Source organism: Sus scrofa, chromosome 7 (genome assembly GCF_054392235.1).
Source record: "Sus scrofa isolate SSC_HxYL_T2T_F1_AM1 chromosome 7, Sscrofa_HxYL_maternal_Yorkshire_Landrace_v2.0, whole genome shotgun sequence".
Classification (NCBI taxonomy): domain Eukaryota; kingdom Metazoa; phylum Chordata; class Mammalia; order Artiodactyla; family Suidae; genus Sus; species Sus scrofa.
In genome coordinates this window covers 27,132,586-27,193,533 of record NC_139389.1, presented here as the reverse complement: position 1 = coordinate 27,193,533, position 60,948 = coordinate 27,132,586, and the positions used below count along the sequence as shown (strand labels likewise).

General features: G+C 48.6%; 3 protein-coding genes and 1 long non-coding RNA gene across 6 annotated transcripts; all 4 read right to left on the bottom strand.

The window, feature by feature from the left end:
- Positions 1-1,576: 1,576 nt before the first annotated feature.
- Positions 1,577-18,022, bottom strand: LOC146401467 (BOLA class I histocompatibility antigen, alpha chain BL3-7-like). Its single transcript, XM_084970536.1, has 8 exons — positions 17,969-18,022; positions 15,436-15,574; positions 6,059-6,133; positions 5,490-5,846; positions 4,988-5,353; positions 3,926-4,201; positions 3,696-3,806; positions 1,577-3,078 (listed from the first exon to the last, which is right to left on the bottom strand). Exons 1-8 carry the CDS (start codon positions 18,020-18,022, stop codon positions 3,032-3,034), a joined length of 1,425 nt encoding a protein of 474 aa, XP_084826662.1. The 3' UTR covers positions 1,577-3,031.
- A 5,599-nt stretch (positions 18,023-23,621) lies between these two features.
- Positions 23,622-26,879, bottom strand: SLA-2 (MHC class I antigen 2). The gene is made up of 8 exons (XM_084967760.1): positions 26,783-26,879; positions 26,333-26,602; positions 25,831-26,106; positions 24,959-25,234; positions 24,729-24,839; positions 24,281-24,313; positions 24,100-24,150; positions 23,622-23,939 (listed from the first exon to the last, which is right to left on the bottom strand). Exons 1-8 carry the CDS (start codon positions 26,853-26,855, stop codon positions 23,935-23,937), a joined length of 1,095 nt encoding a protein of 364 aa, XP_084823886.1. The 5' UTR covers positions 26,856-26,879; the 3' UTR covers positions 23,622-23,934.
- Positions 26,880-40,256: 13,377 nt separating this feature from the next.
- On the bottom strand, positions 40,257-44,725 carry SLA-3 (MHC class I antigen 3). 2 transcript variants are annotated; one of them, XM_084967762.1, is made up of 8 exons: positions 44,642-44,725; positions 44,050-44,319; positions 43,552-43,824; positions 42,672-42,959; positions 42,442-42,552; positions 41,977-42,009; positions 41,796-41,846; positions 40,257-41,635 (listed from the first exon to the last, which is right to left on the bottom strand). In XM_084967762.1, the coding sequence occupies exons 1-8, from the start codon at positions 44,703-44,705 to the stop codon at positions 41,631-41,633; spliced, it is 1,095 nt and encodes a 364-aa protein (XP_084823888.1). In that variant the 5' UTR covers positions 44,706-44,725; the 3' UTR covers positions 40,257-41,630. The 2 variants fall into 2 exon arrangements, with proteins under 2 accessions (XP_084823888.1, XP_020953509.2); XM_021097850.2 differs by lacking the exon at positions 41,977-42,009.
- A 1,845-nt stretch (positions 44,726-46,570) lies between these two features.
- LOC110261491 (uncharacterized) lies at positions 46,571-58,051 on the bottom strand. 2 transcript variants are annotated; one of them, XR_014809868.1, is made up of 5 exons: positions 55,645-58,051; positions 53,457-53,541; positions 48,354-48,675; positions 47,785-47,916; positions 46,571-47,681 (listed from the first exon to the last, which is right to left on the bottom strand). It is a non-coding gene; the product is annotated as an uncharacterized LOC110261491 (long non-coding RNA). The 2 variants fall into 2 exon arrangements; XR_014809869.1 differs by lacking the exons at positions 46,571-47,681; positions 47,785-47,916; positions 48,354-48,675 and adding an exon at positions 50,046-51,370 and having other exon boundaries at positions 55,645-57,942.
- Between the last annotated feature and the right edge of the window lie 2,897 nt (positions 58,052-60,948).

Genomic DNA, 60,948 nt, shown 5'->3' with positions numbered 1-60,948 from the left:
GTTAACAGCTGAGCCATGATGGGAACTCCAACCTGTGTGATCTGATGTGATCTCTAGCTAAATGGTGTCAGAACAGTTGAACTGTAGGCCTCCTAGCTGTGTCAGAGAAGTGCTTGGTGGTGTGGAAAATACCCACCTTGAGACCTGGGAGCAGGAACGTAGGTACTCATCCCACTCATTAGGGCTCCACTCTCTCTTACGACGTAAGCACCTCCCACAGCCCCCCCCCAACTAGTACCATCACACTGGGCACTAGGATTTCAACATATGAACTTTGAGGGCACGCAAACATTCAGACCAGGGCAGGAACATTGACTCCTTGCTGGAAGGAAGGCACAGCCACTACGGAAGATTCTGCCTCTGCCTCTCAAGTATTGAACAGTATATGGACATTTGAAAACCACTATGGTCCGCCTTCTGGACACTCATTATTTGCAGGCCTTCCACACGCAGGATAAACTCCCTCGCATCCAAGGTCCCCAACATCTCATTACAGAATCAGTACAAAACCCAGAAGATCATCATCCAAATCCAGCCCCAGTGTGGATGAGGCTCCTGGAGTGTATTTATGTTAAGTGAAGCCCTTCAATCACAGTTTCTCATGGGCTGAAGGCCTGTGAAGTAAGGAGATGAGTTATCTGCCTCCACAGACCTAATACACAACGGTGGGACCTTGTACAACCTTCAGACACATGTAAAAGGGGAGAAAGGGGAGGCATAGAGTCACTAGTCTGGGAGTTCCTGTCGTGGCGCTGCGGAAACGAATCTGACTAGGAACCATGAGGTTGTGGGTTTGATCCCTGGCCTTGCTCAGTGGGCTAAGGATCCAGTGTTGCTGAGAGTTGTGGTGTAGGTCACAGACACGGCTCAGATCTGGTGTTGCTATGGCTGTGGCATAGACTGGCACCTGTAGCTCTGATTCACCCCCTAGCCTGGGAACCTCCGTATGCCGTGAGTGCGGCCCCCCGAAAAAAAAGCAATAAAAAGAAGCAAAAAAAAAAAAAAAAAAGAGTCACTAGTCCAGAGCAATGTTCAAACGCAGCCAGGCAAATTAATATTTGTCATTCTTTTTCCATCTCTCACCCCATTCTTCACTCCCGGCACCTGTACCCTCTTCCTGCCTTAGGGGGATCCCCACTTCAAGTGTCTTACTAGGAGGCAGAGACCATCTCCCTCCACATGACAGCAAAACTTGTTTCCTCAACATTCTTGCAGGTGGACACGGCATAAGTCCACCAGTCAGGTGACCGCATACTGACTCTGACTCAGGGTGTGGTGACATAAAGAAGCCAGGACAGTGCTGCATGCATTTGGCAAAGGTGGCATGAGAGGCAGTAGTGACATCCAGCTGCCAAGAGAAGCAACTACAGCAGTCCCAGCCCAGTGAGGTGTCAGTGGTGTGAGCAGTGACATCTACGCTCAGCTGCAGGGGCGGGGGTTCCTGTGTGGTACCCTCGGGTGGATTGTGGATTTTGTTCTCGGCTATGTAGCCTCAAGCTTGTTCTGTGGCTTTCCCTGAAAGGAACAGAGTCCCAGTCCACACGCACACACAGACAGACACAGGCAGACACAGACAGACAGACACACTTTTCATTTATGTTACAACTAGAAAAATTTGGATTCCATTGTTTGTACCAAGGAATGAGTGAGAAATCCACCTAGGGAGTAGTTTCAGAGAGCAAGGATGCATTGATTTTCATTACGCTGGGCTGATAAGCACGTCCCCAAGTCTTCCGCCTGGCTACACACCCCAGGTAGAGAAACAACAGCTATGCCCCAGCAGATGTCTTGCCCTTTTCTTCCCAGGAACACACAATCCGCAATCTTGCGGATTGAAGACCCCTCCCCACCCTGGGCGCTCTCTGATCACTGACCTCATTGGTTCCCAATCTGGCTGAGCCCCGCCCAGGACTGCTTGTAGGGACTGCTGCAAGATACTCAGGTCTCTCCCCAGACCCAGAATGTTGGGCACGGAGCCCAAGAATTCCTTATTCCACAAGCCTGACAGGTGAGCCTGATGCACAGCCACGTGGGAATCCTGGTCTCCAGTCTTGCTACTCAAAGTGTGATCTGGATTGGGACTTCCCAGTTGTGGCTCAGTAGTAACAAACCCAACTAGTATACACGAGGATGTGGGTTCAATCTTTGGCCTGGCTCAGTGGGTTAAGGATCTGGCATTGCTGTGAGACTTAGATCCCATGTTGCTGTGGTTGTGGTGCAGGCCGGCAGCTGTAGCTCTGATTCGACCCCTAGCCTGGGAACTTCCATACGCTGCGGTTGCTCCCCCCCCCAAAAAAAAAGTGTGATCTGCACACACACATACATAACGTCACATTTCCCATACCCCAGGCACCCAGGTCATCTGCCCAGAAACCACAATTAACAATTTCTTGGAGTTCCCATCGAGGCGCAGTGGTTAACGAATCCAACTAGGAACCATGAGGTTGCGGGTTCGGTCCCTGCCCTTGCTCAGTGGGTTAACGATCCGGCGTTGCCGTGAACCGTGGTGTAGGTTGTAGACACGGCTCGGATCCCAACCCCTAGCCTGGGAACTTCCATATGCTGAGGTTGCTCCCCCCCCCCCCCGCCCAAAAAAAAAGTGTGAACCGGAGACCAGCATCATCAGCACCAACCTTGTTACAACACAGAACTCCACGCTCTACTGCAGACCTCTGAATTTTAACAAAATGTCCTGATGATTCCTATGCAGTAAAGTTTAGGACTCCCAGGTCTCTGTGCTGTCTAGACACAGTGCCAGAAATGTGCCGGCTCAGGTGTGTGGTCTGATCAGGTCACTTAGCACTGGGACTTCCAGGGTTTAGTCCTTGTACCTTTTGAGAATTCGGATCTTTGAAAAGATGGAGACACAGTGACAGCCGCAGGGACCTTTCGTGGGGTCGGTACCTGAGGTGCTGGTGCCGTGGACTCAGCCCAGCCTGGGCTTCACTGATCTGTTGGTGACTGAGGAGAAGGTGGCCCGGGGGGGAAGAGGTCCCCAGGGCTGAGCATCAGGCCCTTCAGGGTCTCACCTTTAGGACTGGTGAAAGATGATATCACAGCCTTGGGCACTGTCACTTGCTGGGATAAAACGAAACAGGATCTGATCAAAGTCCATAGGAGATGAGACTAAAGGAGGAATTATGGGATGGATGAGATTCCTCCCCATAGGCTCCCATTTACACTATTCCAACGATTTCAGGCATAACCCTCCAATCGACCCAAACTTACTAGCAGTCTGAGCATAGCTGCTATCTTTTCTGTCTTTAGGCAGAAAACATCACATGACAGGCCAGGGAGGAGGCAGGGTCATGAGATCCTAGAGGAAGCCCCTAGTCCTGGACCGCAGGGAGGTTTCTAGAACTGTGACTGAAGACTCAGGGCAGGGTCAGGAAACATGAAGAAGAGATGCGCAGGGCCTGAACCAACCGCCCTCCTAGAATTGTGTCCTCAGCAGGGACCTTCCCCTCTAATCTCTGACTGCTAGAAATCAGGGCCAGATCACCAGAAGTATCCAGGTGAGTATTTTGTCTTTCATTTCCACACCTGCTTTACAGAAGGGTACGTGTTAGCACTCAGCCCCAGACTCAGCACATGTGTGTGGAGGGGTCGTCCCAGGAATAAGGCAGGTCAACTTCCACCTGGGCTTGAAACCCCCACTGAGACAAGGAGACTCAGATCCCCGCTCCCTTCCCTACCTGAGCGCTTCTTCCACCAGATCACAACTCCAGCCACCACCACTTCAGCAACGAGAACCAGGCCAACAATGATGCCTATGATGGGGACAGGGCAGGGGGGCTGAGGAGGGTCTGGGAACAAAGGGCGAGGTGAGGGCCCTCCTCAGGCTTGAGTCCCGACCTTGCGGAAGGTCTCCAGAAGGGCTTCTGCTGTGTCTGAGAAGAGGCTCCGCCCCCAGGGCCCTCCTTACCCCATCTCAGGGTGAGGGGCTCCTGCAGGCCCTCGTGCTGCACATGGCAGGTGTAGCTCTGCTCCTCTCCAGGAGGCACCACCAGGGCCGCCCACTTCTGGAAGGTCCCATCCCCTGAGGGCCTGGTCTCCATCAGCTCCATGTCCTGGCTCTGGTCCTGGTCCTCCCGCTGCCAGGTCAGGGAGATCTCCTTAGGGTGGAAGCCCAGAGCCCAGCACCTCAAGGTGACCCCGAGGTCAGAGCTGGGGTGGCGGGTCACATGTGTCTTTGGAGGCTCTGAGGAAGAAGAATCAGAAAATTCACTTCGGATTACTCACAAGGGGCCACTGAAGCAGCCTCATGTGACCACTGGAAGAATGGAGAGGGCAATGGTTTGGAAGGAGAAGCACAAACCACAGACACCAGCCTGGCCTGGGGATGGGGGTGTGGGTCTGGAAATATCTATTCCTTGGAAATTTCTAGAATGAGAGACTACGATAAAAGTCTTCAGGTCTCAGAGGAAGAAGACAGTCTCTGGTCCTATTCTGGGTGGAGGGTGACTGACTCAGAAAAGCTGGAGTCAGGCCTCCAAAGATGTTCTCAGGTGGAGAAAAAGACCTTTAGAGAGAAAGTCATGGTTCACAACATTGCTGTCAGAGTCACAGGGAACTGTTGATCAGTTACATCAGGGATGGTCTCCCTTTCCATCTCCGTGAGACTAAATTTTTAAATTGCCCTTTAGAGAAAGTCTGGCTTCTGAGCAAGTCACTCTCTAGTACAGGATATAAGAACCTCTTTCTCCTGTCCAGAAAGAACGGCGGTGTTTTTTTGTTTTTGTTTTTGTTTGTTTGTTTTTTGTCTTTTGAGGGCTGCATCCGCAGCATATGGAGGGAGGTTCCCAGGCTAGGGGTCGAATTGGAGATGTAGCTGCCGGGCTACACCACAGTCACTCAGGATCTGAGCCGCGTCTGCGACCTACACCAGAAAGGCTATATATTCTTAGACTGATTCCATTTTCCTCTCCTTTTAAGAAGCCAGCTCCCTCCCGAGGGGAGATTGTGGAGGCCCCGCGGCCCCTGATACCTCTGCGCTGCAGCGCGTCCTTCCCCATCTCCAGGTGTCTGCTGAGCCACTCCACGCACGTTCCCTGCAGGTAGTTCCTATCGCGCTCCGCCTCACCTGAAGCCTCCCACTTGCGCTTGGTGATCTGAGCCGCCGTGTCCGCCGCGGTCCAGGAGCGCAGGTCCTCGTTCAGGGCGATGAAATCCTCCCCGTCGTAGGCGAACTGTTCGTACCCGCAGAGGAGGCGGCCGTCTGGCTCTGCGTCGCAGCGGTAAGTCCACTGGAGAGTGTGAGATCCCAGCGGTGACCCGATAAGTGATCCGGGCCCGTAGCCCCGCTGGAAGTCAGCCCCGCCCCCCGCCCCGACCGACCAGAGGTTAAACCGAACTGAAAGTGAAACCGGGTGAAAGTCCTGCCGCCCCTTCCCAGATGAAGGGGCCCTGCGGGTCCAGAAATCTTGGGGCGACCCAAGCCGGTCCTGGGGATGGTGGTCGTGCCCTGGACCCGGGCCCGAGTCGCTCACCGGCCTCGCTCTGGTTGAAGTAGCGGCGCAGGGTGTTCAGGTTCACTGCGGGAGTTTGTGCGGTGTCCTTGACGCCCCGCGTGTTCAGATCCCAATACTCTGGCCCCTGCTGCTCCATCCACGACGCCCGCAGCTCCACCCTCGGATTCGGGGCGTAGCTGTCGAACCTCATGAGTTGCGTGTCGTCCACGTTGCCGACGGCAATGGAGCGGGTCTCCCTGCGGCCGGGCCGGGACACGGCGGTGTAGACATCCCTCAGGGAGTGGTAGCCTGGGGGTGGGGAGGGGGGGAGACACGACCCTCCTCCCGGCGCGGGGCCCCGGGTGCGAGGCGTGGGACCGGGGAGGAGGCGTGGGGCTGGTGAGAAGGGAAAGGGGCGGTGGGTCGGAGAGGGCACTGGAGTTCGGAAGGGGTGGGAGGCGGGGGAGGTACAGGGCCCGGCAGGACCGAGGCGGGGAATCTGGGGCGGAGGTGGCGGAGGCGCATCTTCTCCTGGGGTCCGGCTCCCCAGCCAGGCGGTGCCCTCGCTCCTCTCCGCAGAGGCCGTTCCTCCCCAACCCCGCACTCACCCGCCCGGGTCCGGGTCAGGGCCAGGCCCCCCCGAGAGCAGCAGGAGGAGGGCTCGAGGCCCCCTGACCCGTATCCTTGGGGTCCGGGAAGAAGCTGAGTGGAGGCGGGTGAGTGGAGATTTTGTAACCCGGGACCGCGGTGGCTCTGATTGGCTTCTCCAGAAACCCGACCCGCAATGGGAGTGAGAAGTGGGGACTTGGGGCCGCGTCAGGAAAATCCATGCGGGGAGGGTCCGATATTTTATAATCCGGGCAGGGTGATAATATTAATAACCTTTTACATGTTAACAGAAATCATATGCTTTTATGAGAAATAACTATTTTCCTAGATAAGCAGAATAGTGAGAAGAGTGTATTTTTTACATTTTTTGCAACTCTCGTCTCGCATTAGAAGACCGCTGGAGGAATTCCCTTCGTGGCGCAGTGGTTAACGAATCCGTCTAGGAAACATGAGGTTGCAGGTTCCATCCCTGGCCTTGCTCAGTGGGTTAAGGATCCGGCGTTGCCGTGAGCTGTGCTGTAGGTCGCAGACGAAGCTCAGATCTGGCGTGGCTATGGCTGTGGCATAGGCCAGCGGCTGCAGCTCCAATTGGACCCCTAGCCTGGGAACCTCCATGTGCCGTGGGAGCAGGCCTAGAAAAGGCAAAAAGACAAAAAAAAAAAAAACAAAAAAAACAAAACCAAAAACAAATAAATACCAAAACAACCCACTGTTATTTTGATTGAAGTATATGAAAAAATATGCAGCCTTACAAATGCATGAGAGTAGTATTTTAACTAACATTTTCAGATAATTTTTGCTAATCATCTTTGATACTAAATTAAAATTATGCAAGTGGTAGTTTCTCAGTTTTGTTTTTTTTTTTGACCAAGTGGAACCTCAAACTCTGAATACTTCCTGTCTTGGCACATTAAAATACATAGGCCTATCTTGATATTGAAATGGATCTTTAACTAATGCATGAGTTTTTAAAGTAATGTATGGTTTCACTAAGTTATAGATCTTCCAGTGTAGATTTCAGTAAATCAACATTTGAATCAAGGCAACAAGTACTGTTACTTGTTAACCGTCAGTTGATTTTTTTTTTTCCCCTGGGGCCTGTGGCATATGGAAGTTCCTGGGCAGGGGATCAAACTCTTGCCACAGCAGTAACCAGAGCCGCAGTAGTAACCAGAGCCACAGCAGTGACAGCACTGGATCCTTAACCCACTGAGCTACAGGGAACTCCCATGTCAGTTGATTTTTTTGAATGGAGAGGCTCATGTTCATTTTAGAAAATATCAGCCAAATGTCGTAACTTCTGTGTCAATTTCCTTCAAGTAAAAATGGTATTCTGTCAAAAAAAAAAAGTCTAGTTCGCCTCATAAAAATTATTTTCCTTGTGAGTGTACTTTGTTTCCTTTTTTAATTAAAAATTATTATAGTTGATTTACAGTATTCTGTCAATTTTGCTGTACAGCAAAGTGACCCAATTACACACAGACATACACCACACACACATATATATATACATTCTTTTTTTTTTTTTTTTTTTTTTGTCTTTTTGTTGTTGTTGTTGTTGTTGTTGCTATTTCTTGGGCCGCTCCCGCAGCATATGGAGGTTCCCAGGCTAGGGGTCCAATCGGAGATGTAGCCACCGGCCTACGCCAGAGCCACAGCAACGCGGGATCCGAGCCGCGTCTGCAACCTACACCACATCTCACGGCAACGCCGGATCGTCAACCCACTGAGCAAGGGCAGGGACCGAACCCGCAACCTCATGGTTCCTAGTCGGATTCGTTAACCACTGCGCCACGATGGGAACTCCCATTCTTTTTCTCATATTATCTTCCATCATGTTCCTTTACAAGTGACTGGATATAGTTCCCCGTGCTATACAGCAGGACCTCATTACTTATCCATCCAAATGCAATAGTTTGCATCTACTAACCACAAACTCCCAGCCCAGCCCCTCCTACTCCCCCGCCCTCCCTGTTGACAACCACAAGTCTGTTCTTGAGGAACATAGTTCTTTGGAATGTAGCAGAAATGCTTAACATGTACATTCCACACCATCACATAAGATTTTTTTTTGGTCTTTTTGCCTTTTCTAGGGCCGCTCCTTCGGCATATGGAGGTTCCTAGGCTATAGGTCTAATTGGAGCTGTAGCCGCAGGCCTATGCCACAGCCACAGCAATGTCAGATCCGAGCCACGTCTGCAACCTACACCACAGCTCATGGCAATGCCAGATCCTTAACCCACTGAGCAAGGCCAGGGATCGAACCTGCAACCCCATGGTTCCTAGTCAGATTCATTAACCACTGCACCATGACAGGAACTCCATATATACATATATATATATACAATATTTTAAAAAGTAGACTAAAGATAATAATTTAGTACTGATAATAATTTTTAATGCTTCAACCTGAATGTTTAAAGTGAAACTGATTTGACTTTTTTTTTTTTTTTTTAATGTGAAAGTAGGTGGTGGTGAAGAATAACTTCTACTGCAGCTCAGATCATAGGCTCAATTCTTGTTACGTTTTACCTCAGCGCAAATGTTGATATAATGAAAAGACAAATAATCTCTAAGTAATGTTATGAAAATAGCTTTGGCCTCCTGATTCAAGACTTGGTTGTGGAGCTCCCGCGGTGGCCCAATAAGACCGGTGGCATCTTGGGAGCACTGGAACTTGGGTTAATCCCTGGCGGTCACAGCGGGTTAAGGATCTAGTGTTGCCGCAGCTGAGGCATAGGTCTCTGCTATGGCTCAGATCTGATCCCTGGCCTGGGAGCTCCATGTGCCACAGGGTGGCCAAAAGTGGGGAAAAAAACCCCAAAATTTTTGAACGTGATCATTATGTGAAATGGTCTCCATGACTTCAAGGGTTCCACAAACCACACTTTGAGAACTGCTGTTCTGAGTAAACCAAAGAGAGTCTCCCAAACTGGCCCTACTTTTGCCTCCTCTTCATTTCCCAGAATCCCTCTCCCTGCTCTGGACTCCCTGCCTCCCCAGCCTTAGCTGAGGGCCCTGGCCCTGGGCTGGTCCAGGAGAGAACTCATGCACTGGAAATTTGATGCCAGAGAGAGTCTTCAGTCTGGGAAGGGACATGGTGTTTGCCTTTGGACCTGGGAAGGGTTTGTGCCTAAAGGCACCAGACCCACTCATTACCTAATTTGGTTTTGTTTTACACCAGATTAATGTGTATTCATACTCCAGATGGAAATCTGATAGTCTATAAGAGAATGTGATCGTTTCATTTCGTACAAGTCTAATGTATTGACTAAAGCCCACCAAGCATGAAAGCAGTCCCATGCAATAGAACGTTTGTGGTGAAGGAATTGTTCTATAGCTGCACTGTCCAATATGGAAGCCACTAGCTACATGTGCTATTGAGTACATGAAATGTCACTAGTGCACTGAGGGGTTGAATTTTAATTTTATGTAATTAATTAAAAATTATATAGCCATATGTCGCTAGTAACTACCATGTAGACAATGCATATTTAGAATTATTCTTAGTCTTCAGTTTCCTACCCCCAAAGATACTTTGTGACTCACAGCTATACACATATTAAAATTATCTTCTGACAGAAATCATGGATTTGTCTATGTTGGGTTTAGCCATGTCCTTAAAATACAGCATGCCCCAAAGAGTGTAATCAGGATGCATTTTAACAACTAGTTGTATAGACATTAAGAAAAACATGAGGAGTTCCCATCGAGGCTCAGCGGTACCAGACTAGTATCCATGAGGACCAGGGTTCAAGTCCTGGCCTCGCTCAGTGGGTTAAGGATTCTGCATTGCGCTGAGCTGTGGTGTAGGTCACAGACTTGGCTCAGATCCCACGTTGCTGTGGTGTAGGCTGGAAGCTACAGCTTTGATTCAGCCCCTAGCCTGGCAACTCCTTCCATATGCTGAGGGTGTGACCCTAAAAAGACACACAAAAAAAGGAAAGCATGATTTATTGCATCAAGGTTATAAGTGTTTAAAAATGCCAATGACCAGTGCTAATATTCATCTATATTCTATTGGTACTGTTTTCATTAACTGGCAAATGTAAGCAGGCATCTAAGTCCTCACTTATTAACCCAGGACTGAGTATTATTGAACACCTCACATATCAATTACCTTCCAGGCTCTGTAGACTTGTGTGAAATAAAACAGAAAATGTGACTCTTAGAATCCACCACCTTAGAATTCTTTACCTATTGCGCCTCCCCATACTTTCCCCCCAAATTCAAACAATTTTATTTCCTTTCATCCCAGACTCCTCTGTCCTTATTGTCTGTACCCAAATGAAAACACACATGACATTTTTCAATTGTAGACTGACGAGTTCTCTAAGCATGACCCAAAGGTGAAAAACAATCAAGAAAAACATAAAACTTTTCTAAGGCAACCAAAGATTCACAGGAGTTCCCGTCGTGGCTCAGTGGTTAACGAATCCAAGTAGGAACCATGAGGTTGGGGGTTTGATCCCTGGCCTTGCTCAGTGGGTTAAGGATCCAGTGTTGCCGTGGGCTGTGGTGTGGGTGGCAGACAGAGCTTGGATCTGGTGTTGCTGTGGCTCTGGTGTAGGCTCGTGGCTACAGCTCCGATTAGATCCCTAGCCTGGGAACCTCCATATGCTGAGGAGTGGCCCTAGAAAAGGCAAAAAGACAAAAAAAGAAAAAAAAAAAGAAAAAAAGAAATGCAAATGTAAAATATATTAGTTATAAATAAATGTAAACAAAAGCAAGAATGTGAAAGGAGAAATGAGAATAAAAATTAAGATCTATCAGTTTGGCAAAGATGAAAGCAAGCGATGAGATAACTGAGCAGAGGGTAGGGGGAATATGCTGTCATAAAGGCTGATGGGATTGAACACTGATACAAAATTTCTAATGGGCCTCTTTGCTAAACATCTTAATAATTTCAATGTGCTCACATTTTGACCTAGAAATTTCACCTTTAGGAAGTTATCCTAATTAGCTAATCACACATATTCCCTAAAATACAGGTTCAAGAAATTTCTTGAATTTTGGTTTATAAAAGCAGAAGAATGGAATCTTGTCTAAGTGCTATAATCACTATAATGACTATGAACTGTGGGACACCAAATATGTCTCAACAATGCCATAGATTTTACATAGCGAATCACATTTATTCCTCGAAGAAAACCTACGAGGCACCCAATTTATGATCCCTTTTAATGACAGGGAAAGGGAGATTCAGGGAGATTAAAGTGCATATATTTTAGTGCATCTTTGAATCAAGGTCTAGTAGAGACATTGAAGAACAAAAGCAGATCTTGATGGGGAGTTCCCATTGTGGCGCAATGGAAACAAATCCAGCTAGTATCCATGAGGATGTGGGTTCGATCCCTGGCCTCTCTCGGTGGGTCAGGGATTCGGTGTTGCTGTGGCTGTGGTGTAGGCTGGCAGCTGTAGCTCTGATTAGACCCCTAGCCTGGGAAATAACATATGCCATAGGTGCGCGCCCCCCCCCAAAAAAAAACCCTGACACTCTTGTGAGGGAGATGGACATTCAGCAGAAATGACAGAGCTAGGAGTTCCCATTGTGGCTCAGTGGGTTAAGGACCTGACTTTGTGAGGATGGGGGTTCCATCCCTGACCTTGTCCAGTGGCTTAGGGATCAGATGTTGCTGTGGCTATGGCTTAGGCTGAAGCTGCAGCTCTGATTTGACCCCTGGCCCAAGAACTTTTATGTGTTTCAGATGTGGCTGTAAAAAGAAAAAAAAAAAAAAAAAAAAAAAAGAAATGACAGAGATTAATGTGAACCAGTACTGAGCTAAGTGCTGTGAGGAAAAATTCATGAAATCATGAAAGCAGAAAACCAGGAGCCCTGACAGGTCCCCTACCACTATTATCAATAATATCTAAGACGTGTAAACATATGTAAAAAATATAAGGCGTATGAAACTAAACCAGAATTATTAAAAATGTATACAATCATAGAGGAAGAAAGACCTCTTGGAAAATAAAAATATGATCATAGAAATGAATAATTTAATAATTAATTGAAATATGAAATCATACCCCCACTAAGTGGTATAAATGGAAAGTAATGACCAGCAGGAGAGAAGACCTGCTAGTCTGTCAGTCAAGACATTCCAGCAAATTAATCGTACCAGTTTCATCAAGAATGACAAGTAGGAAACGGTAAAACATTTTTTCAAGAATATTTCTCTGAGTTTACAGACAGAAATTTACGTTTTTAATGGCCTAACCAAATTCTTACTCCAAAAGATGAAATGGACCCATTGCAAAACACATCATCGTGACCTTTCAGAAAGAGGATAGAAGAGGCCTTGAAAACTTCAAGAGGCAACAAACATGGGCCTGTAGACTAGAAGATACTGAAGCCATATCTTCCGAATTCCAAGGAAAAACTATTTCCATCACAGAGTTCAATATCAATTCAAGATGTGAGTAAGTGGGAGGGTATCTAAGACATTGCAATGTTCAGAGTTCCAGTGTTTTACTTCCCGTGTTTCCTTCCTTGCCAAAGTGGGGAAAAGGATGGAGAAAGCCAAAAAAGAGGACACCATGGGATTCAGGCAACAGGGGAAGCAGAACAAAAGATGAGGTGCCCAGGATGAGGCGAAGGAGATCTGGCACATCAGCCCTGCCCCAGATGTGCAAGAAACCAGTCCACGCAAGGCAGGCTTGAGGGCTGTGGGGCAGGTGTGTTTGAAAAGATGAAGCTGGGAGAATCCAGATGCGCTCACATAAACACAGATTTAGACCCTGGGGGAGAGTTTGGGAAAGACTTCATAATGGTACAACAGAAACTAAGCAAATGAAGAAATTAGATTTTTTTCTTTTTTTTGGTCTTTTTAGGGCCACACCCGCAGCATATGGAAGTTCCCAGGCTAGGGGTCGAATCGGAGCTGTAGCTGCAGGCCTACACCACAGCCACGGCAACACTGGATCCTTACACACTGAGCGAGGCCAGGGATCGAACCTGCGTCCTCATGGATACTAGTTGGATTAGTTTCCACTGAGCCACAACGGAAACTCAGAGAAATTAGATATTAACTTCAGGGAAAATAAAAGTTTGATTCAAGAAAGAGAAAATCATAGTTACTAAAGTCTCCGGTGTGACCAGCATTTACACGATCATCATAATGCAATTACTGCACATTGAGCTAATCAAACTGATAAAGTAATTATATCAGGAGAATGGAGGAGTGCGAAAGAAGAACCAGTTCACTAAAACTTAAAAACAAGGAGTATTGTAAGTTCTGTTTAGAGCCTTGGCAGTAACAACTAGAGATTCAGCCAAAAGAGCGAAAACTGCTGGTCCCTTAGATTCAAGTAATAGTGGGGGTGGGGTGGGGCAGAGTGGGGGGACATCTGTTTCATAATGAGCCTTGTAGAAGTATTGGACTTTTGAAACTATGTGCATATAACCCGCGTCTCAGCACTCCCAAGAAGCGCCAATCCAACAGCGCCACAGTGGGAGCTCCTATTTCATTTTTTAAAAATGGGAAATAATTACAGCCTGTTTGTATGCAGGAACTTATGCGGCAGTGGAGAAAGGGAAATTGATGGTGCAGGGAGACAGGAGTCCAATCCTGTGCCCAGCTGAAGGGTGGCCTTAGATAGGAGGGGACCTTCTGTTGTCACATCTGGTGGAAAGGTGAGGATACAGGTGCAGTTGTGGAGTGTGCGGGGCTGAGATGCAGTCCTTCCTTTCTCTGACTGAAAAAAGAAATAAGCTCCTCACTTTAGAGTGGGGCGAGGGGAGAGAGTGGAGGGGAGTGAGGAGGAAGGAGGAAATGATGTGTGAGAGTGCGCTGACTGAGGAAGTGGCATCTGGAGAGTGCGTGGTGGGGCCACTGAGGTCTGTGCTCATCAATTATTATTGTTATTTTATTTTTTTATTCTTATAAAATATTATTTTATTTTTTTCTTTTTGGGTGGCACCTGCAGCATGTGGAAGTTCCTGGGATTGAATCTGAGCCACCTACTGCCCACAGCTGTGGCAACGTGGGATCCTTAACCCATTGTGCCAGCCTACCATGCCGGGATCCAAGAAGCTCAGCCACAGAGACAAGTAGGATCATTAACCCACTATGCCACAGCGGGAACTCCTGGGCCCATCAATTTAGAGAGAGAAAGTTCCAGCACTTGGGCAGCAGCAGAAGGGTGTATAATAATAGAGAAGACCCAGTAAAATAGCTCCAACTGTGAGGATGAAAGCTCTTTTTCATTTTTAACATTTTATAATTTTTCTCCAGTGAATATACATTATATCATATAGTACATGGTGCATATATCTCATAATCACAGGATATAAAATCTCTGAATTTCTAAAAATAAAGGCAGATGGGAAGAGTCAAGAGCTGGGGGCACAGAGCTGGACGTGCTGGACTTCGTGCCTGGGCTCTGGGCAGTGAACTCACACAGCCTTTCCTCAGGACCCTGTTCTCTGCGGAGGCCACACAGGATCTTTCTCTTCTTTGGGGAGGAGTGGTCATTTATTAATATCTTGTCACCTTTCTTTCTTTCTTTCTTTCTTTCTTTCTTTCTTTCTTTCTTTCTTTCTTTCTTTCTTTCTTTCTTTCTTTCTCTTTTTTGATTTCTTGAGCCGTTTCCGTGGCATATGGAGGTTCCCAGGCTAGGGGTCCAATCGGAGCTATAGCCACCAGCCTATGTCAGAGCCACAGCAACGCGAGGTTAGAGCGGCATCTGCAACCTACACCACAGCTCATGGCAACACCGGATCCTTAACCCAATGAGCAAGGCCAGGGATCAAACCCTCATGGTTCCTAGTCGGATTCGTTAACCACTGAGCCACGACGGGAACTCCTCTTGTCGCCTTTCTGATGCTTCTAAGAAGACAGACAGGCTGGCCCCTGCCTGATAAGACACTTCTTCCCCCACTGATGTTCTGCCTCCCGGTCAGCCGTCTCTGACTCAAACCACTGCCCATCCTCTCCCCAGGCTGTGCTCCGTAGGACAGAGCAGAGAGGTGGCGCCCTCGTGTGGCCATAGGACTGAGGCCAGGAGACTGAGGATTCCCCATTGCCACAGCTAGGGGCGGTAGGTGCTTGGATTCCATCCCAGGAACTTCCGCATTTCCTATTGGAGATTCCCTATTGGCCTGCTCCTTGTTGGTCTCCCAATGTTCTTGGCCACAGTTCAGAGCAGTGCACACAAGAGAGCATCCACATTCAGTGTCAGATTCAGTCTGAATTGTTTTCCAAAATGCATGCTGACGTTTTCCTTCCCACTAAATGACCATGGACTTTGGCCTTAGGGAGGAACCAATCTCCAGGGCATAATAGCTGGTTCTCAGGTCCAGAGTGGACCCCCCCAAACATGCTGGGTGCCCTCAGTTTCCTGGGATAAGACCTTGAACTCCAAGTCCCTGTACTTGTTCCTGCTGCCGCTTCTGGTAATGAAGGCTCCTCCTCCAGGGGATCAGCTCTGGAATCTCCCTCCCTAGGATGGGTGGAGGAGGAGGGGGAGGAAGAGGAGATTCCCAGGGGGAGGGCCTTGGAAGATGGGGAATCCTGGAGAAGTAAGGAGATGGAGGAAATAGTGACATTAGAGGTTTGGGATCAGGGGTATGAGGAGGTTTCACTGGGTCATGGATATGTGTCTAACATAATTCAGAGGTACTGGAGGTGGGGAACCAGAATGTTCTAACCTAGTCTTGGCCCCCGAAGAGCTTGCAGTTAACATGGGGCAGTGGCCTTACTTTTAGGGACTCCTGATTGACACTTTGATGCATACTCAGGTCAAACCAGAACCTCCTTCAATGTCAGATGAACAGCAGAGACATGGTTTATTGAAGTGCATAGGTGAGACACCTCAGTGGTTAGGGAGAGGTTCATGAGTGAAGCAGAACTCTGGACAGACCTACATGCATGTGTATGATTTGGATGGATGAAGCGAAAAAATGTTTATTTTTTATTTTTAGGGCCCCACCTGTGGCATATGGAAGTTCCCCGGCTAGGGGTAAAATCAGAGCTGCAGCTGCAGATACCATAGCCACAACAACACCGGGTCTGAGCCCCATCTGCAGTCTATGCCACAGCTTGTAGCAACATGGAATCCTCAAGCCACTGAGCAAGGTCAGGGATCAAACTTGAACCTGCATCCTCATGGGCACTATGTCAGCTTCTTAACCCACTGAACCACAATGGGAACTCTGGAAAATTTTTTTGAAAAGATGTTCCGGAGTTCCCATTGTGGCGCAGAGGAAACGAATCCGACTAGGAACCATGAAGTTGCGGGTTCAATCCCTGGCCTTGCTCAGTGGGTTAAGGATCCGGCATTGCTGTGAGCTGTGGTGTAGGCCAGCAGCTATAGCTCTGATTAGATCCCTAGCCTGTGAACCTCCATAAGTTGTGGGTGTGGCCCTAAAAGGACAAAAAGAAGAAGAAAAAAAGTTGTTCTAAGGAGTTCCTGTTGTGGTTCAGTGGCCAACATGGTGTCTGTGAGGGTGCAGGTTCGCTCCCTGGCCTCGTTCAGTGGGTTGAGGGTTTGGCGTTGCCGCAGGCTGCAGTGTAGATTGCAGATATGGCTCAGATCCAGTGTTGTCCTGGCTGTGACATAGGCCGGCAGCTGCAGCTCTGATTTGACCCCTAGCCTGGGAGCTTCCATATGCCATGGGTGTGACCGTAAAAAGAAAAAAGATTTTGTAAGATCTCAGAATTTAGTGAGTGGCAAGATATGGGGTGAAACTGGGCATGAGTCAGGGGATAGATTGTAGTTAATTAATTTCTAATTAATATCTCTCTCTCTCTCTTTTTTTTTTTTTTTGTATTTTTTAAGGCTGCACCAGTGGCATATGAAGGTTCCCAGGCTAGGGGTCTAATCGGAGCTGTAGCTACCAGACTACACCACAGCCACAGCAACTTGGGATCTGAGCCGTGTCTGCAACCTACACTACAGCTCACAGCAACACCGGATCCTTAACCCACTGAGCAAGGCCAAGGATCAAACCTGCATCCTCATGGTTCATAGTCAGATTCGTTAAACACTGAGCCACGAAGGGAACTCCCTAATTAATATCTCTTGAGGGTTTAGCTCTATTGAAACAGTGTGTGAATGGCCTGAAATGCTGAATCAGGGCATACACCAGTAGGAGGTACAATTAAATCTGAAAAATGGGGCTGCTCAGCTTTTATCAGTTGATTCTTACAGGAATGTGAATTCAGCAAAGGCTCGCTGGATGGTGTGTTAGAGGTCCCAGCAGAGTCCCCTCCTTCTAAGGGGTCACAGTGTGAGACAAGGGACGGGACAGAAAGAAGCTGATAGAGCGTGTAAGGGTTGGACTAGGAGCTTGTGCGGGAGATAGCGGGAGTCCTGGAGAGGGTGGTGGTCAGTCTGGGGCAATCCCAGAATTATTTGCATTTGATTCTAAACTTCATTCAGGCCTTTTCTCAGCTGAAGTTTGGTGCTCGTTAGTGTTAAGTTGTTTGTATCACAGCACCTCTTAGGAAACTGCACTGGGCATAGTGCACCCTCTTACATGAATGCTGGGCTGTGTGACTCTGCTTCCAGGAACTCGCACACAGAATCTGAGACAGCTGGTGCAGAAGAGACCCATGAGGTCATGATCACACCCTCCATTTACAGAAGATAATAGAGAAAACCGGTGGTTGAATAACCTGCCCAAACGACCCAGTTCTTGGCAAAACTCAAGTCTGTAAGTCTCCATCCAAGGCTTTTCCAATATATCTCGGAACCAAATGCAGTCACTCCCCACTGCAGAGCTGACAATGGTTCCCTTGATATTCCAGCCAGAGTGGGAATCTCTTCTCCTGGTCTCTCCTCCTCCTGTCTGACGGCAGGGGCTGTGGAGGCTGAGACCTAGAGGAGAAACCCCTCAGGTGGGAAAGGGCTGCAGCGTCACCTGTCATTGGGATCCATCGAAAATATCTGCTTGTCCAGCTAACCTGCTTGTCCAGGCCTGGACAGCTAATCTTGAGGAAAATGATCCAGGTTTTCATATCGCTGCCCCAACCCCCGCCCTGCAATTCCCAAAATATGCTTTCATTAGTTCTCCTATTCTGTTTGCTACAAGTCCAGCTGATGTTCCAGAAGTTAGAATGGCAAGGGCATGGTACCAGAGGAGGGGACACTGGGGGCCAACCACAGGGTGACTTTGGGAACCATCTGACTGCATGGCATCTCACAGGGATGAGGCTAGGAATGCAGAGACTAGAACAAGTGAAGAGTTCAAGTCAACGTTTTGGTGCTTCCTCCATAGCCATCCAGATCAAAATTGTGATCCTGTACAAATGGCTCGGTGTTCCAGGAAATTTGGAATTAAAAGAGAGAACTTGGTTGGTGCAACTATGAAGGTAGGAAATGAGGAGTTCTCATCGTGGCTCAGTGGTTAGTTAATGAACCCGACTAGTATCCATGAGGACGCAGGTTGGATTCCTGGCCTCACTCAGTGGATTAAAGATCTGGTGTTGCCGTGAGCTGTGGTGTAGGTTGCAGATGCAGCTCAGATCCTGTGTTGCTGGGGCTGTTGTGTAGGCCAACAGCTACAGCTCCAATTCGACCACTAGCCTGGGAACCTCCTTATGCCAAGGGTATGGCCCTAAAAGGACGAGAGACAAAAAAATAACATAAAATAATATAAAAAAATCTAAAGGTAGGAAATGAAAAGAAAGGTAGCAGTGCTCAGAGTTAAGAGTTTTCTTTTTTTCTTTTTTTTTTTTTTTTTTTGGTCTTTTTGCTATTTCTTGGTCTTGGGCCGCTCCCGCAGCGTTTGGAGATTCCCAGGCTAGGGGTCCAATCGGAGCTGTAGCCACCGGCCCACGCCAGAGCCACAGCAACGCGGGATCCGAGCCGCGTCTGCAACCTACACCACAGCTCACGGCAACGCCGGATCCTTAACTCACTGAGCAAGGGCAGGGACCGAACCCGCAACCTCATGGTTCCTAGTCTGATTCGTTAACCACTGCACCATGACGGGAACTCCAAGAATTTTCTTGGTATCATTGACAATGATGCTTCCAGTTTCTGCAAGAACCACAGCGGTGGATCAAATGGTTATATGACCACCCCTGGGTCCCTTAAGTCTTCTGGGATGAAATTAACTTCTTTCATTACCCCCAAGATAAAATATTGTTTTTATTTTTTAAATTGAAAAAAAAAATTATAGCCACCCCCGAGGCATAAGGAAGTTTCCTGGCCAGGGATTGAATCTGAGCAGCAGCTGTGACCTACACCACAGTGGCTGGATCCTTTAACCCACTGTGCCAAGCCAGGGATTGAACCTGCGCCTCTGCAGCGACCCAAGCTGCTGCAGTGCGGTTCTTAACCCCCCTGTGCCACAGCAGGAACACCCCAATATTGTTTTTATAATTCTGCCTTGGCTGAGCTTCTACTTGGCGTTTCTAGCTAAAAGCTTTTACTCCTCGGGTCAAATAACAAATATGAGGTTCTTGCTGATTCTAAATATGTCCACTCCAATGTTACATTTGGAACTTGGGGAAATTACCACCCAATGGATGTGTAGATACTGAGAACTCACAGAGATCTGGGTGGGTGGACCTAAGACAGGATTCGAATTATTTCCTTTTCCCCACATGCCTCTCCTCGAATTATTTCCTTTTCCCCACATGCCTCTCCTCTAACGGGAGTTGATGATTGTACTTTGTTTCCCCAGGTATCATTGTCAAATTGGACTGTGTTTCCAGGAGACCTAAAAGGATCTAGATTTTCCTTTTTGTCAGAGAATGGAAATTGGAGTAAATGGCCATGGGTACCTTCCTGGGAGCCTGTGGGGAATTCCTACTGCACACAGTTGCCACGGTTTTGCTTTTGCTGGATATTTCCTCGGGGACCTAGGCTCTCTTCAACCATGAGTTCCGAGAATTGGCTCGGGTTTGGAAACTAGGTAAGGGATGGTAGCTTTCTATTAGGTAAATAATCACATCCTCTAATTCAATTATTGGTAATCTATTAATTACCATATCAAGCGACTTTTCTTCTTTCTTTTTTTTTCCCATCTCACAGCATATTGTATTTCCTGGGCCTGGGATCCAATCCAAGCCACATCTGTGACCTATGCCACAGCTGAGGCAATGTGGGATCCTCAACCCACTGTGTCAAGCTGGGGATTGAACATGCCCCCGCTGCAGTGGCCCAAGCTGCTGCAGAGACAATGAAATGCCACTGTGCCACAGTGGGAACTCCTGAAACATTCTTTAAAAAAAATTTTTTTTTTTTGTCTTTTTGCCTTTTTCTAAGGCCATACCCGTGGCATATGGAGGTTCCCAGGCTAGGGGTCAAATCGGAGCTTGTAGCTGCAGGCCTACACCACAGTCACAGCAACATGGGATCTGAGCTGCATCTGTGACCTACACCACAGCTCATGTCTGTGACCTACACCACAGCTCATGGCAATGCAAGATCTGTAACCCACTGAATGAGGCCAGGGATCGAACCCGCAACCTCATGTTCCTAGTCGGATTCCTTAACCACTGAGCCATGACGGGAAATCCTAAATTTTTTATTTTTAGGGCTGCACCTGCAGCTCATGGAAGTTCCCAGGCTAGGGGTTGAAGCCAAGCTGTAGCCACTGGCCTACACCACAGCTCACAGCAACTCTGGATCACTGACCCACTGAGAGAGGCCAGGAATTGAACCCGAATCCTCATGGATACTAGCCGGAATTGTTTCTGCTGTGCCAAAACAGGAACTCCATTTTTTTTTTGGCTGTGCTGGTGGCATGTGGAAGTTCCCAATCCAGTCCATACCATAACAGTGACAACGCCAGATCCCCAACTCATTGAGCCACTGGGCAACTATTAAGCAATGTTCTTGTTGGTTGTCCATCTACCTTGCCTCTGATAACACCATGATCTTGGAAGCATTTCCATAAACGCCTTGCAGTCAAAACTTCTTCCTTCCATTCTGACATTGCTGGATAATTTGGGAATTCAGCCCTCTTTTCTGCTTTGCTGTTACCTGTCCTCTGGCTTTCTGGGATCCTACTATCTCCTTTGCTCCTGTAATATTATCTCCTAGAGTCAGCCCCAGCCCACGAAGGACGGACACAGTGAGGTTAGTACTCTGCTCACTTGCTCATCCTTCTGGCCAGATAAGTAGCTTCCTCTGGGAAACAGTCACCTGGGTTTGGTCCACTTTTCTTCCTTCCTTCCTTTCTGTCCTTTCTTTCTTTTTCTTTCTCTCTCTCTCTCCCTCTCTCCCTTCCTCCCTTCCTTTTTTTTTTTTTTTTTTTTTTTTTTTTTTTTTGGGTTTTGTCCTTTCAGGGCCACACCTGAGGCATATGGAGGTTCCCAGGCTAGAGGTTTAATCAGAGCTGTTGCTGACGGCCTACGCCACAGCCACAGCAATGCCAGATCCAAACCGCGTCTTCGAACTACACCACAGTCCACGGCAACGCCAGATCCTTAACCTACTGAGTGAGGTCAGGGATCGATCCTGCAACCTCATGGTTCTTAGATTCGTTTCCTCTGCGCCACGACGGGAACTCTGGTCCACTTTTCTTTTATACCAGCATGCCCACTTCTCTGAGCTTTTTCATGTCTTTCTGTGCAATTGCCATGGCAGTTCTGGCATTAACGCATTTAATGTGAGCCACAACTTTTTTTAGTTAGAATTTAGATATAATTCACACATATTATTCAGCCATTGAAATGAATTGGTTTTTGGCATATCCACAGAGTGCTGTGACCATAGATAACCACAATCAATTTTGGAACAATTTATTCACCCCAAAGCATTTTAATTTTTATTTTGTTATTTTATTATTTTTTGACTATACCCATGGCATGGGGAAGTTCCTAGGCCAGGGATCGAACCTGCGCCACTGCAGTGCCAATGCTGGATCCAACGCTAGGCCAAGAGGGAACTCCCCAAAGCATTTTTAGAACATCATCATCCCCTGTACCCATTTATTCCTGGGCAATCAGTCTCTATTTTCCTTCGACACTCCCCTCACGCCTAGGAAAACACTCATCTACTTTCTATCTAAATATATTTGCTTATGGACATTTCATATAAGTAAAATCAAACAAATTTGATCTTTTGCTTCTGTTTTCTTGTGGAACATAATACAGTCAAGGTTCATCCATGCTTTACTATGCATCTGTACTCCATTCTTTTTTATTACCAAATAATTTTCCACATGAATTTTTTTTTTTGTTTTTTGTTTATTTTTTTTAGGGCTGCCCTGCAGCATATAGAAGTTCCCAGGCTAGGGGTCGAATTGGAGCTGCATCTGCCAGCCTACACCATAGACACAGCAACGTGGGATCCCTGACCCACTGAGTGAAGCCAGAGATCGAACCTGTATCCTCATGGATACTAGTCGGATAAGTTTCTGCTGCGCCACAATGGGAACTCCTTACGCTACTTTTTAGGTTGGGGAAATTTGACTTGTTTCTACTGTTTGACTATCATGAATAATGCTGCTATGACTGTCACTTGCAAGTTCTCGTGTGCACCTTTGTTTTCATTTCTCCTGTGTAAACACTAGGCATGGCATGGTGAGTCACATAGTAACACTGTGTTCAAACTTGAGGCACTGCCAGACTGTGTTTCAAGGGGGCAGCACTGCTTTATATTCCCACCAGTAGCCTTCAAGCGTTCCAGTATCTCCACGGCCTCTCTGAAGACATGAATCTTGGTTTCCTAGATTTTCAGGGAGTTGATGTCTCTTATGCTTCCCACATAAATTAGATTGTGGGTTCCATTTCCTATCCCAGCTCATAAGCTTGAGAAAAGCAAAATTGGAGTCAGCACTAGGATTACTAGGTCTAAGGGCAGAGCGAGAGGGTGGGCTGCAGGGAATATAGAAACCCAGTGTGAATTAAATCAACACAGGAAACTATCAGGTCCCTCCTCTTTGCTAATCTCAGAATCTGGTTCCTTAAAAAATATGTGGAAAGGATGGAAAGAATAATTCAGAAAGCAGCCCTAGAAGGAGGGCAAGAACTGCACGAGTCTGAAAATTTATCTTTTAATACCACTGAGAATCCTGTGTGCAAGGACCTCTTGAACCTGTGGGGACAATGCCTGGCCAAAATCACTCTGCTGCTTTCAGAGATGGGGGACACCCAGAGCTGAATGAGACCAAAACTCTACACATGAAAAAGACGAGTTGTATTCTAAAAACCTGAAAAAGTAAAATATAAGCACACACCAGATGGGGGATGAGGGTAAGACCAAGGCTTGAGTCTAGGCTGACCTGGTCACAGGAAGCCCTCACTGCCCACAGTCCTGGAGACAGAACAAGGCCAAGGTGATGTCTGAGTCCCTGTGATCACAGGTCTTGGTGGCACAAGGTTCTACTGAAGGAACAAGGACAAAGGGGCTGAGACAATGACCAGCCCAGGAGGGACCCTGTCACAGCCCATGAGGCACTGAGCACAGACTGCGCCCAGGCCCAGTCCATGCCTGGCTCCCCACAGCCTCCGACTGGATCTCCTGTAATGGACTCAGCACAGCAAGCATGTGGCTTCTAGAAAGTTCTCAGTGCTTTCATTTATTTTCTCTCTCAAACTTTAGGCAGCCTCACTTTTATTATTCCATCTGCTCCTCATGGCACAAATGAGAAAAAACAAATTCATATTGGATTTTATTTCCAACAGGAAAATTAAGACATTACCAGTGCAACACAGAGTTAGGACAGGGATGAAGATGGCCCAGCCCCCCCACCTGCTGGAACTGGAAAGAGGATCAGGGAAGAGAACACAGGTCAGGGTGAGGAGGGGACGTGGGGGGCAGGACTGGGCCAGGGTCCCCACCTCCTCTCAGGATGCTCATAGGGACACAGACACATTCAAATGCTGCTGCAGAAACAGGAGTCAGGGGATCTGAAGTCACAAAGTGGGACGTGAACAAATCTGTGTCACTCAGTCCCCACAAGGCAGCTGTCTCACACTGGGAAAGAAAATTACCAGGAAACAGGCAGGTCAGTCAAGGAAGGGCTGACATGCTCAACAGCCCCACATGCTCCAAACATCCCCCTCAAAGGTCCCTGTCACCCAGGGCACCCCCTCTGCCCCAACCCCCCTCCCATCTAGGCCCTCCAGGGTCTCACCTCTAGGATCCTTGGTAAGGGACACATCGGAGCCCTGGGCACTGTCACTGCCTGAGGGAGAGCAAAAGCAGGATGGGGTCAGTACCCCCAAGAGAGAAGACGGGAGAAGGTGAGTGAGCTCCCCCCACGGCCTCCTGTCTGCACCACCAGGGCCTCAGGCATCACAACCCTCCACACTGACCTGCAGCCTGAGTGTAGCTCCCTCCTTTTTCACCTGAGGGAAGAGACATCATGTGAGAGACCAGGAAGATGATGGAGTCATGAGATCATACAGGAAACCCTAGTCCTGGACCACAGAGAACGTTCCAGAACTTTGTCCAATAATCCAGGACAGGATCAGGAGTATAACATAGGAAGGAGATGTGGGAGAGACTGGATCAACTGCTCTCCCGGAGGCCTCCCCTCCCTCCAAGGGCTGAGAAACTGGTCCCCAACTGGAAGAATCCAGGGGAAAAAATTGTTGTTCATTTCCACATGTGCTTCACAAAAGGGTACGTGGTAGCACTCAGCCCCAGACTCAGCACATGTGTGTGGAGGGGACGTCCCAGGAACAAGGCACAACAAATTTCCACCTGGGCTTGAAACCCCCCGTGAGACAAGGAGACTCAGATCCCCGCTCCCTTCCCTACCTGAGCGCTTCTTCCTCCAGATCACAACTCCAGTCACCATGGCTCCAGCGACCAGGACGAGAACCAGGCCAACAATGATGCCCACGATGGGGATGGGGGGCTGAGGAGGGTCTGGGAACAAAGGGCAAGGGGAGGGCCCTCCTCAGGCTTGAGTCCTGACCCCGCCGAAGGTCTCCAGAAGGGCTTCTGCTTTGTCTGAGAAGAAGCTCTGCCCCCAGGTCCCTCCTTACCCCATCTCAGGGTGAGGGGCTCCTGCAGGCCCTCGTGCTGCACATGGCAGGTGTAGCTCTGCTCCTCTCCAGGAGGCACCACCAGGGCCGCCCACTTCTGGAAGGTCCCATCCCCTGAGGGCCTGGTCTCCACCAGCTCCATGTCCTGGCTCTGGTCCTGGCCCTCCCGCTGCCAGGTCAGGGAGATCTCCTTAGGGTAGAAGCCCAGGGCCCAGCACCTCAAGGTGACCCCCAGGTCAGAGCTGGGGTGGCGGGTCACATGTGTCTTTGGAGGCTCTGAGGAAGAAGAATCAGAAAATTCACTGGACCCCTGAAGCAGCCTCATGTGACCACTGGGAGAATGGAGAGGACAATGGTTTGGAAGGAGAAGCACAAAAGCCAGACCCCAGCCTGGACTTGGGTATCTGGGAATAGCTCCTAGTCCTTGGAAGAGTCTAGAATCAGGGTGAGAGTCGAAGTAGGAGGTTCCAGGACTTTAAGGGGGAGAATATAGTCATATTCCTGACGTTGGTGGAGCCTGAATCCTTCGGAAAACCTGGAGTCAAATCCAAAGCTGTTCTCAGCCTGAGACCAGGCCCGAGAAAGTCATGGTTCACAAAATGGCGGCCAGGGTCAAAGGGCACCGCTGAGCAGTTCTTTCAGGGATGGTCTCCCCCCTTCACCCCCAAAGAGAAAGTCTTCCTTAACTGTCCTTTAGAGAAGAGGGGCCCCTGGGGAGTCCCTGTCTTGTGGAGAAGATGGAAACCTAAGTGACTCCTCCCTCTCAGGACAGGCAGTGGGGGGCTTTCCCGCAGGGACCCCCTTTTCCTCTCCCTGTGGGAAGGCAGCTCCCTCCAGAGGGGAGATGGTGGAGGCCCCGCGGCCCCTGATACCTGCGCGCTGCAGCGTGTCCTTCCCCATCTCCAGGTATCTGCGGAGCCCCTCCACACACAGGCCCTGCAGGTAGCTCCTCCACTGCTCCGCCTCATCGGCCGCCTCCCACTTGCGCTTGGTGATCTGGGCCGCAGTGTCCGCCGCGGTCCAGGAGCGCAGGTCCTCGTTCAGGGCGATGTAATCGGCGCTGTCGTAGCCATACTGACTGTACCCTCGGAGGAGGAGCCCGTCTGGTCCCAAGTAGCAGCCGTACATGCTCTGGAAGGTGTGAGACCCTGACCCCGCCCCGAGTCAGTCACGCCCCCGCCGCGACCAACCCGGGGTTCAACCCAAACTGAAAACGAAACCGGGGGACAGTCCCCGCCGGCTCCTTCCGGGTCGGGGGCCGGGCGGGTCCGAAATGCCGGGGTGACCCTCGGACCCGGAGGTCGGGGTGACCCCGGCCCGTCCCTGGGGATGGGGATGGGGGTCGTGAGCTGGACCCGGGCCCGCGTCGCTCACCGGCCTCGCTCTGGTTGTAGTAGCCAAGAGCTGTGCGCAGGTTCACTCGGAAAGTCTGTGCGTTGTCCCTTTGTATCTGCGTCTCCCGATCCCAATAGTCCTGCCCCTCCTGCTGTATCCACGGCGCCCGCGGCTCCATCCGCGGATTGGGGGCGTCGCTGTCGAACCGCACGAACTGCGTGTCGTCCACGTAGCCGACGGCGATGAAGCGGGGCTCCCCGCGGTCGGGCCGGGACACGGCGGTGTAGAAATAGCTCAGGGAGTGGGGACCTGGGGGCGGGAGGGTGAGACACGACCCTCCTCTCGGCGCGGGGCCCCGAGTGCGAGGTGGTGGGGCCCGGACCGGGCAGGGAGAGTCTCATCTTCCCTGTGGGTCCTGCCCCCATCCGACCCCCGGGCGGTTCCCTTGCTCCTCCCGGCAGCGGCCTTGTCCCCCGACCCCGCACTCACCCGCCCAGGTCCCGGTCAGGGCCAGGGCCCCCGACAGCAGAATGAGGATGGCTTGAGGGCCCCTGACCCGCATCTTTGGAATCTGCGGAGATTCTGTGTCGAGGCGGGTGCGTGGAGAGTTTATAACCGGGAACCGCGGTGGCGCTGATTGGCTTCTCCAGAAACCGGACACGCAATAGGAGAGAGAAGTGGGGCCGCATCACGAGTGTCCGGGCAGGACGGCCCCATACAGGTTGGGAGACGGAGAAGTGAAACTGGGGACACGGGGACTCCCCACCACGGAGCCTCCCCGCCCAGACGCCGCCCTGGAGCCTGAGACCCCAGAGCCACACCCTGCCGGGGCCCTAGGACTCTGCCCTGGTTTTGCTTCTTCTGCTCAGAAAGCTCTTTGTCACCCTGTCTCTCTGAGTTCTGGGCCAGGGGCTGTGAGCTCAGCGATTTCCAAACATTTTACTCAGAATATTTATACAGTTTTACAAATTAGTGAGGTCCTCAGGGATATGTGTTTTGTTACTTCAATAGATATTTTCCATACTTGAAATAATAAACATTTTAAATTTATTTTTTAGAGGAATATGAATAACCCATGCATTTCATGTGAAAATAATTACTTCCCATAGTAATCACGGTAGTGTGAAAAGTGGAGCTTTTTACATTGTCCATGATTGCAAGCCTCTTTCTTGTCTGTGTCATTAGAAGACCACTGGATTTTTATGTTTGCTTCTGCATTAAATCCACTATTTTGACTGATGTCTATGAAGATAAAAACCCCACACATATGTAGCAAGAGTATTTTTAATAACCTTTTCAGATAATTATGGATGCTCATCTTTGATACAAAGCTAAAACTACACAAATGGTAGTTTGTTAAAAGTTATCTTCAGGGAGTTCCCGTCGAGGCGCAGTGGTGAACGAATCCAACTAGGAACCATGAGGTTGCGGGTTCAATCCCTGCCCTTGCTCAGTGGGTTAACGATCCGGCGTTGCCGTGAGCTGTGGTGTAGGCTGCAGACACGGCTCGGATCCCGCGTTGCTGTGTCTCTGGCGTAGGCGGGTGGCGACAGCTCTGATTCGACCCCTAGCCTGGGAACCTCCATATGCTGCGGGAGCGGCCCAAAGAAATAGCAAAAAGACAAAAAAAAAAAAAAAAAAAAAAAAAGTTATTTTCAAAGTGGACCTGAGTCATTATCATTCAATGTTTTCTATTTTATTACATTAAAATCCATAAGCCTATTTTGCACATTGACTATCCCTTGTACTAATGTAAGATTATAAAAAAAGTAATACATTGTTTCACTGTTATACAGATCTTTCAGTGTCCTTTATTCTTTGAAGTAAGATTGTATTCTGTAAAAAAGCAGTTAGTTCTGCTCACACAGATGATTTTCCTTGTGACATAGTACTTTGGAATATAGCAGGAGTGTTTGGTATGTACTTCCCAGGTCATCATAGAAGATTCTATTAAAATGTGAGTTTAAGAAAAAAAAAAAAAGGAGAAAAAAATGTGAGTTTAAGGATGATGATTTAGGAGTTCCTGTTGTGGCTCAGTGGTTAATGAATCGGACTAGGAATTATGAGGTTGCAGGTTTGATCCCTGACCTTGCTCAGTGGGTTAAGGATCCTAGAACAGGCAAAAAGCGCCCCCCCCCCCAAAAAAAAGGATGATGATTTACGAAAGATAAGAATTTTTATTTATTAATTTCTTTTTTTTCCCTTGTCCTTTTGCCTTTTCTAGGGCCACTCCCGTGGCATATGGAGGTTCCCAGGCTAGGGGTCGAATCAGAGCTGTAGCCACCCGCCTACGCCAGAGCCACAGCAACGCGGGATCCGAGCCGTGTCTGTGACCTACAGCACAGCTCACGGCAACGCCAGATCCTTAACCCACTGAGCAAGGGCAGGGACCGAACCCGCAACCTCATGGTTCCTAGTCGGATTCGTTAACCACTGAGCCACGACGGGAACTCCTATTTATTAATTTCAAAACATTTATTTAATACGGTTGATTTACAATGTTGTGTTAATTGGTGTACAACAGAATGCTTCAGTTACACACATACATATTATACTCTCTTTCATATTTTCTTCCATTATGATTTATTAAGGAAAGATAAGAATTTTTAATGTCAACCAGGATGTTTTACAGCAAACCTTTTTTTTTTTCTGCAAGTAAGTCATAGTGATATAATTACTATTACAGTTTGCTTCCCTAGTTTCCATTCTTGCTAAGTTGTACCTCAAAGCAAATGTCAACATAGTGAAAAGTCAAATACTATCTTAGTAATGCTATGAATGTTGTGTTCATCTCATGTGAAAGGGTCTCCCTGACTTTCAAGGGTTCCACAGACCACACTCTGAGATCTGCTGTTCTGAATACACCTGGAAAAGTCTCCTAACTGACCTTTGCCTTGGCCTCCTCTTCATTCCCCAGAATCCCTCTCCCTGCCCTGGACTCCCTGCCTCCCCAGCCTCAGCTGAGGGCCCTGCCCCTGGGCTCCTCCAGGAAAGGACTCAGCCCCTGGAAAGTGATGCCAGAGAGAGTCCTCCATCTGGGAAGGGAGGTGGGGGGACAGGCATCTCCCCATTGGACCTGGGAACAGCCTGTGCCTGAAGGCGCCAGACCCACGCATCACCTCCGTGGTTTTGTTCCCAGTCAGCTTCATGTGCATTCACATCCCAGACAGGAATCTGTGACAGAGTCTCTGAGAGGAATCCTCTCTCTTGGGTCTAATGTATCTGACGTGAGGCCCACAAAGTGGGAAGAGCAGTCCTGTCCAACAGCCCGTTCTGTTTGAAGGAACTATTCATATCTGTCTGTGTCATCAGCTAGTCACTGGCTACATGTGGCTATTCAGCACCTCAAAAGAGACTATTGTGCTGAGCACCCTTAAATTTCTTTAATTTAATTAAAGTAGCCACATGTGGCCTATAGCTATCATATGGGACAGTGGATATCGAGCATGTTCTTAATTTTCAGGCTCTTCTCCCCAAAGAGAAAGTGTGATTCATAGATTGATGCATATTAACGTAATGTTCATATGGAAGTCATTTGGATTTGTCTGAGTCTTGGATATATCCTTAAAATGCAGCATGTCCAAGAAAGTTTAATTAATATTTATTTTAAGAGTATTTAGAGTAGGAGTTCCCGTTAAGGCACAGCAGAAATGAATCCAACTAGGCACCATGAGGTTTCAGGTTTGATTCCCTGGCCTGGCTCAGTGGGTCAAGGATCTGGCATTGCCGTGAGCTGTGGTGTAGGTCCCAGATGTGGCTCGGATCTGGTGTTGCTGTGGCTGTGGAGTAGGTCAGCGGCTATAGCTCTGATTGGACCCCTAGCCTGGGAACCTCCATGTGCTGTGAGTGCAGCTCTAAAAAGACAAAAAAAAAAAAGAACATATATAGGATTTAGGCTTTGGTGGGTGATTTCAAGGAGGGTGGATGGAAGAGGGGCTCAGTCTAGATCGGGTGTTGCTGTCAGGCGGTGGGAAAGGTCTCTGACCGGGCATCTCAGTGACCCTCACCTGTAGGGAGGGCAGACTAGAGCCAGGGTCCAGCTGTGATTACAAAGAAGCATTGGTTGCTCACATCAGCACAGGGAGAGGTTTGCCACAAAAAAGTTAAAGGTCACTTTTGCAACATTTCTCAATGACTTCACTATGTTTACATTTTGACACAGAAATTTCATCTAAAACTTTATCCTAAGATAATCATTCGTGTTCTCAAAAATATATATTCAAGGATTTTTTAATGGTGGTTTACAAAGAATGGAATTAATCAAAATGATTTCATCACTCTAATGTTAGTAACTATGAACAGGGGAACACTTTGTGTTCCAGGCAATCATGCCATGTAATTGACACAGTGGTTGAATATATTCCTCAAAGCAAACACATGAGGCACAGGACATGTGATCCCTCGTGCAGACAGGGGAAGGGAGACTCCAGGTTTAAGGAGTGGATATTTCAAGGTCCCCTTGACTCCAGATCTGGAGACACTGGTGGTGAAATGAAGAACAGCAGTCAGGACCCTGGTGATGTGAGACAGGCTCTGTGGTGAGACAAAGATGACAAGGATAAGGGTAAATCGGAGTGCCCTGGTGGCCCAGCCTTTTAAGGATCTGGCCTTTCACTGCAGCTGCTCAAGTCACTGCTGTGGTGCAGTTTCAGTCCTTGGCCCTAGAATTTCCACATGCCCCAGGCCAGGCAAAAAACGCCCCCAGAAAACAGCAACTCGGGATCCAAGCCCCATCTGCAACCTACATCACAGCTCACGGCAATGCCGGATCCCCAACCCACTGGTCGAGGCCAGGGATGGAACCGTGTCCTCATCGATGCTACTTGTAGGCCAGCAGCTATGATTCCGATTGGACCCGTAACCTGGGAACTTCCATATGCCATGGGTGTGGCCCTAAAAAGACAAAACAAGAAAACAAAAAACCCAAAACAAGAAAACAAAAATGATTAAGGGTAAATCAAAACTGAGTCAAGTGCTGTGAGAAAACATTCATGTCATGAGAGCAGATAACCCGGAGACCTGACAGTTTCCTACCACTGTTATCACTAATATCTAAAGAGGTAAGAGATATATAGCTTATGAAACAAAGATAGAATTCCATACAATCATATACAAACATGGAACAAGAAAGAGCTATTGGAACTTAGAAATAATGTCATAGAAATGAATAATCCAATAGATGGATTGGAAGGTTACGGTCATACTCTCAGCCATGGGAAAGGCGAAGTCATCGCAAGAAGGAGAGAAGACTGATAAAAATATTCATCTGTCAATCAAGAGATTCCAAGTGAATAATACTAATTTCAAAACTAATGGAGAGTAGGAAATGATGAAAATTTCAATTTGAGGAAAACTTGTCAGATTTACAGACAAAAATTTACATCCTGAATGGCCTGACCAAATTCTTACCGCAGGAGATGAAGACAGACCCCCAGCCAGACACATGGCAGTGAAATATCAGAAAGACAGTGGAAGCAATCTTGTTAACTTCAAGAGGCAAACCTTGCAAAAACCATGGTCCTGGAGATTAGAAGACATTGAAGTGATGGTTTCTGAATCCCAAGGCAAAAATAAGTGTTTCCAACACAGAGCTCTATATCTAGTTACCATGTTAGTCCTAGGGTTGCCTAAGTCATGTCAGAGTTACAGAGTTTTACTTGTGCTGTTCCCTTTTTTTCTTTGTCTTTTTAGGGCTGCACCAGTGGCATATGGAGGTTCCCAGGCTAGGGGTTAAACAGGAGCTGTAGCTGCCAGCCTACACCATAACCACTAGCAACAGGGGATGGGAGCCAGCTTATTGACCTATACCACAGCTCAGTGCCACGCTGGATCCTTAACCCGCTGAGTGAGGCCAGGTTCGAACCTGCATCCTCAAGGATGCTAGTCATGTTCGTTAACCGCTGAGCCACGATGGGAACTCTAGCTGTTCCATTTCTTGAGACTGTTAGCAAAGTGGGGGGAAATGATGGGGAAAACCACTAATAGGGAGACATGGGATGCAGGCTGCGGTGGAGCCAGAACAAGGGAGGCAGAGGGCTGCCCAGGACGAGGCGAAGGAGACTGGGGCTGTCAGCCCTGCCCCAGTTGCGTGGGGACCCGTCCCGTGTGGCAGCACTGAGGGCTGTGCAGGGAGATGACGTTGCTGGAAGATCAGACGTGCTAGAAGATACTCAGCAAGACGAGACACAGGGAAAGTTTGGGACTGGTTTCACCTGAGTACAACAATGCTAAGATGCTGTGTATTTCTGGGAAAATTGAAAAATCCATTTAAAAAAGAAACCATAGTCTACTAAACACTCAGTTGAGACTTGCATTTCCATCCTCCTAATAATTCAAACATTGAACATTGAGCTAACTAGAATTATACTATTCAGAGATTGAAAATAGTAAATTATAATTATATTGGGAGGACAAACAAAAATTAAGCAAAGATGAGACATAAACTAAGAAACAGAGGAAGAGTATCATAGGCATGGTTTTAAAGGCATAGAAAAACAATTAGAAGAGTTCCCGTTGTGGCTCAGAAGAAGCAAATCTGACTAGGAACTGTGAAGTTGCAGGTTTGATCCCTGGCTTTGCTCAGTGGGTTAAGGATCCGTCATTGCCGTGAGCTGTGGTGTAGATCACAGACTCAGCTTGGATATGGCGTTGCTGTGGCTGTGGTGTAGGCCAGTGGCTACAGCTCCAATTCGACCCCTAGCTTTGGATTCTCCATATGCCGCGGTGCGGGCCTAAAAAGCAAAAAAATAAATAAATAAATAAATAAATAAAAATAAAAATGTAAACAAAAAAAGAACAGAAAGAAAAACTTATGAAGTGCAAATAAAGTATGCAGTTCAGTAATAATGTACCAACATTGCTGCATTAGCTGTGAAAAGATGCCTGCCGTTCATATAAGATGTTCACCACGGGGAAACTGAATACAGAGTAAGAGGAAGCCCTGTTACACGTTTGCAGCTGTCTTGTAAATCTCACACTAGTCTAATTTTAAAAAGTATTATTTAAAAGATGTTCTTCAGAAGGAATAGGGGTTGGAAGAAACAATTTTCTGGTTTTAGTTTCCCAGGGTGTTTGCATAAAGGAGCTGGAGTGGGGAGGTTTGGGGAGCAAAGAGGGAACCTTCGGAGACAGGCCCGGTCTCCAGAGCGCTCCTCTCCTCCAATCTCTGCCCCACCCCCTAGAGCTGCTCAGCAAGCACCTTCACTCCCCCACTGCTGCCCAGCCTCCAGGGCAGCCATCTCCGTGGGACTCAGACCTCAGCCCATCCGCTCCCTTCCCCGCGCAGAGTAGGAGAGAGCAGAGCCCTGGCGCCCCCGTGTGGCCACAGGGCAGATGACAGGAGACCTGAGCTCCCCTTTGACCTCCTTACCAGGGACCTGCCCAGGGTCTCCTTGGGCTCCCAGCAGAGGGATAGGGCTGTGCCCCCAAGGGGGAGCCCCAAGCAGTGTCAAGTTCAGAGCCTGAACTGTTTCCCCAAACACACGCTGACACAGACGTTTTCCTCCCCGTTAAATGACCCAGGACTTTGGCCTCAGGGAAGGGCAGATCTCCAGCCCTAACAGCTGGTTCCCAGGTCCAGGGTGGAGCCCACACACATACTGGGGGCCTGCAGTCTCCTGGAATGCAGCCTTAAACCCCAAGGTTCACTTGTTCCTGGTGCTGCTTCCAGGGTGGGAGGCTCTTCCTCCAGGGAATCCACTCTGGAGTCTCCATCCTAGGATGGGGTGGAAGTGGGGGAGAGGAAGCAGGAGCCCCGCAGGGTGATAGCTTATGGAGATGGGGAGACTCTGGAGATGTGAGGAAAAGGAGGGAACAGTGGTATTAGTGAAGGCCTAGAGGAGGGGAGGGTGAGGGACCCGGGGGGGGGGGTCGACGTAGGGGCCACCTGTGCAGGGAGGGATGGGGTCTGGGTGGGCACTGGGGCTCCTGGTCTGGGGGCTCTGTTTTTCTGCTGGATGCATAACAGGTGTTCGTGCTATGACTGGCTGATAAACTCTGCTTCAGTTTGGCGGCATTGTTCTGTATATACAGGTCTGGAATAACTCACACACACACAGAGAGAAGAAAGGGCAAAACCATAAAGGAGAGAGAGGAGGGGTGTAAAGGAATTCCTTCTTTCTACAATGAGAGCTCCCCCTCCTACCTTAACCCCCTCCTACAAAAGCCGGGGTGCAGGGAGAATCAGGAAGGGAGAGCCAGGCCTGTGCAGCCCTGGAGGACACAGCCCTGGGCCTGCTTCCCAGGTCTCCAGGTCCCACTCTGTGCACCAGGATGTCACGGCCTCATCTGAGTCCATCCTCAGCTCACAGCCCTGGGCTGCCTGGACACGGTCTCTATTTTCTAGGACTGTGGGAACCACCGCACCACCAAGAGTGGCCCTGGGGCTGCAGAAACAGAGCTGCCCAGCTGATGCCACAGAGTCATTCCTGGGGCACAGAGAGTGGGATGGAGGCTGCAGCCTGGAGACCACAGTGACCCCAGGAGATCTGTGTGAGTCTCAGCCCCGGACTTGGCCTGATATTTTCCCAGGAAGCCCAATGCAGCCCTTGTTCCCCCTTAGGTTCCCAGGACCCAGGGCTCAGGACCTGGACGCCCAAGGTCGCCAAGGGTGGATGCTTCTGCCCAGGCCCCAGACTGTCGACGCTTTGGAGCCTAGGCCGGGGGGGGGGGGGGGCCCACTTCACAACCACAGGAAGGAGCCCAGCATCCCGCCTCTTCTTCCCCTTTGAGCACCTGAGAGACCCAGACCTGCAGGCTGCCTCCCCCAGGTCTGCTCCCTCCACCTCCAAACAAAGAACTGAAAGCCCCACAATCCTGGTCTCCAATTTCTGGCCCTGCAGGTTTGGGGTCCCAGTCCCAGGGCCTCCCAGGCTGAGGCTGAGCCCCGCCACCAGCTGCGCAGAAACCCAGGATTCTGGACCTAAGACTGGGACCTGGAGGACGTCCCCACCTAGGAACCCTACCACCTGAGCCGGATGCCCCGCAGGAGGGCAAGAGTCTGTGGAGGCAGCTGGGGGTCTGGTTGAGTCTCCTGTGCTTGTGGCCACATTCAAAGTGCGGACGGTCCCCTGAGGCTGCCTGGGCGCTGGGCCGCGGGCCTGGGGCAAACTGGGGCGAGGCCCCGCCCCCTCCCCATCTCTTACCAGGGACCTTCTCCCTGTGCCGCCCCAGTCTCACCTTTAAGGAGTTCTGGTCCCTAGACTTATTCATTCGGCGACAGATATGTTTGAGCGCCAGCTATAGGCCAGGCAAGATTCTAGCCCTTTGGGGATGTTTCAGACCAACTAAGCCCGAGTCCCCGCCCTGTGTGCGCACGCGCGGATGGAAGAGCTGCCGATAAACCACAAGGCTCTTTTTTTTTTTTTTGTCTTTTGGTTGTTGTTGTTGTTGTTGCTATTTCTTGGGCCGCTCCCGCGGCATATGGAGGTTCCCAGGCTAGGGGTTGAATCGGAGCTGTAGCCACCGGCCTACACCAGAGCCACAGCAACGCGGGATCCGAGCCGCGTCTGCAACCTACACCACAGCTCACGGCAACGCCGGATCGTTAACCCACTGAGCAAGGACAGGGACCGAACCCGCAACCTCATGGTTCCTAGTCGGATTCGTTAACCACTGCGCCACGACGGGAACTCCCACAAGGCTCTTGAAGTCAAAGATCAGGGTGTCAAAAAGCAAAGACTGAAAAAAAAAAAAGCAAAGGCTGATTTCGAGAAAAAGAACAAGGGAGGGACGCGGAGCTGGTGGTCATTTTAAATAGTATCCTCAGGGGCGGCTTTCCTGAGAGATGCCATTTGACCTGAGTCCTGAGGGAGGCCAGGGAGTGAGCGCTGAGGGGTTGGGAGGAAGAGAGTTCTGGTATCGCCCTCTGCACAGACCTGGGGAGCCGCTGAGGCTGCAGCAGGAAGGGGAGTGGGCAGACTTCAGGAAGGACTTCCTGCAGAGGAATATGAGGATGGATCTGGGTTTGTAGCGTTTACAACCGGCTCCCCCATTTGTGCTGTGGAATTCCTGAGTTCCTCAGACTGGAAGAAGAAGAAAGGAAGTTGGGGAGAGGAGGGAGCTGGGGGTGGGTGTCCTGCCCCCACTTTATCTCTGAGCTCATCCTCTCCTGCATCCAGTGTGAGATGGAAGTGGGTTTTGGCTTCAATAATTCCAGAATTCCAAGATCTGGGGGGAAGGCACCACGTGGCAGGGTATAAAATGAGAGAATTTCTAAACCCCTGGAGGCTCAAAGCAACAATTGCAAGAAAGGTAACAAATGAGAAAAAGGGTATAAAATAGCCCATCACCTATCCTTGTTTTGGTTCTGCGAGGAAATTATTGAATGTTTTGGGTTAAAGTAAATGTTAGAATTATTTTCATCCACTTAAAACATTTTTTAAACATGGCTGCTAGAAAATATAAAATTACAAATGTGGCTCAGTTTATGGTTCAGGACCTTGTGCGGGAGAGACTGGTTTGGTTGCAGCTCTTAGGTTTAGGTCTATGCTTCCTTCAAATTAGTCTTTGAATGTGGTTTCATTCTCTTGTTTGTGTCTATTTGTGTCATCATCATTGATGGAAAAGATTATTTGTTCCCACTGAATGACCTTGACTTCTTTTTTCTGAGCCTATATGTGAAGTTCTGATCACACACACTTTCTTCTGTTCCATAGAGCTGGACCACTCTTATCTGACACCACTTTGTACTTGAAAGCAGGTATCGGGCTTCCCCCAAGATGCTTCCTCTTTTCGCAGAATTATTTTGCCTGTTCAAATCTTTTGCTTTTGCACATGGAGTGTAGAATAAGCTCAACAATTAAAACAAAAAACAAAACAAAACAATAAAAACCTCTAGGATTTTGATTGGGCTTTAAGATTCAGGTTGAATTTCAGTTAATCTATAGGTAGGCACCCCCCTACCCTGCCAATACCCAGGGTACAGCTGGGGAAAGTCCATGCAGGGGAACTAGTTACATATAGTTTTTGGAAGAACCTAGGACCAAATAAGACACTCAGGCTGGATTACAGAGGCAGTGGTAACTCAGGCAAGAGGAGTTACTTCCTGGGCTGTGGTCTGTGGGCAGATCTATGCGTGATTATGGCATAAACCTTGGCCCCTCTCTCCATGGACCTGTCTTACTGGGCCAGGACAGGTAACCCAAGCAAGGGGGGACAGCCCCCTCTGGAGTGATCACGTACCTCTTTTTTTTTTTCCCCCTTTTTTAGGACCTCACCTGTGGGATATGGAAGTTCCCAGGCCAGGGGTTGAAATCAGAGCCAGAGCCACTAGCAACAGCAGATGGGAGCCCCTTCTCCGAACTGCCCTGCAGCTCACGGCATCACCGGATCCCTTACCCACTGATCCAGGGCAGGAAGGTATCCGCATAATCATGGATGCTAGTCGGATTTGTTTCCCCTGGGACACAAAGGGAACTCCCAGTGCCTCTTTTAAAATATCATTTGGGAGTTCCCATTGCGGTGCAGTGGTGAGGAACCTGACTAGTATCCATGAGAATGCGGGTTCGATCCCTGGCCTCCCTCAGTGGGTTAAGGATCTGGCATCCCTCTGAGCTGTGGTGTAGATCACAGATGTGACTTGGATCTGGCGTTGCTGTGGCTGTGGTGCAGGCCGGCAGCTGTAGCTCCGATTTGACCCCTAACCTGGGAACTTCCATATGCCGAGAGTGTGGCCCTAAAACCGAAAAGAAAAAGAAAAGGAAAAAAGAAAAAAAATCATTTTCACCAAGAGTTCATGAATGAGGAGTTCCCATTGTGGTGCAGCAGAAATGAATCCAACTAGGAACCATGAGGTTGTGGGTTCGATCTCTGGCCCTGCTCAGTGGCTTAAGGATGGGGTGTTACTGTGGCTGTGGTGTAGGCCAGAAGCTATAGCTCCAATTTGACCCCTAGCCTGGGAACCTCCATATGCCATGAATGCGGTCCTGAAAAGACAAAAAGACAAAAAAAAAAAAAAAAGTTCATGAATGACTATGACTCCAGTGGCCAATGGGTCTAATGGAGAGAAGGACCTGCCCCAGGAGGAGCGTGGAGGACACACAGCTGCTTCCCATCAGTCAGATTTCCTGCCCGCCCCCCAGGACAGCTGGCCCAGGCTGGGGTCTCAACTGAGGTCTGGGACTCATTTCCCAGTATTGAAAATGCTGAGTCTTCTTCTGCTGCGTGTCGATCTTCAGAAGATGTCTCATGAATAGCATAGGAAACAAATGATCTCCTTGAGATATTGGTTCGGGTGTGAAAACCATATGAACACACAGGCAGGGAGGAAGTCATCAGAGGGCAGGGCAGAGACTGGGCACCTCTGCTCCAGTGTTAGACAATATACTGTTTCAATAATATCATTAATAATAAAAATGACGTCTCCCAGCAACAAAATGCAATACCGCTTCCTGATATTTAATGGCCACCTCTACCATCTGGGAATTTTCATCCCGAGTCCCTTTGGTTTTGGGGGTGTGAGAGCTCAGTCCCGTCCCCTGGTGACCCTACCGCCCAGATCCCCTGCTCCTGGCAGTGGAAGATCCTTCCCGCTCTTCCAGGTGACTCTGGAACCATCCCCAGGGCACAGGCTCTGCAGTAGGAGGGGCCACCATGCAGCAGCCGGTCCCAGGGGAGCAGCCGTCCAGACCCAGCACATAGGGGTTGGTCTCTTAGGATGAGCAGGCGGCCCCAGATGTGAGCTCCTCAGGGGCAGCCGTTCCCACCCTCAGTCCCAGTAGCTATGAGTGAGCAGGGTCCTGGTCCAGGACCACCCCCGCTGCTAGAGAAAGAGACTGAGGGTCAGGGTTCCACGAGACAAAAATAGGAGACCCAGGAGTACTCTGGTGGCTAAGTGGGCCAAGGAGCTGACATTGTCACCACTGTGGTGTGGGTTCAATCCCTGGCCTGGAAACTCCTGCATACTGGGGGTGTGGCCAATGAAAGAAAGAAAGAAAGAAAAGAAAGAGAAGGAAAGAAAAGATGTTACTTCTCCTTTAAGTGCACAAGGTTGAGTCTCAGGAAGGTGAGGTGGTGCCTGTGTCCTGTCACTTGGCACCTGAGACAGAAGAGCAGCTCCAAGGGGACCACTGGGGGTTGACCTACTTTTCCTGTTTCCTGCTTCTCCACAGGAAGAAAGGGGACCTTCTAGATGTCTTTGGGCTTTAGTCTTGCCTGTCGCCTTTCAGTGGTGGCTGCTGCAGAAGCCATTGCTAAGTGACAAGGATGCCTCGGCCTGCGGTTCACAAAGATCTATTTATGCTTCGATCCAGCTCTGGGGTGATGGCTACGGCCCCTCCAAGAAATAGAAACTCATCAGGACTTTCGAAAGTCATAGGTCTGAATTGTTATTTCCTCCAGTGCAGAATCTCAGACTTTCCTCTGTCTCCTGCTTTAAGCAGAGTTGCTTCCCAAACACTGACTTTGGAGAGTCTTTCAGGATTTTATTTACAAATATGCATTGATCTGGTACAGAAGCCACCAGGAAGCAAACAGGGCTGTTTGCACTGACCGTGGGTCCTCAGTAGGGCTCTTAGCTTTGTGCCCACGAGCCCCGCCTGGGCGGCCTTCTCCAGCACATGTGCTCCTGCTCTCGGGGTGGACTCTCCTGACGGTCACCCCATTGTTACGGGAACACACTGTTCATTTCAGGACTTAGGGTATGCAGAACTCTTCAAGACTGGACACCTTTTTAAAAAGGTTTCTTATGGCTGCGCCTGTGGCATATGGAAGTTCTGGGCCAAACTAAGCTACAGGTGGATTCTGGAAGTTCTCAGTGCTTCCATTCATTTCCTCTTTCAAGCTTTAGGAAATCTCTCATTTATTATCCCATGAATTCCCCATGGCACCAATTAGAAAAAGCAAAATTAATATATACTATATTTTCTACGGGAAAATAGGAAGTCACCTGCCGGAGTCCAGCTCCAGCAGCCAGGGTGTCCCCCCAGGGATGGACAGTGTCGGCGAAGCACATGGAAACAGCCTCTTTGTCCCTTCTTTCAAGGTGCTGGACTGCTCAAATTTTATTAGCATAGGTAACAGTTTATATAGACAGCTTAACTGTAACTTACATCACAATGTTTACATCATACTTTCAAAGGTTAAATTTTAGACTATGTGGTACAGAAGATACACATTGTGCTCTAAGAATTTTAGTTAAAACTAATGGATACAATGCATCATGTAAAATTATAATGGGTACAAAACATTATGCTGAAAAATCATTATATAAAAATAAGGCAATTCAGTATAAAACGGCTTGTGGTTACTTTTAGCAAGCACCACCCATTATTGTTTTAACCTAATCTTTAACAACTAGAAAGGTCACAAGTACAAGAATTTAACATTTACAAAAACTCATTTTTTAGATTAAAGCTTAAGGTACTAACTTCAAGGTATTATGATCAGGGGACAGTATGAGAAAATATTTTATATATCAAAGCAACTTAGTTTCATAAAACTTAAAAGCTTCCTACAAAACTTATTAAAAGCAAGATTATATTTTCCGTCAAGAATGATGTATGTCTAACCTATTGTAACCTATTGTACACTCCACAAATACCTAACTCTAAAACCTATTTTTACTTGTAACAAACCAGTGAACACTTTGTTTTTGCTTGTATTAGATCTGAATAGGGGGAATTTCACCAAGGTGAAACGCATTATTTTATTACTGTTCCAATTTTTGTTGTTCCAATTTTATTGAATCACAAAACAATATAGAAAAATAGCAAAGAATAACAAACAAATAACAGAAAAGGCTGAGTAATAGGTAAATAACAGGAAAGACTGAATTTTCCAAGAAGCAATTTTATTTCTTGCACTATTCTGCAAAACCTTCGTTTTGTTATTGTTGCTGTTGTAGTCAGGTTAGCAGGTGAGCCTCATTATTTTTATAACTTGCCCTTGGAACTGTGCCACCGGGTAAGCCCCTTTCCCTATTTCTAAACCTACCCTTGGAACTGTGCCGGCGGGTAGGCTTTTTTCCCTCGGTTAGGAACCCTGCCTTTGGAACTGTGCCGTCAGGCTAGTTCCCTTCCTTGGCCTCCTGTGTCTCCTCGGCTCCCCACAGTCACCAGTCAGGGCAATGAATTTAGGATAAGGATGGAGATGGTCCATTGCCGCCTGCCTCCCCCCAACCTGTTGGAGCTGGAAAGTGGATCAGGAAAGAGAACACAGGTCAGGGTGAGGAGGGGACATGGGGGCAGGGCTGGGCCAGGGTCCCCACCTCCTCTCATGATGCTCATAGGAACACAGACACACTCAAATGCTGCTGCAGAAACAGGAGGCAGGGGATCCGAAGTCACGAAGTGGGACGTGAACGAATCTCATAACACTTGGTCCCCACAAGGCAGCTGTCTCACACTGTGAAAGAAAATCATCAGGAAACAAGCAGGTCAGTCAAGGAAGGGCTGACATGCTCAACAGCTCCACATGCTCCAAACGTCCCCCTCAAAGGTCCCCGTCACCCAGGGCACCTCCTCTGCCCCAACCCCCCTCCCATCTAGGCCCTCCAGGGTCTCACCTCTAGGATCCTTGGTAAGGGACACATCGGAGCCCTGGGCACTGTCACTGCCTGAGGGAGAGCAAAAGCAGGACAGGGTCAGTACCCCCAAGAGAGAAGACGGGAGAAGGTGGGTGAGCTCCCCCCACGGCCTCCTGTCTGCACCACCAGAGCCTCAGGCATCACAACCCTCCACACTGACCTGCAGCCTGAGTGTAGCTCCCTCCTTTTTCACCTGTGGGAAGATAACATTTATGTGAGAGGCCAAAAAGAAAACTGAGCCATAAGATCCTACAGGAAACCCTAGTCCTGGATCTCACAACCAGTGTAGAACTTTCAACAAAAATCCAGGACAGGATCAGGGGTATACAGCAAGGAGATGTGGGGGAGACTGGACCAACTGCCCTCCTGGACGCCTCTCCTCAGTGGGGTCTTTCACCTCTGACCTTCAAGTGCTGAGAAACTAGATGCCAACTGGAATTATCCTGGGGAATAATTAGTCTTTGACTATCACATGTGCTTCACAGAAGGGTACGTGGTAGCACTCAGCACAGACTCAGCACATGTATGTGGAGGGGATGTCCCAGGAATAAGGCAGGTCAACTTCCACCTGGGCTTGAAACCCCCCGTGAGACAAGGAGACTCAGATCCCCGCTCCCTTCCCTACCTGAGCGCTTCTTCCTCCAGATCACAACTCCAGTCACCATGGCTCCAGCGACCAGGACGAGAACCAGGCCAACAATGATGCCCACGATGGGGACGGGGGGCTGAGGAGGGTCTGGGAACAAAGGGCAAGGGGAGGGCCCTCCTCAGGCTTGAGTCCTGACCTTGCTGAAGGTCTCCAGAAGGGCTTCTGCTTTGTCTGAGAAGAAGCTCTGCCCCCAGGTCCCTCCTTACCCCATCTCAGGGTGAGGGGCTCCTGCAGGCCCTCGTGCTGCACATGGCAGGTGTAGCTCTGCTCCTCTCCAGGAGGCACCACCAGGGCCGCCCACTTCTGGAAGGTCCCATCCCCTGAGGGCCTGGTCTCCACCAGCTCCATGTACTGGCTCTGGTCCTGGCCCTGGTCCTGGCCCTCCCGCTGCCAGGTCAGGGAGATCTCCTTAGGGTAGAAGCCCAGGGCCCAGCACCTCAGGGTGACCCCCAGGTCAGAGCTGGGGTGGCGGGTCACATGTGTCTTTGGAGGCTCTGAGGAAGAAGAATCAGAAAATTCACCCTGTGGGTCCCCTGCCTGGGGCACTGAGTGAAGGACCAGGACAATGGGTTTGAAAAGAAGCACAAAACCCAGACACTAGCCTGGACTTGGGAATCTGGGAACAGCTCCTAGTCCTTGGAAGAGTCTAGAATCAGGGTGAGATTGAGGTAGGAGGCTCCAGGACTTAAGGGGGAGAATACAGAGTCATGTTCCTGACTTTGGTGGCGGTTGAATGACTCAGGCAAGGTGGTGTCAAGGATGCAAAGCTGTTCGCGGGCTGAGAACAGGCCTGGGAAAATCATGGTTCCCAAGACGGCGGCCAGGGTCAAAGGGCACCGCTGAGCAGTTCTTTCACGGATGGTCTCCCCCCTTCACCCCAAAAGAGATAGGCTTCCTTAACTGTCCTTTAGAGAGTGGGGTCCCCGGGGAGTCCCTGTCTTGTGGAGAAGCTGGAAACCTAGGTGGACTCCTCCCTCTCAGGACAGGCAGTGGGGGGCTTTCCCGCAGGGACCCCCTTTTCCTCTCCCTGTGGGAAGGCAGCTCCCTCCCGAGGGGAGATGGTGGAGGCCCCGCGGCCCCTGATACCTGCGCGCTGCAGCGTGTCCTTCCCCATCTCCAGGTATTTCTGGAGCCACTCCACACACGCGCCCTCCAGGTAGCTTCTCATTTGCTCCGCCGCATCGGCCTCCCTCTTGCGCTTGGTGATCTGAGCCGCCGTGTCCGCCGCGGTCCAGGAGCGCAGGTCCTCGTTCAGGGCGATGTAATCGGCGCCGTCGTAGGCGTCCTGACTGTACCCGCGGAGGAGGAGCCCGTCTGGTCCCACGTCGCAGCCGTACATGCTCTGGAGGGTGTGAGACCCTGACCCCGCCCCGAGTCAGCCACGCCCCCGCCGCGACCAACCCGGGGTTCAACCCAAACTGAAAACGAAACCGGGGGAAAGTCCCCGCCGGTCCTTCCGGGTCGGGGGCTGGGCGGGTCCGAAATGCCGGGGTGACCCTCGGACCCGGAGGTCGGGGTGACCCCGGCCCGTCCCTGGGGATGGGGATGGGGGTCGTGAGCTGGACCCGGGTCCGCGTCGCTCACCGGCCTCGCTCTGGTTGTAGTAGCCGCGCAGCTTTTTCAGGTTCACTCGGAAAGTCTGTGCGCTGCCCATGGCGTTCTGCGTCTCCTCATCCCAATACTTCTGCTCCGCCTTCTCTATCCACGGCGCCCGCGGCTCCATCCGCGGATTGGGGGCGTCGCTGTCGAACCGCACGAACTGCGTGTCGTCCACGTAGCCGACTTCGATGAAACGGGGCTTCCCGCGGTCGGGCCGGGACAGGGCGGTGTCGAAATATCTCAGGGAGTGGGGACCTGGGGGCGGGAGGGTGAGACACGACCCTCCTCTCGGCGCGGGTCCCGGGTGCGAGGTGGTGGGGCCGGGACCGGGCAGGGAGCTCGGGGCTCCGGAGGCGGGAAAGGGGTGGAGGTCGGAGATGGGCCCCGGGTTTAGGGGGGACAAGCAGAGGAGCAGGAAGCAAGGGAGGGACAGGACAGGACGGGGTGAGGTGAGGGGCGGGGGTCTGGGCCGGGACAGCAGAGTCGCACCTTCCCCGTGGGTCCTGCCCCCACCCGACTCCCAGGCGGTTCCCTTGCTCCTCCCCGCAGCGGCCTTGTCCCCCGATCCCGCACTCACCCGCCCGGGTCCCAGTCAGGGCCAGGGCCCCCGAGAGCAGCAGAACGAGGGCTCGGGGCCCCATGATCCTCAGCCACGGAGTCTGGGGAGAAGCGGAGTCGAGGCGAGTGGATGGAGAGTTTAGAACCGGGAACCGCGGTTGCGCTGATTGGCTTCTCCAGAAACCGGACACGCAATAGGAGAGAGAAGTGGGGCCGCGTCACGAGTGTCCGGGCAGGACGGCCCCACACAGGTTGTGAGACGGAGAAGTGAAACTGGGGACACGGGGACTCCTCAGCACGGAGCCTCCCCGCCCAGACGCCGCCCTGGAGCCTGAGACCCCGAGATCCACGCCCTGCTGGTGCCCTGGGACTCTGCCCTGCTCCTGCTGCTTTTGCTCAGAAAGCTCTTGGTCACAGTGTCTCCGTGCCTCACGTGGCCCAGGGGCTGTGTACCCAGCGATTTCCAAACCTTTTAGTGAGAATATTCCTACAGTTTTACAAATTAGTGACGACCGCAAGGATATGTTTGTGTTGATACTTCAGTAGATATTTTCCATATTAGAAATAATAGTTTAAAATTTCATCAATTTTTTAGAAGATATAAATAATCTATGCATTTACTATGAAAATAATTATTGCCCATAATAAACACTGTACTGTGAAGAGTGGAGCTTTTTACATTTTACTCTATCACAAGTCTCTTTGCTGTCTGGCTCATGGGAAAACCACTGGAGGTTTATGTCTGCTTCTGCGCTGAGTCCTTTTGGTGGCTGACATCTATGAAATGTAAAAGCTTCGCACACGTGTAGGACGTGTATTTTTAATAACCTTTCAGATAATTTTGGATGCTAATCATTATGGTGTTTTCTCAAAGGTTATTTTGAACGTGCACCTGCATCAGTTACACTCCGTATTTCCTATTCTGTTAAATTAAAAGCCTGTTTTGCACACTGACTGTTGCTTGTACTAATGTAAGATTTTTAAGACCGAATACATTGTTTCACTAAGTTACATAGATCTTCCAATGTCATTCATTCTTTCCAGTAAAGGTTGTATTCAAGGAAAAAGCAGCTAGTGCAGCTCACAGAATGATTTTCCTTGGGACACAGTACTTTGGAAAGTAGCAGGAGTGTTTCATATGTACTTTCTACGTCCTCATGGAAGATACTATTAAAGTATGGATTTAGGAGTTCCCGTCGTGGCGCAGTGGTGAACGAATCCAACTAGGAACCATGAGGTTGCGGGTTCGATCCCTGGCCTTGCTCAGTGGGTTAACGATCCGGTGTTCCTGTGAGCTGTGGTGTAGGTTGCAGACGCGGCTCGGATCCTGCGTTGCTGTGGCTGTGGTGTAGGTTGGCGGCTACAGCTCCGATTCAATCCCTAGCCTGGGAACCTCCATATGCTGCGGGAGCGGCCCAAGAAATGGCAAAAAGAAAAAAAAAAAAAGTATGGATTTAAGAATGATAATTTAGGAAAGATAAGATTTTGTATTTATTTCAAAAATTTTATTTAGTATAGTTGATTTACAATGCTGTGTTAATTTCTGCCGTACAGCAAAGTCCTTTAGTTATACATACATGTATATTCTTTTCCATATTCTCTTCCATGATGGTTTGTAAAGGTGAGACAAGCATTTTTATTGCATCAACTAGGACGCTTTATATCAAACCTGCTTTTTTTTTTTTTTTTTTTTTTGTCTTTTTGCCATTTCTTAGGCCGCTCCCGTGGCATATGGAGGTTCCCAGGCTAGGGGTTGAATCGGAGCTGTAGCCGCCAACCTACACCACAGCCACAGCAACGCAGGATCTGAGCCGCGTCTGCAACCTACACCACAGCTCATGGCAACGCCAGATCGTTAACCCACTGAGCAAGGGCAGGGATGGAACCCGCAACCTCATGGTTCCTAGTTGGATTCGTTCACCACTGCGCCACGACGGGAACTCCCTGCTTTTTTTTTTTTTTTTCCTACAAGTAAGTTGTGGTGAAATAACTACTATTGTAGTTTGCTACCCTAGTCCCCATTATTGCTAAGTTGTACCTCAAAGCAAATGTCAACATAGTGAAAAGTCAAATACTATCTTAGGAATGCTATGAATGTAGTTTTCACTCAGGGATCTCATGACAGGATCTCCATAACTTCAAGGGTTCCACAGACCACACTCTGAGATCTGCTGTTCTGTATAAACCTGGGAAAGTCTCCTCATTGACCCTGGCCTTGGCCTCCTCTTCATTCCCCAGAGTCCCTCTCCCTGCCCTGGACTCCCTGCCTCCCCAGCCTCAGCTGAGGGCCCTGCCCCTGGGCTCCTCTAGGAGAGAACTCACCCCCTGGAAAGTGATGCCAGAGAGAGTCCTCCGTCTGGGAAGGGAGGTGGGGGGACAGATGTTTCCCCCTTGGAACTGGGAACAGTCTGTGCCTGAAGGCGCCAGACCCACGCATCACCTCCTTGGTTTTGTTCCGCATCAGCTTCATGTGCATTCACGTCCCAGACAGGAATCTGTGACAGAGTCTCTGAGAGGAATCCTCTCTCCTGGGTCTAATGTATCTGACGTGAGGCCCACAAAGCGGGAAGAGCAGTCCTGTCCAACAGCACGTTCTGTTTGAAGGAACTGTTCATATCTGTCTGTGTCATCAGCTGCTCACTCGCTACAGGTGGCTATTGAGCACCTCAGAAGTGGCTTTTGTGCTGAGTATGTTTAAGTTTCTTTAATTAAAGTAGTCATATGTGGCCTGTAGTTAGCATATGGGACAGTGCATATCAAGCATGTTCTTAATTTTCAAGCTCTTCCCCAAAAGATACTCTGAGATTCATAGATTGATGCATATTAAAACAATCTTCACATGGAAGTCATTTGGGTTTTTCTGTGGGAGTCTTCAATATACCCTTAAAATGCAGCATGTCCAAGAAAGATTAATTAATGTGTATTTTCATAGTCAGAGTGTGCAGACATTAACCAAACCGTGATTGATCACCTTAAGGCCATAAATATTCAAGACCGTCCATCGCTGGAGCTACTCCTTGTCTCTGTTTTCTTGGGCTCTTGGTGGTGTTTGCCTTCACCTGGTCAACGGAAGCAGACACAGACGGCTTCACTCACTGAGCCCAAGGGACAGTGTTTCTTGAACATAACATGTATCAAATACCTTGTAGGACCTGTACCTACGTGTAAAATCATAAAGCAGAAGGTGTAACCTTGGAATCCACCAGCTTAGAATTCTTTGCTGTCTGCTCCTGCTGTACTTCCCCCCACAAATTCAATCCATTCCGTCTCCCTTCACCCTTGGGTGCCTCGCTCCTAGATGGAAATAGACATGAAAATTTAACAGTAGTGGAAGGACGACGTCTCAAAGTATCACCCAAAGTTGAAAACGTATAAAAAGTTATACATCTCGGTGTCACCTAGACAGGGGCAACAGTACAAACACAAGTCCATGTTCAAACTCAAAGACACACGAAAATAATCTGACACACAAACGTGTGACATCCTTCAGTGTTCTTCAGCCAAAGCCCCCTGGGAGCAGATATGTGGGCCAACAAGAGAGATTTCTGACTGGAGGCAGCTCGAGGGAGAACAAAGTCCATCAGAGACCACAGGGCATCTTAGGATGAAAGAGTTGGGGCTTTGGTGGGTGATTTCGAGGAGGGTGGATGGAAGAGGGGCTCAGTCTAGATCGGGTGTTGGTGTCAGGCGGTGGGGGCAGGTCTCTGACTGGGCATCTCAGTGACCCTCACCTGTAGGGAGGGCAGACTAGAGCCAGGGTCCAGCTGTGATTGCAAAGGGAGGAGTTTGGCACACTGTGAGGTCACAGGGCCAACTTGCTTGGTCTGGCCTTAGACTGATGTCATGTTCTTGTTTTGTCTCACTGTGTCAAGGTCAGTGTCCTGGTCTGATGCTGATGTTCTGTGAGGTGACTTCTGTCCAACAGGAGAACAACCCAGCCGTGTGGTGAGCACCTGCCCAGCATCTCACACCTATGAGGCCTCCTGGAGGTATCAGAGCAGTTCCTGATGTCCGCGGCTCTTTGTCCTTCTTGAATTCCATGTTTTTAAGTAACTACACCCAAACAATAAAGAATATTAGAAAACTACTTGGAAAGAAAGAAAGGCACATGTCAAATATATCACCAATAACTACATGTAAACCGAAAGGAAAGTGTGACATAAGAAATAGGGAATAAATTAAATCTCCTATTTTGGCAAAGATGAAAATAAGTGATGAGATTATTAAAATTTAGGCAAAATGTGCTTTTATAAATACTGACAGCATTTGAAAACTTGTGCACAATTTCTGCAGGACAGTTTTGCAGATGCATCAACACTTTCAATATCTTCACATTTGGACACAGAAATTTCTCTTTCAAATTTGTCCTAAAAAGATAAGCACATCTGTTCTCAAGAATATATATGTAAGGATCTTTCTTGAATTGTGGTTTATAAAACAAAGAGTGGAAACCATCTCAGTGCTACGGTCACTGCAATGATTGGAACCATGACTAGAGGAACACTTGACACGTCTCAGGTCCTAGAGCCACGTGATTGACACAGTGGGTATAACTGATTCCTCCAGGCAAAGCCATGAGCCACTGAACCTGTAGTCCCTTTGTGCAGACAGAGGAAGGGAGACTCAGAGAGGTGAAGGGGCATATGGTTCAAGGCCGCCTTGAATGAGATGAGACACGGGTGATACAATGTGAGCAAAATAAGACCCTGCTGATGTGAGCCAGGCTGTGCTGTGTGGAGGTGGACACAGTGACAAGGATGAGTGTGAATCACTACTGAGCTAAGTGCTGTGAGGAGTCAGCTCACGACACCATGAAAGTAGATCATCAGGAGACCTGACAGGTGTCCTTCCTCTAGTGTCAGTAATATCTGAAAAATATGTAGCATATGAAACAAAACCAGAATTCTATGAAATTATATACAATCCTAGAATAAGAAAGAGCCATGGGGGAGTTCCCGCTGTGGCACAGCAGGTTAAAGGTCTGGTGTTGCTACCCCAGCTGTGGAATAGGTCACAGCTGCCCCAGGGATTCAACTGCTTGCCCATGAACTTCCACATGCTGTGGGTGCAGGAAAAAAAAAAACTCTTGCAAATTAAATATGTGATCAGAGAAATGAATCATTCAATAGAGTAATTACAAGATACAAGACATACTCCCAATAATCAGTAGAAAAGGAAGAGTAAAAGCAAGGAGGAGAAAGCAGCTATAAGAATGTTAGTCTATCAATCAAGAGAGTCCAACAAGTTAATCATACAGGTTTCAAAAATGATGCAGACTAGGGAATGATTAAAAAAATATTTGAGAAGAACTTCTCAGACCTAAGGACAAAAATTTACATACTGAGTGGCCTATCCAAATTCCTCCTGCGGTAGATGAGAACATATACTACACTAAAGTTTAATAACCACCAGAAGCAAACAGGGAGTGGGAGAAACATTTATTTGAGTTTTCCAGGGTGTTTTGATCATGGGATGAAGAAAGGAATAATAGTGTGAAAAGGTGGAACCCTCAGGCACATGGCAGGGCTCCAGGGCTCTCCTCTTCCCTGATCCCTGCCACACCCCAAGGGCCTGATCCCAGAGCTACTCAGAAGGCATCTTCATCCCCCACTGTTGCCCAGCCTCTAGGTCAGCATCTCTCTGCCTCAGACCACAGAGCATCCTTTCCCCAGGCTATGCTGAATAGAGGAAAGTAGAGCTGTGGCGCCACCGTGTGGCCATAGGGCTGATGACAGGAGAGCTGAGCTCCTTTTTCACCTCCTTACCAGGCACCTGCCCAGGGTCTCTTTGGGCTCCCAGCAGCGGGGTCAGGGCTGTGCACACCAGGTGGCGCCCCAGCTAGTGTCAAGTTCAGAGTCTGAATTGATTTCCCCAAATGCAAGCTGACACAGACATTTTCATTTCCCCTAAAGGATCAAGGAATTTGGCCTCAGGGAGGATGAGAGCTCAAGGCCCTGACAGCTAGTTCCCAGGTCCAGGTGGACTCTGCAAACACCATGGGTGCCCTCGGACTCCTGGGATGGGACCTTGAACCCCAAGTCCCTATAGCTTTTTCTTGTTGCTGCTGACAGTGATGTAGGCTTTTCCTCCAGGGAGTCAACTCTGGACTCTCCATCCCTAGGAGACAGAGAAGGAGGAGGAGCAGGAGAAGGAGGTCCCCAGGGGAAAGGCCTAAGAAGATGGGGAGTCTCCTGGGAAAGTGAGGAGAGGGAGGAAACAGTCGGGGATGGAGGCATGGGAGAGGGGAGGGAAGGACCAGAGAGCAGGGCCAGGGGAGGGTCAGCGCAGGGGACATGCCTGCAGGGAGGGAGGGGTGTGTGTGGGGAGGGGCACAGGGGCTTCTGGCCTGGGCGCTGGGAAAAGGCTCTGCTTTCCCTCTGGATGATAATCACACAGGCCTTCGCTCTGGGCTGGGCTGGTAAATGCTGCTTCAGTGTGAGGCCTTTTTCTGTCTTTACAGGACTGTTATAAATCAGACCCGAAGGGAAAGAAAGATGGGGTGGGGGGAGGGGATTAGAGGAATTCCCCTCTTCCAGTGAAACACCCCACCTCCGTCCCCACTGCATCTCCCACACACATGATGCTGGGGACAGGAACAGTCAAGGGACAGCCTGTCCTCAGCACACAGCCCTGGGCTACTGGGACACTGTCCCTTTAGGAGCTCAGACAGCGGGGACCACGTGCCACAAAGACTGGCCACAGAGCTTCAGAAAAAGAAGCGCCCAGCTGGTGGCCACGGAGGTGGTTCCTGGAGAAAAGAGGACAGGATGTTGAGTGGAGCCTGGAGACCACAGTGGGGACAAGGAGATCCACCCTGCATCTGGGCCCAGTGGTGCCCCTCACATTTCCCTGAGAGTCGAACCCAACAGTCCCCTTCCCAGACCTACAGGACCCATGATCCCAACACTGTCCCCAAGGACACACAGCTGGACCCTCTGTCCAGGCATCCCACCCCCAGCTGTTGAAGCCTGGAGGGTGACCTCCCCGCCTCCCAGGTCCTGGAACTCAAGACCCAGCGTCCTGCCTCTTCTTCCCCTTTGTCCTCCTGGTAGGCAGGGCCCTGCTGTCTGGATCCTCCAGGCCTGCTCCCTCCACCTCCAATCTTGAAAGTCTAGGACCTGTGGTCTTGGACCCCAAACTCACCTCTGGCCATCAGGGCGAGGCAGAGTTTGGGGTCACGGGTCAGGGGAGGCAGCCTAGGGCCCCACAGGCTGCAGCTCAGCCTCAGCTCCAGCTGCACAGAATCAGCAGATCCTGGACAGAAGCCTGTGCCCAGGAGCAGCCACGTCAGCCACACATGCGGTGCAAGCTGCTTTGACTGTCTGCTGCAGTGTCCAACCACTTAACACCCACCACGCAGCAAAGGTGCCCTGCCCAAGGCACCAGGATGCAGGAAAAGGTGAGTGGACTGGGCGATGCAGAGGAGACAGCACTGAGTGAGGAGCAGAGCCAGAGGCTGTGACCCTGTTCTCCAGCTGTGGCCACGGAGCTGGAATCCCCAGAACACCCACTAGTACCTGGAGGAGACATAGGAACCAGCCTTCCAGCGGCAGGGGTGCCCAGGGCCCCAGGTCACTAGGAAGCCACAGAAGTGGGTCCTGGGACCCTAACCCACCAGCCTCTAGAACACCTCTGACTTCCGCCCCCCAACCCCCCACTCAGAGCAACAGAACCAGAGAACCTGACCACACAGGACATGGCAGAGGTACCTAGATCCCCACATTCCCATCCCCTCGTGACTCAGGGAGTCTACGACATGAGGGAAGAGCCCACTGCCACGGCATATGGCAGTTTCCAGGTCAGGGGTTGAACTGGAGCTGCACCTGCCAGCCTTCTCCACAGCCACAGCAACGTGTGATCCAAGCCAAGTCTGCAACCTACACCATAACTCACAGCAATGTCAGATCCTTAACCCTGAGCAAGGCTAGGGATTAAACCTGAAACCTCAGGGATACCAGTCAAGTTCACCTGCTAAGCCTCAATGAAAACTCCTGCTCTTTGGTTTTCAATGGGTCTAATGCACCTTATGTGAGGCCCCAAACATCAATAATAGTGCTGTTCAACAGAATTTTCTGCGATGAAGAAATTATTCCATATTTGCACTGTCCTCATTGCAGGTGCTACTACCTGTGGTTACTGAGCTCTTAAAATTAGACTAGCGGCACTGAGCAGTTGAATTTTAATTTCAACTTTAACTTAAATAGCCATATGTGGCTCAGCTACCCTATTTGATGGAGCATATCTAGGGTGTTTTAGTTTTCATTCTCAAACCTCAGGAAGATACTGTGTCATAAAATTAACCTCAGGAGTTCCCACTGTGACACGATGGGACACAGGTCCATCCCTGGCTGGCACAGTGGGTTAAAGGATCTGGTGTTGGTCGCAGCTGTGGCCCACATCTGACCCCTGGCCTGGGAACTCCATATGCCTTGGGGCAGCCAGAAAAGAAAAAAAAATCATCTTCACATAGAAGCCACGGATTTGTCTATGGTGGGTCTTAAGACATATCCTGAAAATACAGCATGCCCAAGAACATTGAGTTAATATGTATTTTAAGGTCTAGAGTGTACAGACATTATCCAAAACATGATTTACCATCTCACGGTCAACGGTATTCCAAAACACCCATCATTGGGGCTAATTCTTGACTATATTACCTTGAGATGCGTGGTGTCCTTTTCATTCATCTGGTAACAGAAGCAAGCACAGGAGCCTTTGCTTAGCCCACAAGAAAGCATTTGTTGAATACTCCGAACATAAAATGCCTTGTAAGCCCTACATAATTATGAAATGATAAGGCAGCAGATGTAATCCACCACCACAGAATTCCTTACCTTGCGATCCTCCGCAGTCCATCCCCCCAATTCAGGTTTCTCTGCTCCCTTTCACTCTTTGACCCACTCCCCTCATCATCTGTATCTAGAGGAAAAGATACATGAAACTTTCACAGTTGTAGGATAGAGAATTTTCTACATGACCCAAAGACGAAAAACCCTAAAGAAAAAATAGAAGTTATCTGTGGCAACCACAAACTCACAAGCATGCACACCCATGTCCATAGTCAAACTCAAAGACACCTAAAAACATGTGTCAGGCAAAGGTGGGCAGGTGTCAATATTCTTCACCCAAAGACCAGCAGGAACCCACTTAGCCGAACACACTGTATTGACTGGTTGATGCAGCAGGGAGAGTGCCCACCACGAGGAACCACAGGGCATCTTAGAATGAGGGAGTTAGAAAGAATCTATTAAAGGAATTGGGCTTTGGCCGGATAATTTGGGGGATGAGTAAGAAAACAGAGTACTGCCAGGAAGCACAGTCAAGTAGATGACTGGGTGTCCTTATCAACCTTATTTATAAGGAGGACAGGCTAGAGCCAGGATAAAGCAGCAATCGGTAAAGTCGCAGCCAGCATGTGACCCAGGACAGGGAGATGCTCACTGCCTTGTGAATAGCACAGTGCCCTGTCTTGCTCTGGGCGTCAACAAAATGATGCCATGGTCTTGCTATGTGTCCCGTCATCATGGTCTCAGCGTGTCCCTGTATGATATTGGTGTTTTGTGAGATGGGTTATTTCAAAGGGGAGAATAACATGGCCGAGCTGTGAGCAAAAGGACAGCCTGAAACAACACTGGAAGTGCAAGTTTCCCACCTGTTCCCTGGGGTTAGGAGGCTGATTTTTCTTTTTTCTTAAATTCAATATATTAAAATTCCTACACCTCAATTGGAAAATAATGAAAGACTATTAGAAAATGGTTTGGAAAAGAAGAAATGCACATATCAAATATATGACTAATGAAGACTGGGAACAAAAGTGAGAATGTTGGAAGAAGAAATAGAACAAAAAATTAAAATCTATCAGCTTGGCAAAGATGAAAGGAAAATAAAGGCTACAACTTTAGGAGTTCCCGCTGTGGCCCAGCAGGATCAGCACTGTAGGTTCCATTCCCAGCCAGGTACAGCTGTGGCTTAGGTCTCAGCTCTGGCTGGGATTCAACCCCTGGCCCAGGGAACTTCCACATGGCCAAAACAAGGAAAAACAAAAAACAAAAAACAAAAAAAACAACCACAACCAAATCTGCGATTTTGACCAGGTCTCCCTGGGAAGGTCAAGGCAGGGCAGGGTACACAGATGAAGACTGGCTGGTGTGGATAGTTTCAGCAGGTTTGGGGCTATAGGGGTGCTCTTAAGGTGTCTGGTACCTAGCTCTGGGATCCTTAAGGCAGAATATTGCCTCAGATACTCAGACCACACAGAGGAGGTAGGGCCTCCACTGGTTAGTTTGCATATCAAAGGCATGCTACTGGCTGGGCTCTAGCCCTGGGAAAGCAGTCTCTCCTCAGCTAGGAAGGTTTTCAAAGCTGTCAAAAGTCATAATATACAAAACTAAAAATATATATGTAGGAGTTCCCTGGTGGCTCAGTGGGTTAAGGATCTGCCTTTGTCACTCTGTGGCTCTGGTCACTGTCATGGTGTGTGGGGGGGTGATCACTGGCCATAGGGTAGGGAAAATATATGATCACAGGGTTGATGAAATTGAAAACCAGCACAAACTTTTGAAAGGGCAGTTTTGCAAATGTCTCAGCAGTTTAAATGGGTTGACATTTTGACACAAAGATGTCTCTCTTGTAGAAAATCATCCTAAGACTATTAATCATGTATGTTCTTCAAAATATGTTCATTGAATTCTAGTTTATAAAAGCAACATAGACAATCTAGTAAATCATAATTTTCAACTTTTAGGATGTGCATTTGTGTTTTCTTTTTCGACTGCACCCACGGCACATGGAAGTTCCAGGGCCAGGGATCCATCCCAACCACAGCTGCAACCTGTGCCACCACTGTGGCAGCTCAGGATCCTTAAAACCCACTGGGCCACAGCAGGAACTCCTAAGTTGTGCATTTTTTCAGCATCATCAGATAGACGATTTGTAAATATTTTCTCTCATTCCAGAGGCTGCCTTTCCACACTGTGTCCTTTGAGGCACTGAAGCTTTAAACGTTAATGTAGTCTGACTTACCTCCTTTGCTTGTTGTTGCCTGTGTGCTTGGTGTCATATCCATGAAATTATTGTCAGGTTCCATATCATGAATATTCCTCTTCCGTTTTCTCCTAAGAGCTTTACAAGTGAAGTTCTTACGTTTAGGCCCTCGGCCCATTTGGAGTTAATGTGCATGTAATGGTGTAAGGCAGCACTCCAACTTCCTTCTTGTTTATGTGGATACCCAGTTTTTCATACCATTTGTGGAAAGGCTGTCCTTTCCACACGGAATAGTCTTGGCACCCTTGTCCAAAATCATTTGCCCACACGTGCAAGAGTTACTTTTGGGCTCTCCGTGCTGTTCCCATTAGCTTATGTAAATATTATGTCTGTTTTTCCGCTAGTACCACACCACTTTGATGACTGTAGCTTCATATTAAGTTCTGAAATCACAAATTTCAATTTTGATCTTCTTTTTCAAAATCGTTTTCAGCCACTCTGAGTCCGTCAATAACCCATATGAATTTGAGGATGGACTTTTCGATTTCTGCAAACAAATGCTGATGGAGTATCGACAGAGATTGCATTAAATATGTCGACTGCCGTGGGTAGTGCTGTTTTCTGAACAATATCAAGTCTTCGAATCTATGAACACAGAATACCTTTCCATTTACTTGTAATTTCTCCCATCTGCGGACTAACCAGGCCGGACCCTGCTTAGCTTCCGACCTCAGATGAGATTGGGCGCGTTCGAGGTGGCAAGGCTGGAGACGATGCGTGTCCTCTATTTCTTTCAATCACGTTTTGTAGTTTTCATTATCTCCATGGGTAAGTGTATTACTAAGGATTTTATTATTTTGGATGATATCATCACTGATATTTTTAATTTCATGTTCCGACTGTTCATTGTTGGCCTATAGAAATCAGATGGATTTTTGTGTGTTGATTTGGTGTCCTGCCATTTGCTTAATTCATTTATCAGTTGTAAGAGCGTTTTTTGTGCATAGGAGTTCTTTAGGGTTTTCGACAAATAAGACCATGTCGCTTATGCAGAGAAATAATTTTACTTTTTCCTTTCTATTTTGGATGCCTTTTATTTCCTTTGCTGGTCTCACTACTAAGACTCCCAGTTCTGTGTTCAACAAGCTAGTGACAGTGGGCATCTTTGTCTTGTCCCTGATCTTAGAGGAAAAGCTTTCAGTCTCTCACCATCAAGAGACTTACTTGATGCCTCGTTGTATTTTGCTTCGCGTTAATGCCCTTGGCAGATGCTGAGTATTTTCTGAATTGAGGGTTTGTGGCAACCCTACATTCAGCAAGGCTGTGGGCACTGTTTCTCTAAGAGCATCTCCTCCCCGCATGTCTCTGAGTCACATGTTGGTGCTTCTCATAATGATTCCCACTTTTGTCACTATGACTAGACCTGTTACGGGGGTCTGTCTGTGATCAACAATCTTGGATGTAACTATTGCAAAGACATTACACCTTGCTGAAGACTCACTTGATGGTCAGCACTTTTTATCCTTTGGGTCTTCTAATTGGTGTTTGCCCATTGTGTCTTGTGTCTGATGCTATCGCACACCCAATAGACTGCGGTATCGTGGAAACATGACTTATGCATGCCCTGGGAAACCAAAAATGTGGTTTGACTCTCTTTATTGCAATACTTGCTTCATGGCTGTGGTCTGGAGCCAAACCTGCAGTATCTTCAAAGTATGCCTTTCTGTTAGCTGCGGGCTCTTCATAAATGGCTTTTATTATGTTGACGTTCCCTTTATTCCTAGTTAGTTAGTTTGTCTGTTTGCTTGTTTGTGTTTTAGGGCTGCATGTGTGGCATAGGGAAGGTGAAATCAAACCTCAGCTTCCGGCCTACGCCACAGCCACAGCAATGCGAGATCCGAGCCCCGCCTGCTACCTGCACTGCAGCTCATGACAAAGCTGGATCCTCAACACAATGAGTGGGGCCAAGAGCTGAACCGCATCCTCATGGCTCCTAGTCGGGTTCCTTATGGCTGAGCCACCACGGGACCTCCGAGTTAAGTGTTTTTATCCTGAAAGGGTGTTCAGTTTCTCAAGTGCTTTTTTGTATCAATGGAGATGAACACGGGGGTTTTGTTGTTGTTGCTATTCTGTTAATGTGGTTGGTTTCTGTCTGCTGAACCATCCTTGGAGAAATTCCCTTCTGTTGCAGGAGTAAATCCAACTTCATCATGGTGCATAATCTTTTGAAGGTGATGTTGAATTGTTTGCTAGTATCTTGTTGAAGATTTTTGCATCAATATTCATGAAGAGTATTGTCTATGGTTTTCTTTTCCTGTACTGTCTGGCTTTGGTTTCAAGGTAAGGCTGGCCTCATAGACTCAGTGGGGAAGAATTCTCTCCTCTCAGATTTCTTGCAAGAATTTGAGGAGGATTGGGGCTAATTCTTGAATATTGAATAGAATTCTTGAATATTGAATAGAATTCACTGGGGAAGTCATCTACTACTAGTGTTTTCTTTTTGTGAGGTTTTTAAATACTGATTTTATCTTCTTTTTTTTCTTATTTTATCTTCTTAATAATTTTGTTACAGATTGGTTCAGATTTTCTCTTTCTTCGTGATTCAGTCTTCATCAAGTTGTGTGTTTCTAGGTGTTTATCACTTTTCTCTAGGTTGTTGGCGTACAAGTGTTCACACATTCTCTTACAATCCTTTTCATTTCTGTGAAATCACACGTAATGTCCCCTCTTTTCGGATTTTAGTTACGTGAGTCTCCTCTCATTTGTTCTTAGCTGAGGTAGGTTAAAGTTAGTCATTTTCATCAGTCATGATTTCAAAGCAGCTCTTTTGGTGTCACTGTTTTCTCTAGTGCTTTTCTAGTCTCTATTTCTCTCTGCGCTAATCTTTATTATTTCCTTTGTTTTCCCAGCTTGAGGTATACTTTGCTCATCTTTTTCTAACTGCTCAAGTCATTGAAAATTAGGTGGTTAATTTAAGATATTTCTTTTCAAAAAGTTTTAGCCTGTGGAAGTTCCTGGGCCAGGAATAGAACCCAAGCCACAGCAGGGACAACACCAAGTTCTTAACTGGTAGGCCACCAGGGAACTCCTACCTCTTCTTTTTAGCAGAAGCCCTCACAGCTCTCAGTTTCCCTCTTAGTGCTGGTTTCATGGCATCCATAAGTTTGGGTGTGTTGTGTCTTCATTCTCCAACGCACCCTGCACACTTGAAATCAGAAAACAAAAACAGAATGGTATTTCTTAAGCTTTAAATGGTTTCGACAAGGCCAGAAATTGACCTGCTACTATGAGTTTGACAGAAAATGGCTCAACATTTTCAGGTGTGACAGGTAAACATCATGATGAAAGGTTCATGTAAACTTTTATTATTGTCACACAAACAATGGAAACGCACCCATTGCCTTGGTAATGATCACGTCAGTGTTAGGTTCACTGGCACACCCGTTCCAGCTTCTGTTGCAAAGGAGCAAGTCTTTGCTCAATGAGAAATGTACACAGCAAAAACATTTATTTTTTTTCTGCAGGGAACCCGTACAAGCCAATATAAGACCGAAAGTCTTCACCAAATACATGCAACAGGAGCACACGGCTTTTTGATGTATTTTTTGAAGACTGGAGTGTTGGCACTTTTGAAATAGGCAATTGGCTCAGATCTACTGGTGACTGTGGTTGCAGCATCGAACATAATTTCTGCCTTTTTTGTCTTTTTGCCTTTCCTAGGGCCGCTTCCCTCGGCATACGGAGGTTCCCAGGCTAGGGGCCTAATCGGAGCTGTAGCTGCCAGCCTATGCCACAGCCACGGCATCTCAGGATCCGGGCCACATCTGCGAGCTACACCACAGCTCACAGCAACGCCAGATCCTTAACCCACTGCACAAGGCCAGGGATCCAACCCACAACCTCATGGTTCCTAGGCAGATTCGTTAACCACTGGGCCACGACGGAAACTCCAAGCATAATTTCTTTTTTTCTGATTTGTTTGTCTAGTCATCTGTCTATCCACTTGGTAATGTATTTCCCTAACATTAATCGTTGACTGAAAAAATATTCTAAAGAGGAGGGGTTCCACCATTATCTTCCTAAATTCTGACCTTGTTCTTTAGTAAGAATCTGCATTTCATTTCATGTCTATTTTTTTTTTTTTGTCTTTTTTTGTTGTTGTTGTTGTTTTTGCTATTTCTTGGGCCGCTCCGGCGGCATATGGAGGTTCCCAGGCTAGGGGTTGAATCGGAGCTGTAGCCACCGGCCTACGCCAGAGCCACAGCAATGCGGGATCCGAGCTGCGTCTGCAACCTACACCACAGCTCACGGCAACGCCGGATCCTTAACCCACTGAGCAAGGGCAGGGATCGAACCCGCAACCTCATGGTTCCTAGTCGGATTCGTTAACCACTGCGCCACGACGGGAACTACTCATGTCTATTTCTAACTAAAACTGTTGGAACATCCTCTATCTATATCCTTAACCCACAAAACTCATTCCCTTCGGTCCCATGAGTCAAATGTGGCCTGAACTGTAATAGAACATATTAGTCAAAACCTTTGGGCCCTCACCACCTAGAAAAGATCTGGCTGCGGCGTTCCCATTGTGGATCAGTGGGTTAAAGAGCCAAGGTTGTCTCCGTGATGTTGCGGGTTAAATCCCTGGCTTTGCTCATTGGGTTAAGGCTCCGACATGGCTGCAAGCTGGAGCAGAGGTGGCAGATGCGGCTGGGATCCAGAGTTGCTATGGCTGTGGCATAGGCCTCAGCTGCAGCTCTAATTCCACTCCTGGCATGGGAACTTCCATATGTCACAGGTGTGGCCACAGAAAAGAAACAAAAGAGAAAGAAAGGAAAATCTGGCTGCCAATTGCTCTGTCCCTGCCTCAATGAGGATCTGAACAGACAACGTCCGAAATCAGCGTGTATCTGCTGGTATTGACAGATACAGATGGAGGATACGGGAATCTTGTAGTGCTTGGCCACATTGTTTGCAACAAAACGTTCTTTCACAACGGAACCATCAGCGAACATTTCCCAGCATGTTTTGAAACCACAAGTTTAACTATGGGAAGCTCCTTTTAGGCAACTAGCACCTGAAATCGAAGCCAATGCTCATTTGCCATTCAGAAAACCCTAGGGCCGTTAAGATGGATATTATAGCCGCCCTGCCTATGCTCTAGAAATGGAACAACAAAGCCTAGATGACAGCACATCTGTTTACAACACGGTGGACTGTATATGTGATGCCCACTGTTGAGAACTACTGCGCAGAAGAAAAGTTCCTTTCAAGATATGACTGCTTAGGAGTTCCCATCGTGGCACAGCAGAAACGAATCCGACTAGGAACCATGAGGTTGTG

Excerpts from the sequence above, each read along its gene's own strand:
- SLA-3 (XM_084967762.1), bottom strand. The coding sequence starts at position 44,705 with ATGGGGCCCCGAGCCCTCGTTCTGCTGCTCTCGGGGGCCCTGGCCCTG. Across the intron at positions 44,320-44,641 it reads CCTGACTGGGACCCGGGCGG|GTCCCCACTCCCTGAGATAT; the intron begins GTGAGTGCGGGA and ends TCCCGCCCCCAG. Across the intron at positions 42,553-42,671 it reads GCCCCTCACCCTGAGATGGG|ACCCTCCTCAGCCCCCCGTC; the intron begins GTAAGGAGGGAC and ends CTTTGTTCCCAG.
- SLA-2 (XM_084967760.1), bottom strand. The coding sequence starts at position 26,855 with ATGCGGGTCAGGGGCCCTCAAGCCATCCTCATTCTGCTGTCGGGGGCC. Across the intron at positions 26,603-26,782 it reads CCTGACCGGGACCTGGGCGG|GTCCCCACTCCCTGAGCTAT; the intron begins GTGAGTGCGGGG and ends TCCCGCCCCCAG. Across the intron at positions 24,840-24,958 it reads GCCCCTCACCCTGAGATGGG|ACCCTCCTCAGCCCCCCATC; the intron begins GTAAGGAGGGAC and ends CTTTGTTCCCAG.
- LOC146401467 (XM_084970536.1), bottom strand. The coding sequence starts at position 18,022 with ATGAAAACCTGGATCATTTTCCTCAAGATTAGCTGTCCAGGCCTGGAC. Across the intron at positions 5,847-6,058 it reads CCTGACCCGGACCCGGGCGG|CCCCACGCCTCCTCCCCGGT; the intron begins GTGAGTGCGGGG and ends CCTTCTCACCAG. Across the intron at positions 4,202-4,987 it reads GGACGCGCTGCAGCGCAGAG|AGCCTCCAAAGACACATGTG; the intron begins GTATCAGGGGCC and ends CTTCTTCCTCAG.